The following is a 72089-nucleotide window of genomic DNA, read 5'->3' as shown; positions in this document are numbered from 1 at the left end:
CAGTGGCCACACCTGAACTGAGTCAATCTTGGCCTACCTCTGCGTAATTACTTCTTTGCTACCTACCTCATGTTTGTACCTTCTGTTACCACGTTATTCTTGTTTATCTTGCTATCTACTACGTTATCCACTATTTATTGCACCTATCATTATCCGAATGTATACTCCTGACCTGCTCCTTTGGTTACCACTCTCCAGGCTGTAGTTGTGCTGACCACTAGGTATCTATTACGGCTAATCCTTAGAACACTTTGTAACCTGGTCTGTCTAGCTCATCTCTTGCCTTGTTGATTGTTGCCATTACCATTCTGACCACTCTGTAACCTGATCCTAATTAATGTTCAATCCTCTGCATCTGTAACTGTAACAATTTTGTCTACGCTTAAGCGCCCAGATACCCAAGGGTTAGGCGCGCTATACAAATGATAAACTAAACTAAACTAAGCCCATAATTGAAGAACACTGTCTATTCATTATTAACGAACACAGATAGGACACCTGCCTCCCTCCTCACGCATATTCCCAGACAAGTGGTGCTAAACAAGGTCAAATAGAAAAACGTTACCTTGGCACATGGCCTAGGAATAAGGGATGGTATTTTCTTTAATGGGAAAGCAGTCCATGGACCTCTCTCCCCCTATTCCTGTCTGGCTCATATCTTGACGACCTGTTAGGCGCCCAAGTTTAGTCAGCAGAAAGCCAACCAATCAAAACCCTCAATGTTAGGCCGGTCAGTATGTATTATGCCAACCAATAATCCATTGTATAGATGATGCCAATTTAGAGGTGGTCCCAGGAGGAGCCATCAGATTGTTATCCAATCAGAAGCCTAACGCTTATAGAATGTATATTTAGTTAATCCCCTTAACCAATTCCTGTAACCTGTTGGTTTTGTAAACTGATATTATGTTATGACGCTTTTGATGACACATTAGTAAAAACTGCTGTTTTTGATAAGCATGCTGAGAGCGATGACATTGTATGTTGTCCCTGCTTTATTTACATGTTAATAAAGGCAGGTTTTGCCTTGAATTTTGTCTATTTCCGTTATTGAGTTCAGTTTGATCTGGCTCCAGAATCTCTGTGCAGTTTTGGTACCTTCCAGGCCATTTTAACATGATTGCGGTACATTTTTCAACTGCTGTGTGGTTAGAGAGGAGCGCTCCTGATTGGCTACACGTTGAACACTATAACATCTCCAGCGGCAGGTAATGGGGTGAGATTTCCCAATGTGGAGTGTAAGGATCTCATAGTGGAAACAATAAAGACAGACACAGGTGATCACAGTTCAAGGGTGTTTATTCAACTGTATAAATGGTTTGGAAAAACACCTAATCTAAACCTAAATCTAAGATCGGAGCAAGCTACGACCATCAAACAATAATAAGGCAGTCCAAGTGGCATCTTATCAAATAAAAGGGCCTGTACTAAAACAACTATTGCCAATCCCTACAGCTAAGTTCAAAAAGAGTAGGTTGGGATAGTGTTACCAAGAAATGATAAGTCAGGATGTTATAGCCGGGGGTCTCCCTGCCGCACGTTTTTAGTACAGGACAAGGCAGGACCTTTGAGCACAGCACACTCCTGAACCTCACCAGCATGAGGTTACAGTTGTTTTGAATGATGCCAGGACCTTCTGGGGCCAAGTCTCTTTCCTGCAAAGTCTATTGCCTTAGAGGGCCTGCTGGATCATAAACAAAACAAAAGTTGGTAATCTTTCACCTTGGCCGATTGCTCTTTACCCCTTTGGATCCCCCTCAACCGGGCTCCGATCCTTCTTACAACGTTAGCCTCCCTCAGTCAGGTTCACTACGGCCTTTCACTCAAAACGTGTCATTCAAAAGTCTCAATGTCCTTTTCAACATCTATTCATTGTGGACATCCCTCAGCCGGGTTCACACTTGCCACAATGTTCACGGGTATATCACTCTTTACCCCCAATGTGCAGGCATCCCTCCTTCGGGTTCACATTTGCCAATTTTCACAGTTCACTCTGTTTTATCCAATGTGTCAAAGACTTTTGAGTGTACGAGAGTTTCTGGCTCTACCCTCGAAGGGCCACTTTGACGTTCCAGCCTCTCCTAAGGCCTTTTGGTTCTCGTAGTTTAAAGAAAAACACCACAAAACCAAAAAGGGCTCCAGTCAGAGTCCTTCGAATGAGCGTCCCTCAGGTATCGGACCACTCTGCTACTGGACCTTTTGATTAACAATGTTGCCGCCTGCAACCTTGGTCCCAGCACTGCTCGGTTTACTATCAGTCTCCTTCGACTCACCGACTGTGCGGAACTGTTGGAGTTTTCTTGTCTCAGCAGTCAAAGACGGCACCACGGCGGCAAGCGATTCTCCCCGGCTATCAGCGCGGGAGGGCCTGTGTGCCATTGACACTTCTCGCACCACATGCCAGCTGGACTTCCCAGTTTTCTGATTTCTTTTCCGAAGGCTTCGCTGATCTGAGATGAAAAGGGCAAAGAGAAGGCCCTCCTCGTCGTCCCTCCATGCCTCACCGCCTTTCTCTTCCGCTTGAACTGCCAGTCCGGAATGGCTGCTTCCTCATGCATTTCGGCCTTGCTCTTTTGCAGCAGAGTCAGGTTTCTCAAGGGTCTCCCTCGGCCGGGCTGGGACCCCTTTTTTAAAGTTCAACAAGAAAGCTTCCCTCAGCTGGGCTCGAGCCTCCTTCCAAAGTTCACAATTTCAACAAAAAGGTTTTGGGACCTCTAGTCCCAGAATGCACAGGGCTAATTTTGCTGCCACTTCATTGCTCCCCAAAATGGCATGTTCTGTTATTGGGAGCTGCAGGAGCCAAAAGCGGATTTTACTAGGGGGTCAGGGTCTCTCCCTCTGCCCCTCAGAGACCTGGGTTTGCCTGTCTGGCCCAGGGGAGGAGTTTAACTGTTGGTTCCACCGGGCAACACCAGATGCCCCTGGTCTTGCCTTCTGGAAGTACAGTTTCCTCCTCCACACTGCAATCGCCTCTCTGGTAGCAGGGCTAGTGTTTGGGCGTCTTTCTTCTCTCCTCCTCCAGGTCTCCCAGCATCTCTGCAGCTCACTAGGGCTTTCTCCTTCTCTATGGCACCTTCCAGCATCCCCGACTCGCTCAAAGTGTGCTCTCCTGCTCTGCCTTTTATACTTCCTGGGAGTGGTAATCATGTTCAGGTGTGCATTGTTGGAAAGGGAAGCCTTACTTTGCCTGTCCTCGTTAGTGGGATAGTCTATTGTAGAAAGAGGAGAGTCTGTTTTCCGTGTCTGTGGTTCTAAGATGGTAATCCTCATCCTCCCAGTCTCTTTCCTCCTGGTCTCAGTGTTTGATGGAAGAAGGGGGAGGGTGGGTTGAGAAGTCAGTAACTCCTGTATAATAGGATGCAGAAGAGGTATAAAAGGGATGGGGTACCGTATTTCTTCACTAGATGCCCCTACCCTGCTCCCCAGGGTTCTGTATAGTGAATATCCCTTAAGTTTTTTCACAGGAGCCACAGACCACAGTGCCTAAACTCCGATCTATCGTCTTGGATTTCTTCCTTGTCATCAACTATACATTGACGAAAGCCCATGCATGCTCCCATACTGCCACTTCCGCATTCCTCTGAACAATGGATATCTGGGAGTTACACTAGCGGGCAATGAACTGCTCGACTTGCAATCAAGATCCCAACATTAGTGAAGCTCAAGTGCAACTGTTTCTGAATTAATTACTGGTGTGGGGGGTTTCCCTTATGCGGGCGTCCGGTTGCACAGAAAGTGAAATTTGCGCCTGGCAACACCAATCCCTTCCCTTAAAGGGACAGTAGTGCATTGTGGCATCATGGAGCGATCCCTTAACCACTGCACTAACGTGGTTGTAGTAGCCATGGGAGTCTCCCCGTACCACCCTCAAGCACAGCATCACTCATCAGGTGGCAGCACCTGGCTTCCCCACCACCCACCTTAAGGGTCAGGCTGGGGAGTTTGGCACAGGATACAGCATGATGGTTTTAGCTTGTTCACTGAAAATGGAATTGAGTTCATACTTGTACTGTTTTAGCTTGTCTAGTACATTTCTGTCACAGCATAAACACTGCAGAGGGCTTTGATATTGTGCTCACTGTACTCCACATGTATCCGAGCATGCTTGCATTATTGGGAAGTATGCAAAGGGCAGCCTTATACACACACCCGTGAGACTTCCGTGGACATAGCACATGGTTTATTCATGGCATTAAATTCATTGAAATGGCCTATGATTGGGGAAGGGTGTTTGACACGTTGTCCAGCGTCATCAGATATTGATATGTCCTAAACTAGCCCTTTTGCATATGGGGGAAGGGAGCAATGAGATCATGACTTCGGAAAGAAAGTTGATCTCTAACACGCTCATGGGGGCAGAGAAGGGTTTGGCCTACCAAGTGGGGGACAGATGAGGCCCCTCGATCTTCAATATGGAAGGAAGGTTTGGACTGATGTTGCTCTTTGGAATGTACAGATAAAGAGGCTGTCCAGTTAAAAATACCAAAATATCTGGGGGAAGTGGACAGCAAGCAAGAAAGAATGGGTGCACACTATTGTGATTTGAGGGATAGAAAAGGCCACTGGCTCTTGGGCACACCGGTTGCATTGCTACTGCCTGCAATTTATATTTCGAGAAGGAATTCAAGATTTTCCATGAATTAGGTGGGGAGATGGTGGACTGCTACCTGTGTTTATGTTGTATTTGTTTTAAAGCAATCTTAAATTGTATTTGGTATCGTTTGGTTGTTCAAAGATGTAAAATCAATAAGATTCAGTTAGTAAAAATAAGTGTCCTATGATCATTTCACAACATGATTGGTCACAGAGCAGGTAGGCATCAAAGCGCAGTCCGGTTGGTGTGTGACTTGTAGAAATCCTGCTCAAAGATTGTCCTCACAGGGGCCTGATCCAAGCGCGCCACAGTGCCTTTGTCAGCTCTAATAAGGATGTGAGGAGATTGTTGGCGAGGATGTCATCGACCACATAGTGTGAACCGTGCAGGAGATCATCGTGGATTTGGGGTGGGGGTTTGTGCCACATGTCTGATATCGATCCACAGATTCTAGCTTGACTAAAGAAGCCCTGTTTGTACCCTATGTGGGCAACTGTACCATAGAATTCCTGCTTAGTAGGATATTTGAGGGATAGGTGTAAAGCCCCGCCCATTTCATTTTCACATTCATGTTTGCATGCTGCAGGAGAACCTCAGTGAGAACTTTCCAAATGAGAAATCGGCTTTGTAAGGCCATAAACATTTATCATGGTTAGCCCCTTAGCGTCTTGACAAAACTTTTCTAGGAACCATAGTCCATTTGAGTCATGTGTCTAATGTTTAATAATTAAATTGTATTTATTATTCATTAGGATCATGACCATGTTACTCCTATCCTGCACCAAAACCATATTGCTGAGGCGACCCGACTGACGTCCCTGTGCACTTTCAAGGTGAGTTTGATGAGTTTCATTACACAGACCACTCACACAACCACATGAAATTATAAAGCCTTCACAATGTGTAAAACGCATCATGTTTGATCTCCAATACATTGGCCTGTTGGGGAACAGAAGGGGGGAATGGGGAATAAAACAGGGGGGGGGGTGAGGCATCAGGAGCTAAAGAGCTCATGATTTCTCAATATGAAGAGTGTGAGAGTGCCTGGACACTGGCATAAAGCAGCACTGGCAATGTGGCCTGTTGATGGAGCCCCTTCAAGAAGGCAAATTGCAGATGGGCAATGTTATTAGATGCGTAGACATCTAATACAGATAAATAAATATGTAAAAGCAACTTGTGGTACTAGCACTGAATGCGCCAAAACCCCCAGTTCACATCCCTGCCTCCAGGGAACAGATACCCCAGCCTTGTTCCAGTGTTAGTGGAATGGACGTGGGCATTGGTCTGGATGACCCTCAGCAGAGGTGAATTCACTGGGCTTTCAGGCTGCAGGATCTGAGTTTGGGAGGTGGGTTGGTGAGAGAGTATCCCTGCCAGCAGTCTGCCGACTCATTGCCACTGTTTCTGACAGGGATAGGTGGCTAAAGGGTGAAGGGCAAAGATTGAAGAGATTGGATTGCCGGGCTGACAGCCGCTGGTGTCACCCAAAAGATACAATCTTTCAGGAGAGGGGAGGAGAGTGCCAATTCCTATATTTGTGTGAAGGGAATGAGAACGGGGAAAGACATCCTGAGAACATCTTCCCATGAAAGATGTGCAGTGCAACAAAAACCTTGAGGGTCAAATAAATTGTTGCTGGTTCCTGATCGCAGATGGAGTGAGTCTTTATGCCATGCCCACCTCAGGTGTGAAAAACGTAGCATAAACCACAGAATGGAGTCCAACAAACAATACATGGCATGAGAGGAAAAGACACTGATACAGCGTTTGTGCTCTGTGTGCAGACGCTGGGGACCAACATCCTCACTTGCAGCATTGCCAGCAGGACAGCTACCAGCAAGATTGCTTTACCGTCGTGACAGCAGTACCTAAGCAGTACCTAATGCCAACATGGCAGACAGGGTACTTGAATCATAGAGACCCGGGCAAAAGGGCCATAAACAATCATCAGAACAAGCAAAACACTTGGTCCTGAGTTAAAGTAAGTGGCAGACACCTGGAGAGAAGGTGGAACCATTAGACACACACCAATCAGTTGCACCGAACTTAATGAGGAAACTGACGCCAACTGAAACGCTAATTGAAGCAAACACTCTCTGAGCCTTACTTTAAAAAGAGGTAGAAGCCTCCTTATTTTGCACTTGATAGGAAGGCATCTAGAGTATCAGTGGTGTAGCAGGGAGAGGTGGTGGAGGAGAGACGGTGTATAAGAACCAGAGGTGGTACTCCCAAATATTTCACAGAGTGAGAGAGATGCAGGACAGGAGGCAGCGAAGAAACGTGAACCATGCTATAGAGCAGGCGAGTGCCAGGACTTGAGAGCGAGAAGCCTGAGAGCATTCTGCTTGGTGCTCTAGACCAGATACGGGTGATGGTTACAAATCCAACAGCACCAACTAAAGAAACCTAAAGAGGTTTGAATGCTTTGATAAGAGGTGCAAATATCCTAACCAGACAAACCCTTAACGCAAGAGGAAAAGTCACACACCTTGCATCAGTGAAAGCATCAAGAGACCCCTACAGTAAGAGGGGTAATCATACATGTCTTGCCCAGGTAGGAGATCATCAAGGTTATGTAGTCCTGAAGACTGCTCAATGTTGGGATGGTCTGCCAAGCCCAACTCATAGAAGGGTACTGGATCACTTAAATCATCCCTGAAACTGCGTGTGATTTGATTGTGAAGGATGCTCTCCTGGATGCGGAAGCCCCACTCGTTTGTGAAGTAGATTATCGAGCAGATATGACACTGAGGACGCTTGGTCCTCTTAGGAAGGCACTTCACTCTATTTAAGTGAACCTTCCATCCAGAGACATTTTCCTTTAATAAACCTTCCTATTTTAGTTACTTAGTTCTACCCTAGGTACTCAAAGAGTTTGCCTCATCCAACCTTAGAACTCTTAGCAAAAACATTAGGTCTGAGACAAATGAGAAGGGGACAGACCTGAGAATGCACAGGTAAAGAGGGTACATTAACTCGTAAAATTAGCCTATGTGTTTGTATTCTTAGAAGTGCGTTTTGACCACTAAATGTATGCGTGATGGCAACCTGTGTCCCCCGTTCCGCAAGGTCCACCCATAAAGACAATGAAAAAATGAAACACAAATTGAATTGGATTTAGATGATTTGTGCTCTGCCTTCTTAAAATTGGATGAACAGTTTTTCAGTATGAAATCAATTCAATGTCTTCAAAATGGGTCATCCAATAAATGATTTATTCTCATAGGGTCAGCCAGCACGTGTTTCGACCTGAGTCATCCTCAAGGCTGACAAAGAAATCATGGTACCATGCATAAATTAATATCAGGAAGTTGTGCAAACCAGTGTTGTGTCCCATTAAGGTTACAAATATATAAAACAGTTGCATAGAACATATGTGCACATATTTGTTGCATGGCATATATATGTGTGAAAAGTTATTTAAACAAATAGCGAATACATTAAGCCAAATGGTTACATACCCATGATCATTTCACCGATGGAGGGTGATGCAGAAACAAGAAAACAAAACAAAGACACATTTTCACATGCATGATTGAATAGATTGTCTTTTTAACATAGATTGCTACATCCATAGATGATTAATGCACCTCACTTACACCCAGCCACTGTATTACTTGACACCGTGTGAAAGTGCTACGGATTATGTGCCCACTACCTTGGCCATGATACCCACCATTGGGTGAAATAGTGATACATTCTATTAGTTGCCTGGTACCATATGGAGTGTGGCAGGACTTGACCCCATAGGTTAGTTGTATTGTGTATGTTTAATTAGACATAAATCACCCGCTGTGATCGCTCGTCCGGCATTAATCTAGATGGGATTATAATGGTAACTCACCCTTATTGTTCAGAACTCCATAGGTAACCCTAATGGAATGAGATAAATAGATCATTGTCTTGTGTTCACATTTCACCTGACCAAAATAAGAAAAAGAAAAAGATAGAAAAATGGCCTACCGTGATTTGCACGTAAGCGCGGTACCAAGTCTTTTATCTTGTCTACAGTTCTGGTGGTAATTGGGTTGATTCTTAATGCTAGCCTATCTGTAGGAAGTGATGAAAAGACTTAAATGAGCCAAACACTCTCCACAATATGACCATTGTATATTATAAATTCACTTGCGTGTCCCTTACCTTTGGCAGATGCGTTATGTTGCGAATATTGTTGGTGGTAGTACGATACCTTTGGGTGAGTTCCTGAAACAAATAAGCATTCCATAGTCTTAGCCTGTGTGCGATAAAGCAATGAGCACGTTTCCAAAAAGAGGTTCTGATGTTGCTTACCATCTCGAAGTCTTTATTAATCATCGGGTTATATCCCTGTGGCGCCGCGCAACATCGCTTGGTACAGGGGCGTTGCTAGGGGGGGCTAAGGGGGCTATAGCCCCTGATCATTTGGTTGTAGCCCCGGATAGAATCTCAGGAGCTACAGCCAAAAGACTAGCTAGCCCCCAGTCCCAACAGTACCAACATCAGCTTAGCCCCGGGTCTTTTCCAGACCTAGCAACTCTCCTGGCTTGGTATAACACCATATTTATTGTTATGCTGGTGCAGACCGGCGTGGGAGGTCACGCGCACAGCGATGCTAGTGCACGCGACGTCACACACCAGACGCGCATGGCGTCACTTGACAACAAGGCATTAGGTGCAAGATCCCGTTAGTCTGGCTAAAGATACTCAATTTACAATGAACTGTTAAGTGTATGTTGGCTCATGCAGATCTGTTACTTAATGGATAGATTATCTGTTACATTAGTGAATGAGCCATTGTCCACTTAAAGTTAATGATTCATCTGTATTACTGCAATGGGTGAAATCTATGATATATTGCATCATAGCGACTGTTGGGGGTCGCCTGCCACGCCTGCCTTTGCTTATGAATGTGCTGGAACACTCAGCTTTGTTGACACTTGCCTGCTTCAGGTGTAAACAAGTCCTTTCCTATCCACTTGTCTGACATGGAGCACACATGTCAGTTTCACTGCCAGTAGGGCTCAAGGTCTGACATCCTTGGTCAGATAGTACAAGTACCTTCTTAGCCTTACCCCTTGACCCTGCATTTTATTTGGTTTCCATTGCCCTCACTTGGGGCACTCTGCCACACACCGCCGGCTGAGGATTTGTAGAGGGCCCTGCACACCGTCATTGATACTCTGACGTGGAGAAAAATGTCACTGCACCGCCATTTGGCCCCGGATCTTCGCTGGGCCTTTCACTTTCCACTTAGCTTCAGGGTGGAGCACTTCCGTTGCACCACCAGGTGGCCCGGTCGTCAGTGGGGTGCCCAGGCATATCTGCTGCCATTGCGCCAATGCACACCTCTTCATTGCTCCCTGAAACTCTGAACACAGAGCATGTCCATTCACCGCCACATTGGCCCGGGAACATGGGGCTCGGCGGCTTGGGAGGTGCATGAGGGAGGGCTCTACTTTCATAGCCTGGCTCAGGGAGCTGCTTGCCTCCTGACCGCTTCTTGTGTGCAGCAGGGCTTCCCACTTCCCAGCTCCAAGCTGGAGCGACGCTACACTTCCAGTCCTCTCCCCTCAGCGGGAAACTTGTTTTCCTCAAATCAGGTGGCGCTGACTCATTGGGGTCGGGTCGCCCTTGACTGGAACGGCAGCTGGAATTTGCCTAGTCACAGAATGCCAGGACAGGCACTCTATCTCTCCTCTTTCCAGTAGGCTTCTGCTTTCCCACTTGTCACACACCTCCTCTCCCCGACAGCAGCTGTTACAGTACTCTCCACCATATTTCTTGCAGCGCACCGCTGCCTCCAGTGGGGTGGTGGGGCAGCGCTCCACTTCCTCATCTTCTTCCCGGAGCGGGGGGGAAGCATACCTCTCCCTCCACAGGTGGGAGATGTTTCATTCCCCGCGGCATCAGCCGCACCATTTCTTTTCTTCTGTAGCGACTATGCTGCGGAGAACCAGCAAACAGCAGCACTACTTGCATGCACTGCTGCGGGCTGCCCCTCTCCCCAGCCGCATGAGCACCCTCTCCGCAGAAGGCCGTGATGGGGAAGGGTCAGCCGGCTGGCCCCTCCTTCTCTACTCTGGGCAACAGGCACTCCCCCTGCAACCTCTTTGACTAGGCGGATGCCAGACACCAGAGTGCGGGCACCACGGCACGGACACCCGCACACACACTGCTGCTCCTTGACAGGGGGCGCCTACTTACTCGTACGACGAATGCCGCAGGGGGTGGAAAACCTACGTGGAACTTCCACCTGGCCGCACGAGCACCCTAGTCAGAGGGCCGCGGCCGGGGAAAGGCGCCAGCAGGGCACCCCACCTTGTCCTTAATTGCTGCTACTCCTCCACGTTCGCAGCGATAGATGCCGCTTGCAGCTCACAAAAAAAGGACGACAAACTCCGGAACGGCGGTAACAAAACAACCCTGCAGGGTTCGTCCTCGTCGCCAATGTTGGGGGTAGCCTGCCATGGACATCCGGCAGGCACCCCTGGGTGCTGTTACCGTCAGCACACAACAGGCCCAGTGCCTGTGGGTTTGGGGCCTGTCCTGGAAATCCGGCAGGCCCCATGTGGGGGCACAGCCTGCCAGGCCCCTGACCATGCGGACCTCTGCCACCGTCTTGGCACGAGGGTCCCACGGCATTAGGGCCTGCAGGCCTGTGCCTCCACGGGTAGGCCTGCAGCCTACATAAATGAGACACGGACTCAGGAGTTGCTCTTATGGAGTCTGCAGCCGTTCTGCTGCACATGTCTGCAGAAGCTCCTTTTATTAGCCTGGGCCATGACACAGTCATGGCCCATGTTAAAAGGGCAATACACAGGGGAGGGACACATCCCCTTAAAGGGGAAACACACTTGGGAGGGTCCCACACGACAGTGACTAACTGTAAGCATGCCATGCCTGAGAGCGGATGGGTCGTTTGTTACATTAACGGATGTGCTAATGTCCATATAACGTTCCATAGGATGTCAAAGTGAGTGCGTGATATGAGTCCATTCAGAGACTCCATCTGTATACCTAGGATGGGTAACATCTGCGGTATATTTTGTCACCGTTTTTAGCTATTAGCATGGATGACATCTAAGGTGTATTTTATCAGAGTGATTAGCTGTAAGCATACCATGATTGGTTAGTTACATATTTATTATGTGTGGTTTCATATGCTGGTTAGGAAAATAATATTGGCAGTTGCTTGCACTGAAATGCCCAATCCAGTTCTTAAGTGCGCATTGCCATCGTCAAAACAGATATAATGAGATAAATAAATATATATATATATATATATATATATATATATATATATATATATATATATATATATATATATATATATATATATATATCCCAAATATGAGTCAGTGGCCTAACAATGTCAAGTAAGGTGCATGCCTCGTACAGTTAGCGTGCATACCTGTGGTTTTATCGTCTGTTGATCATACAAATAATGTGAACATCATTGACATAATGATTGAGCAGCCCAACATGCCACTCTACACGTTGTTATCCTCATGATTCAAGAGTTACAATCACAGAAAAACGTTCATCTCGTAGTCTGTGGTATATGTTATGTTACAGAAACTTGTACAGCGCACGATCACCCGAGGGTACCTTGACGCTAGAGGGCGGGAACAAACCATAGTTGAGACAGCTAAAACAGGTAGGTCTTAACGGCCTTCCTAAAGGCCAGATGATTAGACAATTCTTTTATCTCAGGCGGAAGCTCATTCCAAAGCAGAGCTGCAGCTATTGAAAAGGCACGGCCACCAATCCGCGCACCCTGGAAGGAAGGTATGCAAAGCTGACCAGCCGAGGCAGAGCGCAGACAACAGCCGTGGCAATAGCGAGTAAAGTTTACTTTGAGGAATTCCGCGCCCTGGTTATGCAGAGCCCGATGTACGATACACAGCGCTTTAAACCAGACACGCTGGACAACCGGGAGCCAATGAAGAGAACGGAGAACCAGAGAGATATGAGCCCCATCGGGTGTGCTAGTTGCAACGCAAGCTGCTAAATCTTATTGACGCTGCAACCAGTGAATCAGCCCCTTAGTCTGTGCGAAATAAAGAGAGTTACAATAATCCAGCCAGGATAGCACCATAGCAGCTACCACCGGCGGACGAAAGGGGGAAAGAATCATAGGGAGCACTTTCTTTAAAACTTTCAAATGAAAGTGGCCCGCCTGACAAACAGCTGCAACTTGATTGGCCATGGACAGGGATGTCTTTCAAGCTCTTCCCATGCGGATTCCCGAAGGGGACCTTATCGAAATGGAGAAGGTATTAAGATGCTTTGTTTGGAAAGGGGGAAAGCCGGGAATACCTCTTAAGCTCCTTACCAGGGGGAAACCATCAGGAGGCTTGGGAATGCCCTCGATTCAGAGATACTAGCATGTCGCTGCTATGCTGTCCTGGGCAAACGCTTTGGAGGCCCCCAATTGGCAGGATATTGACCAGGCGATGTCCCCATTCCCGTTGGCACATCTTCCGTTCCTTCCCAGGGAGGCCCGGACTCATAGGAGGGCTCTTCTGAACACTACGACCTCCATGTTACAGAGCTGGGATAAGGCATATGCTCAAAGCAGGATCAAATCAGGCCTGGGTCCTCTCTCCCCTATCTCCCAAAATCCGGCCTTTACTCCGGGTCTAGTGAACGGTGCATTTCAGAACTGGGAACCCGTTGAACCAATACGTCTGAGGGACCTTTATAAGGATCGGGAATGTAGAGAGAAATTCAATTTGTTAGAGACTGAATGTTTTCGGTACATTCAGCTGAGTCATTGGATAACTAATAGGGCCACTCGTAATGCTGTGGCCAGGGATCCGATTGGGTTGGAATTAAAAATGCTAGAAGGCCAACAGGGTTATAGAGTTTCGGCTTGCTATAAACATCTAGAGAATGTCCCTCCTGGAGAGAAACTCCCTTATATGAGTGCATGGGAGGGGGAGTTGGGAATGGAGATCCCAGAAGAATCCTGGAAGAGAATATGGCTTAGACCTCAAACGAGCTCTCGATGTACGATTGTGAAAGAGAATGCAATTAAATTGTGTTACCGATGGTATGTGCCCCCAAGCAGACTGCATGCACTGAATCCCGACTATCCGGACACATGTTGGCATGGTTGTGGCGAGAAAGGTGACCTGGCGCATATGTGGTGGCACTGTTCTGTTATACAGTCCTTTGGGCTAGAGGTACGCTCTAAAATTAAAGAGATTACTGGAGTTTTGTTGCCTATGAACCCGTTGGTGTTGGTGCTAGGGGATACCCCAGAGGACGGCTCCTTTCCGATGTCCGGTAATAGAGCAGCCTTGCTTTCTACCCTCCTTATAGCGGCTTGGATCACAAGAGCTTGTTTTTGGAAATATATAGAAGGGCCCCATATTGCCTACTGGTGGGTGAAAGTGTGGGAATTATTAGTGCTGGAAAAGCTCTCAGCTATGTTGGAAGGGAGAATGCTACGATTCACGCGCATTCCTGGTCTTTGTTCGGGACAAAGAAAAAATGTTTTTTTCAACTATGTTATTGAAACATTTTCTGAAACCCTCAGATATGTACTGAGCCCTCACCTGTCTCCAGTAACTGACATTGTGCAATACATATATAAAAAAAAAAATCTTTTCTTCTCTTTTCTTTTCTCTCTCTTTCTCCTTGATGCTGTCTCTTCACCTCCTCCCAATGTATGTACTGGTCCATGTTAATAAATTCCTCAATTTGATTGTTACATATTTGGGGAAGGCAATGAATTATGACCATTTATTATGAGGAAACCTATACAAAAATTAATTGTTTTTACCGGCAGTGTATATTTAGATTTTGCTTATATGATGGCTGCATGTTCTCAAGCTGGACAATGAACTGAGAGGATCAAATGACTTGGAGGGGGCAGGATGATGGTTGCTTAATGAATTTACAAAGTGCCTATTGGATTGTTCTGTTATTGTCTGTTTTTATACACTGAAAATTCAATAAAATATTTTTTTTAAAAACAAAAACTGCTGTCACTTGAGTGCTCTATCAGAGTCATTATGGTTCATATTGCCCACAGCCAATTAACAATTCTCCCTTAACTCCACCCCAGAAGCCAGCTTCAGATGTTCGCAAGCACACGTGAACGTGGCAATATCAGCCAAGAAGAGCTGTAAGAGGGGTAAGCGGGAAGGTCTCATGTGAATAAGTAAAATATACCAATACCGGAGTTACAGATAAGTAATGTATTTGTTCTTCAGCATTGGATTTTCATAGACTCACATGCTATTTGAATACATTACAAAACAGTAAACACACAATACCCACAGTGGGAAGTGGTAAAGCACACCAAAGGAAACATTCACCTCACCCAAACAGGTTGCTTATCAGTGCCTGGTGTGAGGGGTCAGTAATGCGAGGTGGACAACTGCTTGTGTGTTTCTCAGAATTGAACATTTCATTAAAAGAAAACATGCAAATTAATCCTTGCTAAACCTGCTCTATCAGGGAGTTCCATAGCTAGTCTGAGGTGTAAGGGGATCCCTCCTAGGATAAACAAAACTGGCCCTCACACTAAACAACAGAACACTTAAAGTAAATCATAAACAACATACAGAAGTGAATAACAAACAACCAGTAATATAGATGACCATCACCTATTTGGGGTAAATCCCTTTCCCAGGATTGTTCTAAGTCAACTTCCCCAAATGCTCAAAAGGGAAGTCTTGAATCAGTTCTTGTAAGTTCCAAATGAAACAAAAGTTCACCAAACAAAAACTCCACTTGTAACAGTTCTTCAGCTTTCAGTTGAAAAGAGCCCTTTCCAATTATCGCCAAGAAAATAGCACCAATGGTAATCCCAGATGTTCTCCTTCCCAGATTGCTTTTCCAGAGTTCATAGAATAGATTAGCAAAGTCTTCTACATTTCTACAAGTGTTCATAACTTCTGCAGTTCCTTTGGTATAATTGTCAGGATGCTTCTTCTTGGCTTGTCCCTTTCCTCTAGACAACTCCCCCTTATACTATTGTTACCATGGAAACAGACTTGCTGGTTCCACAGTATGCCACTACTTCAAACAACTTCAATGTGACATCCACTGACAGTATTATACACATCCACAATTTTGGTATTTCTGCTTCAACTTCATATATTAGAAATGTTAGGCATTTTAAAGACAAGACACTTTGACCTCTACAGGTAGGTAAGGCACTTTTCTTTCCTCTGCTCAGAGAAAAGGGAAGCCTTTCTGCCTGTTTTGTCTGCCTTATTGTCACAAGGATAACCTGCCTCTGCTTCCAGACTGACTTTTTCTCAACTTCAACCTTCTCAGCATTGCAGGTTTTTTGCTTAATCTTCTTACAAGCACCCAGCTACTTTCCCCCAGCTTTGTTCGCACCTTCTTGGGTCCAGTAGTTACCTTGAAGCTGTATTGCAACACTTCCAACATAAGATAACAATGTCACATGTGTATCAGAGGACAGTGGACCTTTAGCAACTTTGCCCATTAGCTGATTGATTTAAAAAAGGGTTTCTTCACTCTAGAAAGTGTTTGCCTCTTGCCTTGGTAATTCTTGTTCTTCTTATTAATTCATTCTTAGTGTTGCCAGGTTCAGTCTTCAAACGAAAACACTTTTAGGGATACACGACCACTCTTTAGGGTGGATTTTCAACTTTAAGTATTTGTAAGGTTTGTATCCCCATGTATTTAAACTGAGGCACGCTCTACTCCGGTCTGGAAACAGACTTGGTCACATGCAACCTTCCTTTAATGTCAAAAGATCTTGTAACAAGTGTGAAAGTCAGCATCAGGGTTTTTCGCAGTACTTCCGAAAGCGTTCACTTTTTTATTGGAGGCACGCAACCACTCCAGCAACATTTAAAAGTTCTACAATGAGAAATGAACTGCTTTTCTTCACACGTAAGCACCATTCCTTGTACTAGAAGTGCGTGTGATATAGTTCCATTGTAAAGAATAGCTTTCACAATGACAAACAATGCATACTCGCTTCTACTTTAACGTAAGCCACTTTAGATCTGGTAACAGTTACCGGCAAGGGTTTATGAGTGAACCTGAGTGCCAGTCTTCACTCACCGGCTCCCGGAACATTGGGGTTGCAGGCTGCTTACACTTCCCGACAAGTTCTTCTTCTACTACGGTTTTAGGCACACTTTGGACCCACGCCCCTCTGCAGCACGGATGTCTTCGGTCCGGCCACACCCATTGGGAGTCTCCTGCACTCCTTTGTCCCTCGGATTGCTTCTTGCTATGGGCCTCGGGCTGCAGCAGTCACGGCTCTGCAATTACTGCCACGAGGCGCACCTGGGAAGACCTTCATTTTTAGCACATCTCCCTCAGTGCAGCCACAGCAAGGCATGGTATGTGAACACAGGACCCTCTCAGAACTTGCAGGTGAAATCTGCTTTCTCCACATCCTGCCGTACCTTAAGTGATCACTCTTTCGCATCAACTGCCAGCCTCATGCTTTTACTGACAACCTTCCAGCTCCTGCTCAGCCCTTTCCCAGCTCCTTCTCTCTTCCCAATCCTGCTGCAGCTTTTTATGCCTCTTAGGTGGGGCAATTGATTTCAGGTACAGGCCATTACTGTTAATTGCCAGACCCTGTCAGGTCACTTTAGCACAGCTAGGTTTTCACATTTCTTTAATTTAGTAAAAAGCCATCAAAACAGAGGGATAATGGGGACAGTTAAAAAGGGGTTCCTCCCAGTCTTCTTGGTCTGACCCCCCCCCCCCTGTGATCCTCCCACAGTACACCACCCTCTGGGTCTGGATCAGAAAGCGCCTGCCTTTCTCTGGCCACATGAGGAGGGTCCCAGACCAGGTTTTTGGGGCGAATCCCTTCCAATTCTTCACACTGGCTGAACGTGGACTCCTCCATGGAATCTCTAGCAACACAGTTTTACCCTGTGAAGGTATGTACAAATCTCCATGTGGCACCCCTGCAAATATCAAGCAGGGGAACAATGGAAAAGAAAGTGGTCATAGCCACCACAGCCCTGGTGGAACCGGCTCTGGGTCTGCCTGGAAGAGGCCTGTTAGCTAGTTGATGACAGACAGAAATGCAGGAGGACAGCCAACGAGCAATGGAGGCTTTGGGCAGCGCATTGCCCATGCCCGCCAGACCAAAAGCCACAAAAAGGTGTGAAGACTTGCAAAGACTTTTCATGCGGGCAACGTAGGACTTAAGGGCAACAAGCGTTCTGCAGGAGAGTACAGAGAGCCGAAGAAGATGGGTAGCACCAAAGGCTTGTTTAGGTGGAATGCAGCTGCAGCCGTGGGCATAAGGTTCAAATTAGTTTGAAGGACCGCTTTGGATTTGTAGAAAGTCAAAAAAGGTGACATGAACAAGAGAGCCTGGATTTCTTCCACACCTCTTGCGGAGGTGATGGCAACCAACAGAGCAGTCTTCCAGGATAAACACTTCAGAGAGGCCCTGTGTAAAGGCCCAAAAGGAGGTCCCATGAGCTTGGAGAGGGTCATGTTTAACTCCCACCCTGGAGCAGGTGCTCTGACAGGAGGGAATGAGCAGACCAAACACAGCAGGAAATCTTTGATGAGCCTCTGAGGCCACAGGGAAGGCATCCTGGGGAACATGTGAACCTGGAAATGGCAACCAAGTAAACCTTGATGGAAGAGTGAGCCAGACCGGCTTGCTCCAAGGACAACAGGTAAGGCAGAACATCTGGAGCCTGCTGTTAGGAAGGCAGGGTATCAAAGAAAGACAGACACAAGTGATCACAGCTTGAGGGTGTTTATAAAACTGTAAAAATGGGTGAGATAAATACTTAATCGAACCTAAATCTAAGATGGGGGCAGGCTACGACTATCAAATAATAATAATAAAGTCCTAGTGAAGCCTAGTCAAATGAAAAGGGTCTATATTAAAAAAATATATATTGCCAGTTCTTACCTCTAAAAACAAAATAGTGTAGGATAATGTTCACAAAGAAAGAAGTGTTCTAAAAAGGATAAGTCAGGATGTTCTAGTTGGGGTCTCTCTTCCCACGTTTGAAGCACGGGAGAAGGCGGGACTCTTGAGCACAGCACACTTCTGGGATTCTCCGGCCCGAGTTTACAGTTCCTTTTCCAATATAAGGGACTTCTGTGCCCAAGTCTGTTTGTGCAGTCTCTTGCTTCAGCGGGCCTGATATATCACAAACCACAATCAAAAGTTCCTTCTATTTATTATCATGTCAGGTGATTACTCTTCACCCGAGGATCCCCCTGAGCGGGCTCCAATCCCTTTCACAATGTCAACCTCCCTCAATCTGGCTCAGACCAACAATTCACTGTGGACATCCCTCAGTCGGGTTCACATTTGTCACCACAATGCAGTTCACTTTGTTTTTCAATTCATCATCATCTTGCAATATTCAGGAATCTCAATGTCTTTTTAAACAATTCACTGGGTTACTGGTGTCCCCTTTACTTAGGACCCCCTCTTCTGGGCTCGGATCTCCTTTATCTGTTTCCAAAGCACTTGTCACTTTACACAGAGACTTCCGAAGGGCGAGCACGTCTCGCTGAGTGTGATGCTGGAAATGCATCGGATGGACAGGGCCTCCGTATCCTTGTCCTTTACTGCTTTTTATTGTGTGTTCTGTCGTGTTTTCCGCACAGGAGTTAATGTGGGACTCCTGGCGGTGCAGCTCTCTCCTTTGGTTGTGGTGAACAGACCCATGGGATACCCTTATGGCACCCATGGGTAGGGGGTACAACCCTGCGCCCCTAGTGTATGTTTTTGGGCACCTGAATGGGACCCACAGAGCAGGGTACGGGCTGGTGGCAGCTCCGTGCTGAATTGACTTGTGCTCTGAGCATCCTCCATTTTGGGATGCCCAGGCCCTGTCATTGGAATCGGTAGATTCCTGATGGAGATAAAATGGCCCCCATGGCCTCTTGCCTTCCATCGCCTGTTACCTTGATCTTCCCGAAGTACCGGGAAGCCCTGACTCTGTCCCTTCCCCCTCACTGTAAGTTCCATATATGGTAGTGTGGGGAAGTGCTGACCAGACTGGCTGGAGCCTTCCCAACGACCGTATGTTGTGGGTACGCCTGTGGGTGGGACCTGGGTGAATGGAGTGTGTGACGAATACGCATTCTGTGTTGTGGGTGTCTAGTATCTAGTGGTTGACACAATGACTGAGACAGCTCTGCCCGAAACCGGTATGAATGCAATGTGGAGTGTTGAATGGCTCGGTACTTGTCCCAATACACATAACTTGTTGTGAGTGTCTGGAGAGAAGTGAATGGCCTGAATGCACTGTGTGCCTGATTGGCTGCCTGCCTGCCTGAATGCCCTTAGTCGTGATTGGATGCTGGTGTATGACCCAACGGAATGAATGGGAGATCAACAATATATCTGGGGACCTCTCACTGCTAGGAATCATGTTCAGAAGCTGAAGTCCACTACGACGAGTAACTGGAGTGAAGCTTGACCTTGAAGCCCTGCTGGCCGAGAAGAATTGCTGTTGCTCTCCTTCACAATCTGAAAGCTGCTGTGTCTACAAGGACTGACCCAGAGAGGACCTGTTAAGGTGCCCTCTTCCCAAGCTACGAGGGACCATCGTGCACCAGCAGACCTCTGCCAAAGCTCCCTGGTAGATAGACCTTCGACAGGCTGCCGACCCGATACGGAGATTGCTGCGGAACTCCAAGGAGAAGCGCCCAGACTGTTGTCCGCCACTGTCGACGACCGCCGTCGCCGACTGGAGCCGCCGTGCTCCCGTTTGCCTAAGAACTTCATTGATCCAAGGATGCTCTCCTCTGCATCGTCACCGATGTATCCTGCTGGAGAAGGCCTGACCGTCAATGCGCTGAGGAGCATCCGCCGGTGGGTTTCCCGCCACCCAGGAACCGCAGAGACGCCGACGACTCAACGCTCTTGCTGGGCCACAGTTCTTCAAACTCTTTGCGGTCCAGAACTATCGACACTGAGGTGCCCCGCACGCCTCTTCCTTGCAGGACGTTTACACTTCCCTGTCAACGAGCACCGATAGGAACGGCGCGGCCACTTCAACGTTGTAGCTCGACCTGTACTCTGTCGGACGTTCGACGATCCATGACTCCTGCCTTAAAGGGAGGGCACTCAAGAAGGGCCGTCGATTCCCCGACGAGGAGCGCTACAACGCCAAGGTACTTTGGGGTTGCAGAACTATTGGAAAGTCTAGTGTGAACAATATATGGACTGGGCTTGTGATACATCTTTGCTTTACAGGTTGCCCAGGTGGGGGGATCTCCACATAGAACTGTGTCTAGTGGTACGGGGCCAGCATTCTGCCAACTGTTCAACCATCTTGCTTTCCTTCCTCTCTCTACTGCTGGTTTCCTCTTTATTTTGATCTGTGTGTCATTCTGACCGTATGCACTTTAATGAGATCTGATAACGTTAGTGGTACCACTTTAGAACTGTATATATTTACCATTGTTGATTTTCGGAGTACAAAGTGAGTTATTGTGATAGTGTATGTGACCGTGAATATTAATTATATAAAGACTGTGTTTTAACAAATACAGTGTGCAGACATTACTTTGTGGGTGCTTGGGGACTACACTGTACTTAAGAACCAGCCCGCATCACCTCCTGAGAAGCTAGGCCTTGATTGCTCGACCACGCCCCAATAATAGAGAATCTTGGCTGGGGTCCTCTGTGCCTCTCCTCTACCATATAGAGAGCGGAAGTACAGAGACCCCCCACCGGCGTCTTTACAGTGAGTCACTCTGTATTTCTATGGCAAGTGTAGGTTTCACTTCATTATAATCTATGCAGTGTTCCCACCAGTAATACAGTTCACTCCGCAACGTTTCAAAGATTTTTGACTGCATCCCGTAGGGCCTCTTGGTTCTTATAGTTCTCTCAGTTCACCATATTCTCCTTGTTCAGGAGTGGGGCCTTTGTCAGAGTCTTTTGAATGAGCACCCACGTGATGCCAGACCACTCTAACGTTGATACCTCGTTAGTTCACAAAATACCTTTTGTCTATTATCTTCTTTTCTTTATGCAAAATGTTGGCACTGCAACCTTGAGTTCCAACACAGTCCGGCCCCCTATCAGCTTCTTCCGACTCACTGGATGTGTTGAACTCATTGGCTTTGCTTCCACTGGAGTCAAGGAAAGTACTGTGGCGACAAGCTTGGTTCTCCGCCCTGGCTATCAGTGCGGGAGAGCCCCGTGTACCGTTGACATCTGTCACACTAATCGCCAGCTGAGTTTCCCGGTCTTATGCTTCTTTCATCGAAAATTTGCAGGTCTGGGCAGAAAAGGGCAAGGGCAATTCCCTCCTTGTTGTCCTTTCCGTTTCCATCGCCTTTCTCCTCCGTTTGAACTGCCGTCCCGGAATCGCAGCTTGCTCGTGCGTTCAGCCTTGCTCAAAGTGTGTGCTCATGCTCTGCCTTTTATCCGAGTGGGGAAGGTAAATGACCATCAGGTGTGCGTAGTTATGAGCATTTGCCTGACTCTGCCTGACCATTGCGTTGGGAGATGTCAGGTAAACGACTCTGGTGTTAGTCCATTGTCTTTCTCAATGTGAGAAAGTGTTCTTGTAGGAAAAGGGGCTAGAGCTTTTAAATATCCTAGGGGGTAGGATAGGGAAAAGGAGTTGTAAGGAAAGGGGTACCGCATCGCACACATCGGTTTCCCACTTCCACTCCCCGAAGATCCCCCATCCAGGTGATCCTCCCACACTGGTACACAACCAGGAATTATATCCAATAGCGATGGCTGTGTCCTGGCCACCTGGATGACAGATCCCCAGGGACAAGTAAGTGAGACACCTTCAGGTTTCTCACACTGCACACAGAAGGGTTGAGGCCCCACCCAGTGCACCAAGTGGTGAAATGCTTCCGCTTACTTTTATAGCAGGAAACTTTGGAGGAAGTCTTGGCTTTCTCCAGGCTTGAGGCAATGGTAAATTCCTTAACTCTAAGAAAACAGAAACCAGGCCATCAGATTGAGGGAAGCAGGGTCATAATGCAGCACTGCTCCTTGGTCTCTGGACAGAAGTTTGACAAGGGTAGGAAGTGGGATGGGAGGTGCCGCTTACAGGGTGTGAAGCTCTGAGAACCAGAATTCCTTTGGCCCAGCTGGAGCCACCAATATCAGTTTACACTGATGATGTCTGAACACGTTGATTATTCTGAGAACAAGAGAGATCGGAGGGAATGAGTACCGGAACATACCTTCCCACGGGAACGTGAGGGCATCCCTAGGCTCGCTGCATGATGGAATCTGCTGGTGAAGGCCACACATTACTTGTTCACATTGGTCGCAAAGAGATCGACCTCTGGTGTCTCCCACCTGCTGAAGAGGAGATTCTATGTCTTACTTGCACATTTTAAAAACCAAACACAAAAAAGACTGATTTGTTTTGGCCATTTTTGGGTCAGCTTTAAAATGCAGAAATATCACTATCTGCGCCCCCGCCCCTCGCAAGGTGAGCCCCACCCTCTCCCGCAGGTCGTATTCTTAATTGGGGGTTTAAACCCCTCGAACATCCTTTTTTACCCACCCACCACCCTCTTCCCAGCACAGCAAACACTCACTACACACACGCACGCACACACACACACCGACATACACTTGCCATACACTCCTGCGACAACTCTTCCGGGTCTCACTGTGCCTGTCAGCCCTGTGCGCATCCGTGTGCGTCGAAGGGGTACTCAGTCTGATTTAGAAAGACTACTCTGTGACCACTTTCTAAATCGATCTTTTTTTTCCCCCAAGTATAGTGAAAATTATATTTTCACTTAATACCGAAGATGCGGCAGACCTTAACATCCAGAAGCTACCTTTCGTGGCAGAATTTCAATTCCCTGCTGAAGGAATCCTCACCGTGTTGTGGATCCCTGGCAGAAGGAAAGTGATGATGAAGAGGCTGTGGGTCAAAGCCCATGTCCATAGGGTCTGAGCCTCTTCAGACAACACTGACGGTCAGGTGCTGCCTTGTCAGTGAAAACACAGACCAGACACTTTGTGAATACTCTTGGAGCTGAGCGTAGGCAGAACGGAAAGGCCTTGAATTGAAAACATTGGCCTGTGACTGTGAAACAAAGGTACTTCTGGTGCTGGATGTGGATTGGGATGTGAAAGTACGCGTCTTCTAGTTCTAAGGATCATAGGAAATCCCCTTCCTGCAGCTAAGTGAGAATATGTTGGAGGTAGACCATCTTGAAGGTCTGAGGCCAGGTCTAGAATGGGCCGCCAACCCCCTGATTTCTTCCATACAAGAAAATATCTCAAGTACACTCCTAGACCTTATTGCTGGAGGGGGACATGCTTGCCCGCCGCTTTGGAGAGAAGAGATTGGACTTATTGCAGGAGTAAAAGCAAGTGCTTCCCGAGCTTAGCCACGGATGAAACGTAGGGCAGGAGTATGATGAATGCCCGTGTGTTGCCCTGCTGGATTAGTGACACCACCCATTCGTCCATAGTGCTGGAGCTCCACTGAGCGACAAAATTGGCGAGATGTGCCCTCCGACTTAGGTGTGGACTTTGGGGGGTGGTAGTGGAGCCTGATGAAGCCTAGTTTGAGGATTGGGCCCTGGTATGCGAGCAACCACGACAGCGTGGATTCCCTCTGTAGCCTTGTAAATTTCCCCTTGTTGCTTTCCGATGCAGACCAGGTCCAAGACAGGTAGGGCTGGGACCAGTAAAATGAACTGTAATCCCAAGACGTTGGTGAGAAGCATATCTTTCAGGAATGAAAGGACTGGCATGTTGTTGCAACGTGCCCAGGGAATGGGCAGGGTCTGTGTCGCCTTGATGGCTTGAAGGAGCGTGTCATCCACCTTCTTACTGAAAAGATCTTCCCCGTCAAAGGGCTTTTGACTACACCTCAGAAAGGAGGTTTTGGGGGATGAATATAAGCCAGTGGCACATTGGTTGTGTTATATAAATTCTGGTCACATTGAGGTAATTTAAAACAACCATTTCTGCCTGCAAAGCATTTGTCTGAATGTTATTGGTGAAATGTAGCTACTAGGCGTGTTCTTATCAAAAGCTTTATCACATTATGGTGATTTTGATGAACTTTTTCTGCTTAGACAAGCACCTGGTATCATAACAACCTCTTAATCAAGGGTGCCTTAAGCAACTCTTTTTCTGACCAATACAGCATCTCAACACATAGTCCTGAATTGAAGTGAAATACTTAACTTGTCTCATTTCTGTTTCTTTCAGAGATGTCAAATATTAGTTAAAAACTAAAATAAAAGTTGTATTTATGCTAGTATCAACATGTTGTATATTTTGTTGAGATGATTTGTAAAAAACTTATAATACATAGAAGTTGTAATGTTAAAACTATGATTAGACGAAATACACTGGCGCCAAATGCAAATTCAATACTGTTGACTTTCTATTTCCATTGGATTTCTTAACACACTGAAACCTAAACACTTGTACATATTTATAAAACAATGTTAAGGTGCTATGTTGGTTAAAATGTCTATTTTCATACTAGGATCAAAGATAAGGGGCTTAGCAACCTGAGACCATCATAGTCCAGCTCCCTGTGTATTGAGAAGAACATGACAGGCACAATACTTTTGATGGTCTTGTCAATTGCAGTGCTACAACCTAGCACATATTGACAAGTCCACCACCCAGAGGAGCACTTAACACTATATGGATGAGTTAGCTAGGTAAGAATAATATATTATTGAGGAAAATGTTCTAATGATGAGATGCTGAAGTTCTGGCAAGATTGTAAGGAATGTCACTTGCTTTATTTCCATTTGACAGGCACTTGGAGATTATTCTGGGGATGGATTTTATTTCATGTCACTCAATTGAATTCCTGCATTACATGTTATGTATACCCAAGCACTATTTCCTCATGTCGACACAACTTCATATAAGGTGTTAACCTATTTACGGTGAAAGATGGTGTCAGTTAAATTCAACCCTCTAATTACCATGACAAAGTCCCCTGCAAAGCTCTGAGGAATCAAAGGTGGTTGGACAAGGGGGCTTCGTGCTTCCCCAAGTTTGCAGATTAGGGGCCAGGTAGCACTATGGGTAGGAACCCCTGACCACTCTCCATTTGTCCCCATTACATGATATGGGAAAGTCACAGGAGAAATCCACATGGACCCCCTTCCCCAGCTGAGTGTGCCAAAATCTCCCACTAGCCAGATCCAAAACCCCAATAAGAAGACATATAAATGCACTGATTCATTGAAACACCACATTGTAAGTGAGATACAATGCCACCAAGTTATGGTTTTCCAGATGCTTGGAAAATTCCCACTGTTAATCTTAACAAATATAATATAACCACCAACAATAAATGAATTTCAATGGTCACTATGTACTTGGAACACAAGAGGGAATAGCCATCTATTTAATCAGCCGGCCGTGGACCTAGAAACAAAAAATATAGTCTGCCTACAAGAAACATGGCTGATGAAACCACCAAGTTGGGATGGCTTTATTGCTTTTTTAAACCCTGCAAAAAAAAAGGAACTCACGGCAGACCGGCAGAAGGCCTCCTGACACTAATCAAAATATTACCGCAGTGGACAACCGTAAGCAGTAAAAACCTTAACCCATGGACACAAAACACATAGTCCAAATTAAATCCACTTATATCCATTATGAATGTATATTGGAATCCTGCAAGTCTGAATGATAATATATTTCTAGATGGAGTCTTTTTAACTATAGATGAAACAATCACAGAACACAAGTATGCCAAATTCATTATATGTGGTGATTTAAACATACACTTCTACAACAAGCTTGGTCAACGAATGGAGCACGCCGAGCTGTCAACGCGCGCAAAAAAGTGGCAGAAAGAAATCTTCATCCAGAATTTCAAACAAGTAGAACAACCTAAAGATCATATGAACAGAACCTTACCCGCATGGGCGAGTGGTAAAGCAACAGCTATGCTAGACTATGTATACTTGTCAGCAGAACTAATGAAATCCATTATAGAAATTTGAAGCAAGCCCACGACAAGAAGTGACCATCATCAACTAACAGTCAAAGGCTCCGGTCTAGCCCAATCCAGGAAGATAGATCCGTCCACACAGACAGAAGTCATTGGCAAAATCGTAGATTGCGCCTGACCTACGAACAGATAAGAGAACTTACAAATCGCATCCAATTACCATCAATGCCAGATACAAACAAACTCAATTATGAAACCTTTCTGATACCTTTTCTAAAACCAAAGAAGAATGAAATGAAGCTACATAACCATCACTACAATCTTGTACTTGCACAGGAACGACAAAGAGATGCGCAAGGCCATACGCACCTTAAAACCAACAAATGGAATTTCAACCAATTTACAGAAGAAACAACTAAAACAAGCGTATGTAAACTGGAGAAAATCCTACCGGGCAACATTGCTACAAAACGATGCAGAAGCCATCATGAAGGCATACAAGAACCACAATTCAAGACTGTTGTGGAATCTCTTAAACAATAATGACAGTAAACAACAATTTATGATAGCAAATGTAACCAAAATAAACTGGACAGACCATTTTACAAACATATATAATGATTCTTCCATTGCCACGCCTGCTGCCACACAGACTCTGAGTAAAACGTGGAAAATTTGTTATGACAAAGAAGAACTAACTCAGATTTTCTACAAACTGAACACCTCATGAGCTCCGGGACCTGATGGTCTTTCAAACGCAACTCTAAAACAAAATGCTGAGTTACGGATTATCTTTATGACACAAATTTTAGAAACCATAAATAAATTGAACAAAATTCCTCCAACGTGGCGAACAGCGACTATCATCCCCATATACAAACAAGATGCATGAGACAATCATCACTTTAGACCAATCGCATTACTGGACCCACTAAGTAAAATTTTTGCCGCATTACTCCTCAAAAAACTCAAGGAATGGGCCACGAAAAAAAGCAATTTGCAGCGAGGCAAACTGGTTTTACGCCTAATGTTGGTAGAAACGTAAACCTCCTCATAATGAACCTGATTAAGAACGAAGCCATAGAAAAGAAAACACTGATATACGCGACTTTTAAAGATCTACAGATGGAACTTGATTCCATATCGAGAACAAAGCTATGGGAAAAATTATCGACATGGAACTGCCCAACGGAGATCATAGAACCAATAAAGTTACTATACTCTAACACCACAATTGCAGTGGGACGTTCAAAGAAAGGCACAACTACCCCCTAGATATATACAACAAAAGGTCTAAAACAGGGTTGCCCTTTGGCAGCTACTTTATACAACCTATACACAGCGGACTGCGAAGAACATCTAAACAACTTGGCTCTAAAACCTCCTAAACTGAACTCCATCTCAGTCCCAGCATTGTTCTACGCCGATGATATTATTCTATTGGACAAAACTATCTCAGGTTTACAACAGAGTTTACATCTTATGGGGGAATACATGAAGGCCAACGAACTGCGTATCAACACTACAAAGACCAAAGTCATGGCTCTAGTTAAACTTCCCTTTTACGAAGCAAATACCATTGAAATTGAGCATTGATTATATCTGTCTGGAAGAAGAATCAACCTTCAAATACCTTGGCATTATGTTAAACCAGTCGAAAATAGTAAAACAATGGTTTAACACTTTGGAAAGAAAAACTCAATCGCTAGCCAGACAAGGATGTGTCCTACATCGGAAATATGGCACATTTTCATTCAAGCCTATCATATCCTTCTATAGACAGAAAGTAATTACGGTAATCACATATGGTAGTGACGCAATGATCCATTCATAACCAAAAATCTGGACGAAACTCTAGGCAATGTTTTGGAGGAAGATCCTAAGACTGCCTGACTGATATCCAATGGCCAGAATTTGCAACAAAGTCGCGACTCCATCGATATCTTCATTAGTGATATGTAAGCAATTAGACCTTCTGAGAAAACTTTTGATAAAAGATGAAATACTAGCCATAGAAATTTTGAAATTGAACCCAAACGCCATGAACAACACAGTTCTGCGGACATGGAGAGACCAACTACTTCGACAACTAAAGGATGAGGAAATATCAGTCAAAACACTCATGAACAGACCCCAGCATGCAAAAATCAAATTGGCAAACACCGACTGGATTAGAACCTGCTATGCCAAAACCCTATATTCCAGAAATCTCCAATGTCAATCGGACATACGAGCACTAAATGAAATTCCAAAATACATGGAATTATTTCCTGACTACAAGGTTTGCACAGTCTACATGGAGATTCGACTAAACAATTTACCTACAAGAGAAAAACTGGCGACGACACTGCAAATTCCAAAAACAGAGAGATACTGCCATTTTTGTAAAAACAACGAAGCCCCAGAAACAATTCACCATTTACTAATGATATGCCCAGAACTAATGGATAAAAGGCTGATTTTCGGCAAGTACTTTAATATATCGGCCCAACAGATGGACAAAGACATGCGATGATCATTAATATTGAATGGTCGAGAAAACAAATTAATCTTCACGATTGTGCAATTCTTACAAAATGTTTTAGGATTAGACAGCAGACCTTCAAAGGAGCAGAAGGGAAGCTCCTGATGACTAGCCACCTTGGGTGCCTTCAGATTTACACTTGCTTGTTTAATTTAAGAAATTCTAATTGTAAATATCAATAAATGAAAAGTTTGTAATAAAGTAAATCATTAAAAAAAAATATAATATGCAGCAGCATGGAATTACCCACAGCCAGTGGCTCCTCATAGACCTAATTTGGCAAAAAGCTCTAATGTAGCCCACTGAACAGATTCTAGAATGTCAGAATTACCAAAAGTGGATATTTATTTTTCATTGTGATATCATTTAGCCCACAGTAGTTGGTCCAGGCATGGCTGTAATTTAGTAGTGTCCTTCTTGGGGCTCAAAAGCAAGGATGCACCCCAGCTGATTTGGATTCAGCAATAAGGCCATTCCATAAATTGGCCTGGAGATATTCTTTAAGAGCAGCTTTTTATGGTAAGTAGACCACATACATTAGCCTCAAAGATATATACATGTTTGGTAGGAAATCAATCGTTCAATCATCAAGGTTATGGAGGAGTACTTCCTTCTCCTGTTGTTCTGAAAACATCCAGAAACGTATATTTGGAGGCAGATGTTGAAAGAACACTGTTTTTTATGGGTGGTAGAAGACACCATACATCAGGTAGCACCAGGACTTCTAAACTCAGACTGCAGAGACAATATTACACTCAATGTGATGAACTTAGGAATAGGGTATAGGCTGCCAAGTTCAAAAGAGATGAGTTTGGAATGTTTATATATTATCCTACCCAAGGTGGAAGATTGCTCAGTTACAGGCACAGACACCAACGGTTATCCATCCACTCCTTTTATTGGTTGGCAAAACCTCTCTTGGTTTCTCTGGGTTGTGAGATTCACAAGCCTAAGAATCATCCATAAATAGGTTGACCGCACCTGAATCTGCTAAAGCATGGGCTACCAGGGTTTTGTCTGATCCGAATGTGAAGGAGACTTGTTTACCAAACAAGGATAATCAGGTACTTCAGTGATATACGGCACAGGAGCAAGTGACCTTTTGCGTTTTCCTGTTCCACAGTCCCTTCCACGAATGGGGGTTGTCGTTTCCTAAACAACGGGTTGGAAATGACAGGACCCCTTTCACTAGAGGGCCCTTGGTTCCACAATGCATTTATTTATTTATTTTGCATTTATACAAGCGCACAAAGCCGATGGCATCTATATGCTTGTTACAGAGGATGGAAGACAGAAATATGCATTAACCTGTGCCCTAAATCATCATCTTTCCTTATCTGAAACAGAACCGGTAGTTGCTCCAATTTGGAAAGGTCAGATTTGTCAAGCGTTTGAAGTACTGGTAGGGGAAGGTGCAAAGTACTTCTGGACTGTTAAGACCAGCTTCTTTTTTCTTGTTGGTTTTCTTTTAGCCAGTAAACCATCTTACCATGTCACCAGATCAGCAAAGGACATAGGTCAGGCAACTGGACCAGCTGATCCCTTTGACCACTGATAAGCATGTGTCAGGATAGTGTAATTAAGCAGCCTCCATCCAGCCTCTCAAGATTTGCTCACATCCTCAATTTACTTACAGTGAGTGGCATAAATTAAGATATCCATGAAACCTTGAGTCAAATCCAACAAGGGTTGCATATACCAGCTCAGAACAGTCAAATGTACTCTTCAGGGTGATCTGAAATTAGATAGTTATCCATAAGGTGACTGCTGGCAGTAATAAGCCATTGCCATAGATTTCACCAGATACAATGTCACCCAAGGAGAAGTGACAGAATTTATTTGACCGAAAATGGTAGGTATTATGGTATATGTATAGTGAATAATAGGTGGGGTGTGGGGTAAGGGAGGGGTTCCGGAGGTCTCCACTCACACTATTTAAAGTAAAAAGTAGAATAAGTAATAAGTGAATTTCGTTTTTAGGTTAAATAAATTCGGACACTTCTCCATTAGGTAAAATATTTTCGAAATAATCATATATATCCTGTAATAAGTAGCATTGACCCAGCAGGCACATTACAAAAGAGATTAGAGATCAGGTAACCAACATTGGCTTGGTCAGCAGCCAACAGGAATACCTTAAACATAAGCTTGCCATGCAGTTGTCGAGGAATTCACAGTTTGTTTGAGAGCTATCAAACGTTCCTGTGCTCAGTTTTCCTAAAAGTGGATACAAGGTTAATGCTTCTCAGTTATCAATAGCTTGTCGAAGCACAGTGTTCTTATTGCTTAAGGGATGAGCCCCTCAGCTCAAAGCTTGTACAGCGTTTATAAGTACCTGAACCGGCTACATCCTTTCTTGTAATAGGTGGCTTCTCAATCTGTCAACGACGAGTCTCACCGGGAGTTTCCTTTGTAGACGAGGTGTTTAGAAACATAAGAGTGATCCCTTTTAGAAGCCACCTTGCCTCCAGATTAAAGATAGCTGAGGGGACAGGTGATCTCTAAAAAGATAGCCAAGTAGCCAGAGGAGAAAAGACCCAAAGGGGAGAAAAACCTCAAAAAATCCGGAAATGGCTACCCACAGCAGGAAGGATTGAGAAGTCAGCTGGAGCAATATCTGGACGGCTGGTTCTGGAGCTTGAAACAATGCGATGCAGGGGCTGGAGCACGAACCGTAGACTTTAGAAGTAATTCAGGAAGAGCCAGAAAGGAGTCAGGGAATGGGAAGAACAAGGAAGGGACATGGGAACAGAGAAGAGCAGAAGCAAAAGAAACAAGTAGATCCAGTCAATGCAAAAGGGGAACAAGTACACTTAGCATTACAACACAGAGCTCAGAGAATTCACCATTCTGATACATGTGCCAGGTATCAATGAGCCAACATTCCCCGGAAGCTGAAGTTGGCCATGTCATTAGAGGCATTGAGGTTTTGGCTGCAGCCATCTTGGAAAGGTGTCTATAGCAAGGTAAGATAAACAATGCAGAGCAATCATGATGATATGATATGGCATTTAAAACGCGCCTATACACAAGTGTTTCAAGGCGCGACGAGGCAAGGGAGGGGAACAGAGGGAAGATAGAGACAACGATCCTACTAGGCCAGGTGACATTGAGCTTGCGCAAGTGCAGGGGGGGAAGGGGAAAAGTGCGAGGGGGAGGGGAAGTGCAGTACATAGGATAGAAGTAAATAAATAAAACAATAAGAACAGTAAATAAGAAGTGCGGCCAGCTGGTGGCAGGTGCAAAGGTAAGTGCAGACATCAGGTGTCTATTGCTTGTAGGGGGCTGTAGGGATACAGAAACAGCCCCAGAGTGCAGGGATTGCCATGGAGGCAGTGCAGGTGTGCAACTGGCAGGGAGGGGACCTAGGCCTGTAAAACAGAGGGTAGCCGGGTAGCCAGTTGACCAGTGCAGTTTAAGTTTCAGCCAGGAGTTCAGCAGGGGAGAGGAGGAGATAAAGCAGAAGCAAAGAGGAAGGTCTTGAGGTGGTTCCGGAACCAGAGATGGTTCTGCTCAATTTTCAGAGAGGCAGAGAGGCTGTTCCAGATGGAAGCCCCAGCAGAAGAAAGAGATCTACCAACAGCGTGTTGCTTGGAGAAGCGGCTGACCCTGAGGGAGTTGGAGGCGGATGAGCGAAGAGCTTGAGAAGGGAGATATTTAGGAAGAGAAAGTTGAAGGTATTGAGGCCTTAGGCCCCATAAAGCCTTGTGGATAATGCAGAGGGTTTTGAACTTAATCCTCGCCGCCACTGGGAGCCAGTGCAGAGATTTCAGTCCTGGAGAGATACAATCCCTGGGCTTGAGGCTAAGGACAAATCTCACAGTCCTGTTTTGGATGAGTTGCAGAGGGCAGAGAGTAGAGACAGGCAGATTTAGAAAAAGGCTGTTGCAGTAGTCCAGCCTAGAGAGAACCAGAGCTCTGGAGACAGTGAGCTTCTGGGGGAAGGAGAGGATGGGAAGAATACCTCTGCGGAGGTGCAGCAGGTAGTGTGATTTCTTAGAGACGCCAGAGATGTGAGGAGAGTAGGAGAGTGTGGAGTCGAAGATGACGCCAGGGTTTTTAGCCTCACAGGTGGGAGCAGGAAGAGGGCCAAGAGAGGCCGGCCAGAGAGTGACAGGAAAGGAGGGAGAGTGTGTGCCGATGAAGAGAATCTCAGTCTTACTTGCATTAAGGCAGAGATCATTAGTGGCACACCACTCCTGGATAGCAGACAGACAGTCAGAGATGAGAGAAGGAGAAGAGGTGGCTGAAGGGAGCCTGAAAATGAGCTCAGGGTCATCCGCATAGCACTGAAAGTTGGGGCAAAGAGCGTCAATGCAGTGGGCAAGAAGTGCAAGATGGGTTCAGTTGTTTCTCATGGCTTGGTTGTTTCTCACGGACCAACGATCAGTGATTCAAGGAATCCTGATGTGAGGTGGTAGGAACCTCAGACAGTGGTTTGAGAGAAAGTAAGGAGGAGGTGAGAACATCAGGAGGAGGCTGGGAGGAAAATAAATAGAAGGTTATTAAATTAACAGGTAGTTAGGGAAACAGCAAGGAGAAGGTTGGAGAACTGAAGACACAAAAAAATGGCGGGCCTAAAGACCTGATAGTTAGAACAGGAAGGCATGAGGAATAACATTTGACCCAAGGCAGGCTACAAAGGCAGGAGGATGATCATGCGTTAGGCAGGAATGCCAGCTAAGGTATAGACAACTCAGAAAAAGGGGGCATTGAGATCCCAGCAGAGGAAAGTGATGAGACTCCAGCCAGAGACCTTCTGGAGGAAAAGTAGAGGAAGGGTCATGGCTCCAGCTACCTCCTGAACCAATGGCTAATTGGGGAGAACAGGAGTACTATCCAGAAGATTCAGCACAAAGAACTGTCAGAATGGCTTCCAGAGCCCAAGTAAACATGCAACAAATCAAGGAGGCGATACTTATCGCAACCTAGCATTTTGATGATGTTTTCTGTTCATTCCCTCAAATTGTTTTGTTTATGTGTAGTATAAATAAAAGCCTTATGTAGCAAAGCAACTGCGTCCAGCCTGTTTGCACCTCCCACTCGGCTATATGACAAATAGTGTCAGAAGTGGGATATACAAAGGCTATGATGGATTCCTACCCTGTTACCAAGAAAGGGTACTATGCATGCCAACATTCCTCAAATTCCCATGAGGGCCACCCCACAGTCAGCTGGGTTGCACTTGTATGGTATAACTACATTGAACATTTCCCTAGAGAACGGGGTCCTACTATCCACAGAATTGCAGATAGTACTACTGGACTGAACATGTAGACAGATCATCCCAAAACCTGTCCTGGCTATCAGAGAGGATATAGATGGAACGTGGCAGCCTTGACAGAGATTATATGGTCCTTTTTAAAGTCCTGCCCTATAACCATGGTTTTGGGGGCTTTTCAGTTAAGGAAGGGGATCGCAATACCCAGATGATTTGTGAACTACATGTTCCCTTGGAATTAGCAGAAAACCCTGAACTGGAAAACCCAGTCAGAGCAGAAGCTGGGTTTGGGTCTCTCTAACTCCCTGACAGGGATCATGGGATCCCAGTAACAGAATGTGGATCATTGATGTGAGGAATCAGAGGAAGCCTCCAAGCTTGAAGACCCAGTCAGAGCAGAAGCTCGGTATAGGTCTTTATAACTCCCTGAACAGAACACCGATCAGTGATGTGAGGAATCCTGGAAACCTGACGGGAGGAGGTGTGACCTCCGATAGTGGTTGAAGGGAAAGTAAAGAGGAGGTGGTAACATCAAGAAGCTGTTGGAATAATAGCAAGGAGGAAGTTGGGAAACATCAGGAGGAGAAATGGAGACACAAAAAGGAGGCAGAGTCTGGAAACCTGGTGGTTAGACAGAACACAAAGGCGTGAGGAGGACAGGTTGAATCCATCAGGTTGCAGAGGCAGGAGGAGGAACAAACTTGGTGCAAGATGGCCAGTGAGGGTAAAGACTGCTCTGAGAAAGAGGGGCATCAGGATCCCAAAAGGGTAAGGTGATGAGGTCCCGGGTTGGAGACCATTATGAGCAAGGAGCAAGGGAAGGAGTGTTGTTCCAGCTATTTCACATATAAATACCACTGTTATACCAACATCTGATTAAGGAGATCAGGAAGCATACCCAGGAGAATCCGTGGAGAGAAGAATTGGCCGAAAGGGTCTGTCACCCCTGGGTTAGGGAACCCTTGTAAACCCTCAATGAAGCAAAGAAGTTAGACTGTATCACAACTGACGCTTTTAATTGTGTTTTCCATTGATTTTCTTAAGGTGGTTTTTTTATGTGATGTGCGAATGAAAGCCTTTTGTGACGGAGCATTTGCATGTGTGTGCCTCCTACTCAGCTAAATGACACCACCCTCCGCACGCAGAACAAAGGAGTGAAGAAAAAGGAGTAAAGCGTCAAGAACAGGGGCGTTGCTAGGGGGGGGTTAAAGGGGCTATAGCCCCTGATCTTTTGGTTGTAGCCCCGGATAGAATCTCAGAAGCTACAGCCAAAAGACTAGCTAGCCCCCAGTCCCAACTGTTCCGACATCAGCTTAGCCCCGGGTCTTTTCCAGACCTAGCAACTCCCCTGGTCAAGAAAGCAAGTGGATGAACTAGCAATATGCAAGAGGCTCAATGACTCATATATGGGAGAAATATGAGCTATATTTATGGCATCCGTTGTGATTTAGGGTCTGCATCAGGGAAAAGAAGCCGCAGACGTGTATGACCTCAGAACTCTCTGCACTAATTCCAGAAGAAAATATTATAGAATATCAAATACTGACTCTAAGAGCCTGGGAAAATGATGCAAAATCTATTCTAAGTTGCAAGGTCAAGAATCATTGGTAACAAGGAAGCTTACAATTATATCCCCTACCAGGAAACACATCCTCGTTTGATACAAACAGCTGTTGGCAGGACCGCAACCACATGTGAGAAGGACTTGTGCGTGCATGGATCCCAACCCGTTCCCTTCACGTCCATTTCCCGGTAGCAATACACAAACAAAATTGCAGAGTTCATTACATTCCCCTGCCATCAAACCCCCCTTTACTATCCCAATCACCTGTAGTTACCCCCTGACTGTAAAGTGCTCTGCTGCTTCTTTTTTGTTTTTGCTAAATCAATTCACTTAAAACTTACCAAGGGTATTGCGCAGTTACAAAGTGAGGGCGGCGCCACAGTGCTGATCAGTGGCTTAACCTACACTTATTGTTTTAAAATCAAAAGTCACAAACACATCAAGGGCCTCATTTTACAACAGGTATGTGAGGCATAAAAACAATCATAAATTGTATTCACGCCTCAGATAGTGATGCAGGGCATGGCCCTTGTTTCTTTGTTCTGCCCCATTTCTTCCTTTCCCCAACATTCTGCCTCCAAAAACCGAATGCATTTACAACAGCATGTTAGTTTCATGCTGCTGCAAATTCATCGCATTCCTATGGAATGTGCCTGTGTCTTCTAAAAACACATACGTAGGAATCCATTGCAAAAGCTGTAAGCCATGCATAATTGGCAATCACTGTTTATTCCTTACTTTTTGCATTACAAAGTGTAAAGGAAAGGTGCAAAGGTGATTTCACCTATATTAACATTTTTATTTTTCACAATTGGCAATACAAATGATACAAAATGCATGGAGGGAACTTGAGTGGTATCCTCCGTGCAATTTACCTTTTTTAAATATATGATCCCCGGATATTACTGATCCTTCCATGACAAAAGGAACCGATGATGATGTTTTTGTTGCACTTTGTCCTTGTGTAGGTCGATTTGCTTGATAAAGCCACTCCTCTAATTACACACATCAGAGTCCCAAACAAGCCATTTCAGTAATACAGGACTATATAACAGAATGTCTAAACAAAGATCTATTTTCTTGAGTAGGGAATATACGTTTGCATATCCTGAAGGTAAAATGCAATTATGAATCTGATATCACATACTTTCACACATGCATTGGAAAATTACAGCAAAATATTACAATCTGACATAACCAAATTTGCACCATGCTGGTTCCTAAGCCGCAGATCTCTGTGATGGTTGCCTTCATCTTCACAGCAGGCACGCGGGTGTGCAGTGCCACTTGCGCATTAGAGCCAGGCTGCACTAGTTTTAACAAATGTTACTAAGTAAATGTTTTCAAATGCAATATTTGCAAGATATTCTACCAAAAACAGCCTATTGGCCGGTACTCAGTCTGTTCTGTATGGCAATGAATTGTAATATGAGATTGTGGGCCACTTTTTCATTGGGGCCTGGACCGATTGTATGCCCTAGTCCGACCCTCGTTAGAGTAGTTATGGTTAAGTTGCTGTTTCCATAGGAAGAGCACTTTTTGGGTGGCCTATAACTCTGCCCTAGTCCGACCCTCGTTAGAGTAGTTATGGTTAAGTTGCTGTTTCCATAGGAAGAGCACTTTTTGGGTGGCCTATAACTCTGCTTCCCCTGGACGAATCGTCACCAAACTTTACAAAAAAAAGTATACGGGCCACCCTGAATTTTTTTGCAAAGTTTGATGATGTTTGGTCCAGGGGGGCAAAAGTTATAGGGGGGGGTCCCAAAACGTATTTTTTTCCCAAAGACTGAATGGGGGAAAAACTTTGCGCACGCCTACAGGTCAAACTGCTGGACGGATTTTCGCCAAAATTGCGGCAGGGGCGTGGTCCCGAAAGCGTGCTTTTGTAAATTTGGTGATAAAACATCCAGTAGTTTCCTTTAAAACGACCAAAAAATATGTCCAAAAAAAGAGTGATATCTATATCCGCTTGCAGTCACACTTCCCTGTTCGTACCGCGGGCAAGATACTGATTGGCTAGGGGGTGGCGTCATGACCGCGGACACGCGACGTCTTCGCCGATTGGCTGCAGCAAGCTGTGATGTGCGTCAGAATGTGTGGATGCGCCCGACATCTTGGATCCGACGACAGCACGGTCGCAACGAGAGGCAAAATGCTGTTTCGGAAACTGTTTTGGTCTGCTACAGTGTTTGAGGAGGTCCAGAAAGTAAGAGATGGGTGAAATACTGTACTTGTTTAGGCGGCAGGTGTTAATGATGTATTCGTCATTCCCGCCTTGTCCGGGATGTTTTTAAGTACTGAAAATGAGTGGTCTCATACGGATAGTACTTCAGTCCGTGCTGTGCGCAGGCAACTTCAAACTGTTCTAAGGACACGCATGGTATTACCGAACACTACAATTGAGTACATGGTGTAGATCCTATTTTTGTTTGTATGGGTGTGCTACTAATTTATACGCCACCATGGGTGTGATATGCTGCAGTGGTTGTGGCCAGGGCCTAGAGTCTTGAGTGCATGGCCGTAGGCCGTAGGCCAGACTCCCAAGACGCTAGGCCCTGGCCACAACCACCGCAGCATTTCGCAGCTATACCTACACCTGTAGTCTCGCTTCTTGATCAGGTGTTTCTGGGGAGGGACTAGAGTCTTTGATGCATGGCCAAGGCCATGTACACAAGATCAAATTTGTACGTAGAGAATTTATAAGGTACTATGGGTGCGATATGCTGTGGTAGTTGAGGACAGTACGTAGAGTCTTGGCTGCATGGCTGAAGGCCATGCACCCGAAAACACAGTTATAAGCACTGCAGTTATAAGCCACTATGGGTTTCATATACTGGACACCCATGCATTCACATATATATGGCCTTACACCCAAGCCTCTAGCCTCCGGCCACAACCACTGCACCATATCACAGCTATAGAAACACCCATAGCATCAAACATCAATTTATACGTAGTGGATTTATAAGCCACAATGGGTGCAATATGCTGTGGTGGTTATGGCCAGGATCTAGAGTTTTGGGGTGCATGGCCTTTTTATAAGCAGTGAAGTTATAAGGCACTATGGTTTTCATATAGTACATTGATTGTGGGCAGGATGTACAGTTTTGGCTGCATGGCTGCATGCCGTAGGCCGTGCGCCATACTTCCAAAACTCTAGGCCCTGTCCACAACCACCACATCATAGCACAGCAATGCATACACCCGTACTATCGCTTATCGCTCCAATGGTTCTGGGGAGGGTGTACAGTCTTGGGTGCATGGCCAAAGGCCATGCACCCAAGAACGACCTTATAAGCAGTGGAGTTATAAGCCACTGTACACCCATACATTCGAATATCTCTGGACATACATCCAAACCTCTAGACCCTGCCCACAACCACTGCAGCATATTAGACAGCCACGTTAGTGGCTATGTAGTTATGGTGAAGTTGCTGTTTCCATAGGGAGAGCACTTTTTGGGTGCCTTATAACTCTGCTCCCCCTGGACGAATCCTCACCAAACTTTGCAAAAAAAAAGTATATCGGCCACTCTGAATTTCTTTGGAAAGTTTGATGATGTTTGGTCCGGGGGGGGGGGGAAATTATAAGGGGAAGGCTCCCAAAACGTCTCTTTTCCCCTTGGTTGAATGGGGGAAAAAGTTTGTGTCCGCAGACATGTGGCGCTTTTCCTGATTGGTTGTGGAACAGCGTGAAGTACGTCAGCTTTCTTCGGTGCCCCCGGCATCTTTTATTCATGTTTTAGTGTAGGCGGAGATCGCCAGTAACACATACAAAACAAGACAGCATTGCACTTGTCACAGTTATGAAATACGATTTCAGAAGGTGACCTTTAAGGAGGCTGAGATGGGATGTGACAGCACAAACTGAAAAAGTGGTGTTTTCTTGTCAGCAAAGCCATACGGTTAAATACCAATTAGTGTGTCTGGGTTACAATGTTTTTGGAATAATATTGCCGTCATACTGGCATGCTAAGTTTTGAAAAGCAAGCCTGCCATCTGCACTGTTTGCTGGAAACAGCGATTCTGGAGGTTTATGGGAGTAGCGGTCCTCATAATTGAATTTCAATATGTTGTTGCAAAGTAAGAATTTATTTGCCTTTTGAGTGAAGGTCACATGAGTTGCTTTTTTGGTTGCACGCTCAATAGGCCCACGCATCCGAGTGAATGTATAAGGGGCAATTGTTTTTTGACCTTGAGCGAAAGGGAAACTTTAGAAGCAATTCAAGGAATGAAAGGTTTGAAAAAAATAGAAATTGATAAGGTTATGTTTTAAAAACGTTTGTAAGGCACATGGAATATCAGTCCACAAAGATTCTTCTGTGCGAATACGTTGGTGTCTGACTTGGCGAAAAAGAATGGAGGCAGTACATATTTTGTAAGTTTACTTTTCACCACTCTACACCGACCCGCGTTTTAATTTTAAATGACTGAAACTCTACTTGTGCCAATATAACTGAAGTATTATCTTTCTGCGCTGTTATATTTTTCCTCCAATAATGGAGAGTGCAGAGTTTCCGCGTTTGCAGGGTATGACTACCCTCACCCTTTTTCAGCATTAATATTTCTTGTTTGAAACGTTATGTTTGCCACATAGCTTTGTGTATCACTTGGTCTTGTTTGAAATCACGAGATGTAATTTTTTTTAACTGTCCATTCATTTTGCCTTCATAACTCATTTATCGTCTTCCTGTGTAGTTGCCATTTTTTTGTTTACCTTACGGCGCATGCAGAATCTCGGCGTTTGTAGCCTGTTACTATATTTACACATGGTCAGTAGTAACATTTCATTAAAATGTCATGTTTGACCACTTACATTTGTGTACTACTTTGCACATTCTTTGTGTATTTTTTGCACTTTTTTGCTAAAGGTTGGTTATTGACACGTATTTTCTGTTACGTTTTCCACCCAGGTACATCTTGCCGTACTGTCCGTGCCATGGTTTCCAGATGCCGAGTGACAGCTTTTTTGGACAGCAAATACAACTGCTCGTGAGCGGTTGCCTGTCCATCACAATTATGTGGGATGATAACCCAGGCCCGCTTTGCCCGTACGCAAACCTCGCTATTAAGAGCAACATCACATCATTGATGGTGCTGTAGGCCGAAGGTGATGGTGCCTTCTTGGAAATCACTGTGGAAAGAAAGCGGCTGCTTTAACCAAGAACGCATAATTTTTGTATGGGAAAAGACCAACGTGTGCCTCATCTTTAACATTTGCAATGACGCCTTTAGAACCATTGTTATCATTCCATTGAAAATGGGATGACTCTGATGGTCTCTGACAGTTTCTTGTTAAATAAACCTACTTTACGAACTCTAAAATGTTAACGTTTTCTTTTACAATCCAGTCTATTATTTCAAAATGTAAGTTACTACGTTGTACGTCGCTGTATGTTTATTTACAGGTTCTGTGTCACATCACATACTTGTGCTTTTTTCAGGCTAACATGGAAAGGGAAGAGGGGCTATGTGTGAAACAACCGCCTTCCCTTTCTATGGTGGCCATCTTGAAAAAGGATTTTGTTTTGTAATCCGACCCGCCAAAACCGTGCCGGATTATAACCAGTAATCCCATTTTTTAGTAGCACACGTTACTGCTTTGCAAATCTAGACTATTAATGGCAAAGATTAATGCGTCTATGTACTTTACTGAGAAATTGAAGTACATGGAGTGTATGCAATTTTTTTGTTTACATTTATTTACACTGTGAAAGGTCGCTCTTAACGGAATATTTACTTTGTTTACGGGTGGCTTTGTTTTTTGGTACGACAGCTAATAAGGCAATTTGCGAACGGCAATGAGCAAAGAGGCAACACACGGTAATATGGCCCGGTAGATGGACGGCGAAAAATTTTGTGCGTTTGTTATTTGTAAGGTAGCGCCACTGTTTCTCATGCTTTTTCATTACAGCAATGCTGCTGTTTCTTGGGGAGGAGGGATGGCTTTAGCTGATGTAATTTTCAGATAAGTAGAACTTTTGCTAAAAATATATAATGTGTAGTGCATTGCTAATCGCTGCCTACCAATACCTGTTGCCGCTGTGTAAGGGAAATGTTGAAGGTGGACGTTCCTACATCAATATAAAATCTATTTCCACACTGTCCATGAGGCATGCATCTTACTGTTAAGTGTTTACTGATTCTGGGACATGTCACTGTGATGTACGCCAGCATATTGTCATGTGGCATTCTTCGCAAGGTGTATACTGTTTAGCAAAATAACCTTGTTAAAGGGACATTATGGTTACGTTGCCCTACTGAAAATCTGTGACATTCAGTAAAAAATGTTTTTATTAAAATGACGTTATAGTTAAATTGACCTACTAAAAACCCATAAAATTCACTAAAAAAAACTTTGTTAAGGGGACGTTATGGTTAAGTTGCACTACTAAAAACATGTGAAATTCACTACAAAAAACGTTATAACCGTGACATTATGGTTCGAGGTAAAACCGAAAAACCCCTGAAATTCGCCAGTTATGGTAGGCTAAGCAACCATACCTGCCCGCCCCACTGTGCACTGCTAACACTAATACCCAGGACATGAAAGATGGCAACACAAATGATGATATCACATGTGTAGCCCCTTTGTTTTTGTTCACTGACATATATATATATATGTATATGTATATACATATATATTCAGCAAAAAAACTTTTTTAAAGGGATGTTATGGTTCAAAGTAAAACCGAAAATCCCTTGACATTAGCTAGTTATGGTAAACTAAGTAACCATAACTCGCGCCACCTACGTGCATTGCTAAGACTAACACCCAGGACATCAAAGATGACATCACAAATGTCATTGATGACATCACATGTCTGGTTCCCTCTTTTTTCCTTTAGTGATATATCTTAGCCAGTAATACTTAGAAACAAAAAAATCTAAAAGTACTATATTTGGAGACTTACACTTCAAATATGTTCTTACAGTAATTCATTTGGGGTTCACTCTTAGCATATGAACATATACATAGGGAGAATACGCACTTGAAAGATACCAATGCTTTTTGTGTGTGAAGACAATCAGTAAGGTTATCAACATTTTCTTATTGGTCTGCTGTTTTTTTTATTACCATACTTTCTGTGGATATGCTCATATTCGCATTACTCTCTTTAAGGTGCAGTCACATCATGTGATAGTTATTCATAGGGAAGTAGTAGGTTTGAAGCAGAACAATCATTTCTGTCCATAAAAATAATCAGGTAGGTTATGAACAATTTCTGGGTCTACTGCTGCTTTTTTGCGTACTTCACTTTCACTGTATATACTCATTTTTGTATTTGTTCTTATGTCTTTGTGTTTCGTGTGTAATAAGAAATTATATAGGAAGTGGTTTTCATTACCTATTTATAACATATTGCACAGCACACAAAACTCTAATAAGAAAGCATTTACCATTTCACTATTTAACATGGGAAGATTATGAATATTGCACCTTCATCATGTATGCTGCATACAATGCTTATGTCTATACATGAGTACATTACTACACTGTAAAGAACTTCAAAATAGAATGCTATTTATGTCAATGCATTGCTTAATGCACCACATAGCTAATGTCATCTATTCCAATGATCCTTGACAGTTCTTTTATCAACATTATAATAAGACTCCCTTGTGCAGACTTTTCATGAAAAGTACATGCACATGTGATGTCATCATTGATGTCATCAATGACATTTGTGATGTCATCTTTGATGTCCTGGGTGTTAGTTTTAGCAATGTACTTAGGTGGTGTGAGTTATGGTTGCTTAGCTTACCATAACTAGCTAATGTCAAGGGATTTTCGGTTTTACTTTGAACCATAAGATCCCTTTAAAAACTTTTTTTGCTGAATATATATATATATATATATATATTTCTGAGGCTTGTGGAATCTGCTTAGATCACATGCTGTGCATAGGCCGACATCTAGTGGAAGCTGCGGAGTATTACAGTTTGTTTTTCGAAAGTCGAAAATGGGCGTCGACACAGGCGTGCCAGTAATACTATCCCTAGTGTGACGTCCACTGTACCCAAGATCCCTCACGCGTGTAGGATCCTCAGATTGTTTTTTTCCGCCATACTGGTCGGAAGCATCTTGCGGAGTTCCCTGGCCTTAGCCATACTTTTGCTGTTATTATAATTTTAATTCTTATTCATTCCCTTCCCCACCCCAACGTCGACCCTCAACCTCGACGACGGCTGGAGAAGTCATCGACCGTCGACTGCTGCACGACGGATCTGGGCCTCGGTAGGCCGCTGGCCTCGGCCCGGGCCTAGTAGGCCGCTGGCCTCGGCCCTTACAAGTAGGGAGAGTGGGGGGTGGTACATACTCTTCACTCTTGATATATAGTTACATTTATATATATTCCTACACTTAGCAGCCCGCTGCCTTAAGGTGCGTATGGAGGGTACCCCTTTTCAATTCTGCCCCAAGTGCAATCGCAAATACCCTTGGGTCGACAGGCACGCCACGTGCAATCTCTGCTTGCCGAGGGATCACCCCGAAGCGAACTGCAGAGCGTGTAGTAGGTTTAAACCTAAGACACTTAAGGACCGTTCGACAAAGCGTTGGGCCCACCACGCCAGGCAGGAGGCCATGGCAGCGGAGGGCGCCTTCAGCGATGGCAGCGACGCCGTACTTTCGGACGGCGAGGGCATTACGGCGTCGAAAGACAGCCGACGAGCGCAGGTCCCCGACCTCGGAAGGTCGTCCGGCAAGGCGGCTATGGGGAAGACCCCCGGCGACGCAAGCGCTACACACCTAACACACACTAAACACACTAAGACCAACCGGACCTCGACGACGTCGACTTCCCGGAAAGAGGCACAAAAAGAACGGTCCGACTCGGTGTCCTCTGGGCGCTCTCGATCGAGATCGCCTCACGACGCAAGGCAATCATCCACTCTTGCCAAGAGTGCCTCGCTACACACACTAACGGAAGTTCGATCGTCGGGAGACGAAGACGACTTCCACCCCCAGGCCGCGCTCCAAGATACCGAGACCGCGGTTAACATCAGTGAGGCCCCACGCCCGAAGCACACAGATACCTCTCCAGACCCTCGACGCCAGGCGTCGAAAGTCTCTGGGGCCCCCAAGGGACAGGGAAAACATTTTTCCACGCACGGAGAAGGGGGGAAACAGCGGAAAGCACAGCCTTCCACCCCTGTAAAGCCTAAGCAGACAAGCAAACACAAGTCTACCCTTGAAAATAAATCACCTGCTAAAGTAATACCCTGTTCCAGGGAATGGTCCAGTGAAGACATAGACAGGGTTATGTCTAGGATGTCTTCCTTGGCTGATTTTTATGATAAGAACCCAGAACACTTTCTTTCATATAACCCTCAAGGGGCCACACCCTCAGGCTCCTCCGATCCTATCCCGCTAAGTAAAGAGCCCCGGGTCGAAAGACCTGAACCCTTCAAGGTTCAGCCTTACTCCACTCCATATTCTACTCCACTCCCCAGTTATCAGGGACAAGTTTTCCCTGAAGAGGACCAGGAGTTTGCATTTATGGAAGAACAAACCGGGACAGATTACTATGCAGAGGATGAGGACCTGGAGGAGGGAGAAGATGAGCAGGAAATTTACAGAGTAGATTCCCCAGTACAAAGCGAAGCCCCAGTTACTGACTCTCCAGTTGATAACCAGCCCCTCCTTAACGAGGTTCTCGCTCGAGCAGCGGAACACTTCCACATCGACACCCACGGTGTACAGGAGGAAAGGGACTTCGCGGAGGAGTTTGTAGGAGAGAGAAGACCGGTCGCTCAGACCATCCCTATCCTCAAATCCATCCAACGAAGAATAGATCCTTCCCTGGTGAATCCTAACCTCACCAGAGCTGTCAACCCCAGAATTGAAAAGATTTTCCGGGCAGCCCAGTCTGACCCTCTGTATATAAAGGGACATCTTAAACCAGATTCCCTAGTGGTGACCAACACTAGAAAGAGGGCTGGCACGCCCTTATCTTCATCAGAAGCTCCTCCCGACAAGGAGAGCAAAAAACTTTACGGGTTTGGCAGAAAGGTAGCCTCAACGTCCGCCTACCAAGCAAGGATTGCGAATTCCACCACCCTGTTGGCTAGTTACAATTGCCATCAATGGGAAGAAGTCGCGGCGCTCATTGCCTCTGCTCCAGAACCGTTAAAGGGCCAGCTGGCTCGGATCTCGGCAGAGGGGAGAGCCGTGTCTGGTTGCATTTTAAAAGCAACTTTCGACGCCGCTGACAACGCAGGGAGATTGATAGCAGAAGGTACTGTTATCAAGAGACATGCGTGGTTACGGCAGTCGGGATTCAAGACAGAAACACAGGCTTCTTTAATAGACAAGCCAGTGGAACCCGACCTATTGTTTGGGAAAGCGGTCGAAGACGCACTTAAAAATGCCAAAGATGAATATGAGACTCTCAAATCCCTTGGCCAGCTTACCAACAAACCCCCTAACCAGAGGGGGAACAATAATTTTCGTCGCCCACGCGGCCAAAATTCACAAAGAGGCAACTATGCCCAGGGACAAGGTACACAATGGAATAACAACCAGCAGTCTACCCAGAGTTACGGCAGGGGTAACAAGAGAGGTCGTGGAAGAGGCAGAGGCAGCCCCAACAAGGGCGGGGGCACGCCTCCACCAAAACAGTGACGCTCAGTTCAGGGTCCCTTGCCACGCAACCCCAGTAGGGGGACGCATTTCCACCTTCACCCAGGCTTGGGAAGGGATCACCTCAGACAGATGGGTGCTGTCAACAGTATCCGCAGGATATTGTATAGAACTACTGCAGCGTCCCCGGAATCATCCTCCACGACAAAGAGTGCACTCCCTAGAGCATCAAAGGATCCTTCTCGAGGAGATCGCCATTCTGCTAGAAAAGGACGCGATAGAACTCGTCCCAGGACACCAGGTAAACAAGGGTATCTATTCAACTTACTTCCTTGTGCCAAAGAAAGATTTGACAATGCGCCCAGTATTGGACTTACGGCCTGCCAACAAATATGTCAAGCCCCAAAAATTCCGTATGACCACGCTACAAGAGGTAATCCCCCTCCTAAAAAAGGGGGATTACATGGCAACCTTGGATATGAAAGATGCTTATTTTCATATTTCCATGCTCCCAGCGCACAAAAAGTACTTGCGCTTCAAGGTGGACAGTCGCCACTACCAATTCAAGGTACTGCCCTTCGGGATAGCTTCAGCACCAAGGGTATTCACCAAGGTACTGGCGGTGGCGGCTGCACACCTACGCAGGGAAGCAATCCCGGTGTACCCTTATCTGGACGACTGGCTCATAACGGGGGAAACCCCAGGAATTTGCAGGTCAAACATTCAGAGGACTATCGACCTCCTCCACGAATTAGGCTTCTCCATCAACGAGAAAAAGTCAAGTCTGGTGCCAAGCACCTCAAAACAGTTTCTAGGAGCTATCCTAGATACTCAGAAAGGATTGACCTTCCCTTCGGAAGAGAGAATTCGGAATATACTTCTGCAAATTCCGCATTATCAGTCAGGTCAACAGATAACAGTACGCAAAGCTATGCGGTTACTGGGCATGATGGCGTCATGCATTTACCTGGTCCCCCACGCGCGTCTGCGCATGCGTCCCATGCAGGAATGGTTGGCGAAACAGTGGTATCAGGCAAGTGGTCATTGGGACGATCTAGTGGTCGTTTCGCCAACACTCGTACAGAGCCTACACTGGTGGACAAGAGAGAATCTCGCAAAGGGGAAACCCTTTTACGATCCCGAAGTACAAGCCGTGGTGACTACAGATGCATGCCTGACTGGGTGGGGAGCTCACCATCTCCACCACACAGCTCAGGGTCTCTGGTCTCACTCAGTAGCCAAGAACCACATCAATCTGCTAGAGCTTCTGGCAGTATTCCGAGCGCTAAGGGCGTTCGAGCCCCATCTACTGAACTTGTCGGTGCAGATCAGGACGGACAGCACGACAGCCATGTTCTATCTGAACAAGCAAGGGGGGACTCGTTCGCCAAATCTGTCCAAGCTTGCCCAGAAAATATGGATATGGGCACTCAGACGGAACATCTTCCTGTCATCGCAACATGTTCCAGGGGAGCTCAATTCCCTAGCGGATGCTCTAAGCAGAAACTCCCTCCCAGAAGAACACGAATGGGTCCTTCACAGAGACGTAGTAGAAGATCTCTTCTCTCAGTGGGGTTTCCCCACTATAGACCTATTCGCCACAAGCGAAAACAAACAATGCCCAGGATTTGCATCCAGGTTCCCCCAGCCGGACTCCCAAGGGAATGCCCTGTGGATGAACTGGTCAGGGATGTTTGCGTACGCTTTTCCACCAACTCCTCTCATCAGGAAGGTGGTGTACAAGATGAACAAGGAATCTATGACGCTCATCCTAGTTGCTCCCATGTGGGCGAGACAACCATGGTTTCCACACCTACGCAGGATGGCGGTGTGCGAACCCATCAGACTCCCAGCCTGGTACAACCTACTGTCCCAGCAACAGGGTCAAACAGTGCATCAGGAACCCAACTCTATGAACCTAGCAGCATGGCTCCTGAAGTCATAGAGTTTGGACATCTCAAATTACCACAGAGGTGTATGGACATTCTAAAGGAGTCCAGGAAACCAAATACAAGGCACTGTTACTTTGATAAGTGGAAAAGATTCGTTATCTGGTGCCAGAATAAACAAATCAACCCGGTTGATTGCACTCCTTCCAACGTGGTGACATACATGCTCCACCTGCTGGATGCAGGGTTGGTTTTTAACTCGCTGAAAGTACACCTGGCAGCCCTCTCGGCTTACACCACATCCCATAACAAGGTCTCGTGGTGGAAAGTACCAGTGGTTAAAGCCTTCATGGAAGGAGTAAAGAGACTTCACCCTCCTATTTCGAACCCACCGCCAGGATGGGACCTCAACGTGGTGCTAGCTAAGCTCATGGGACCCCCATTCGAACCCATGCATAAAAGTAGTCTCAAACACCTGACTTATAAAACGGCCTTCTTAGTAGCCATTACCTCCATAAGAAGGGTCAGTGAAATTCAGGCTCTGTCAGTGCAGGATCCTTTCTTTACTATCCACAAGGACAAACTGGTTTTACGCACACACCCTAGGTTCTCACCTAAATTCATATCCAAGTTCCATGTAAACCAGTCCATCGAGCTTCCGGCTTTCTTCCAGAACCCGCAAAGCTCGGCTGAGGTGAAACTACACACCCTAGATGTGCGTAGGGCGGTCCTATACTATGTAAATAAAACCAGACCGCTAAGGAAAACAGATCAACTGTTTGTCTCCGTAGCTACAGGCAGAGAGGGGGATCGCGTCTCTAAGGGCGCTATCTCGAAGTGGATTATCAACTGTATACAGCTGTGTTACTCTCTTTCTGACAAGACTCTGCCTTTTACGCCAAGGGCCCACTCTACTAGAGGCATTGGTGCCACTCTGGCTTTCATTGCAAATGTTCCCCTCGACACCATTTGCAAAGCGGCTACTTGGAGCTCTATTCACACTTTTACTCAGCATTACTGCATTGACACTCATTCCAAGACAGATACACAAGTGGGACAAGCGGTTCTAAGACACCTGTTTGCTCATGACCCTTCTCACATCCCACCTCCTTCTTCTGGTACTGCTCGCTAATCTATGCACAGCATGTGATCTAAGCAGATTCCACAAGCCTCAGAAGGGATACATTACTCACCGTAATCGTATTTCTGATGCTTGTATCTGCTTAGATTCACATGCGACCCACCCTTCCTCCCCTCCGAGAGAAGGCGCATGATTGCTTGTAGTCTTACCTTTTCTGTCTATCTGCTTGGATTATCTGTACTCACGCTACTCCTCATGCTTCCTCATGTCAGAAAAAATACAATCTGAGGATCCTACACGCGTGAGGGATCTTGGGTACAGTGGACGTCACACTAGGGATAGTATTACTGGCACGCCTGTGTCGACGCCCATTTTCGACTTTCGAAAAACAAACTGTAATACTCCGCAGCTTCCACTAGATGTCGGCCTATGCACAGCATGTGAATCTAAGCAGATACAAGCATCAGAAATACGATTACGGTGAGTAATGTATCCCATATATATATATATGTGTATATATATATATATATATATGTCAGTGAACAAAAACAAAGGGGCTACACATGTGATATCATCAGTGATGTCATCACTGACATTTGTGATGCCATCTTTCATGTCCTGGGTGTTAGAGTTAGCAGTGCACAGTGGGGCGGGCAGGTATGGTTGCTTAGCCTACCATAACTGGCGAATTTCAGGGGGTTTCCGGTTTTACCTCGAACCATAATGTCACGGTTATAAAGTTTTTTGTAGTGAATATAGATATAGATCTGTGGATGTTCCCACAATCTATGCTTATGTGTGAAAGGATCCCACCTGTTTTCACAGAAGGGTTCACTTCTTAATCTTCTGCGTTGCTTAATAGTACAGCATTGTGCTCAGATGTAAGGGCCAGAGTCACAAAGATTGTCCCATATGCAAAAACGGGTGTTCTATGGAACCTACCACATTGCACCTTGGTGTAGGTGTGGATGTGACAAAGCAGGGAACTTGCTTGTCCCAGCTTCCTGAAGGTTGACGAAATGCCAGCTAACTTTCAGATCTCCACTCTTAATCCTGTGCTCGGGTATGAAAAGGTAGAAGAATCGAGCTTTTGAGCTGCAATTTTTGCAGATACCATATGGTCGCTGCTGAATTGTGCAGGTAATGGGAGTTTGAGATTGCCCGATTATTCGCGGATTCAAAATGGAGACTGCCCGTCTCACAGTCAAGAAGGTTTCTCACAAGTCATTTCAAAAAGATTCAACAAAATATTTTACACAGCACCAACATCATGCTACTAAACACAGACTAAAAAGAACATCCCTGAGTATGTGCCTGACATTCATAAGTGAGGGCGCCTCTTCCTTCCATCTGGTTTGGTTGTGTCCAAGGGTTGCTGCTTTTTCAATGAGATGTCGATGTCACTACAGAGGGTCACTGGAAATAATGCCTTTTATGGCACGTTCCCCAAAGAAAGAAAGACAAGCCCTGGCAGAGCCAGCAGTTTTGGCTTTTATGTAGGTAGCCATGGGATAGGCATTTACTAGGCACTGCCATAATAGTACTTCCTAGTCATAAGATTGAAAAAGATGGAAAATAATGTGAGTACCAAACACATGTTAGTAGTGCCTGATAAATACCTATTAACAAGGAAAAACTGTTGGCTTTTCCAATGTTTGTTGTTACCAGGACATTAGATGCTTGTTTTCAATCGGACTTCAGATGCAAGGTAACACTTACTTCTTATAAATTATGCGGCCCAAGGCCCATTTGGGCAAGACATTTGTATTACACTATTTTTATTAAAATTAGCAGCACATATAGAGATGCAATTAAACCATTAACTACCAGAAGATTGCTTTGAAAAAACACACAGGATCAATATTATGGAGGGTTTGAAAAACGCAAGAAGAAAAACCTTATACTTGCAGTGTGATTTGCTGGGGTGGTCAGGAAAGGTGCCCATGATCACGAGGGTTTCATGTTAATGTTAATGTTAAAGGACACTTGTACCGTGCACTATCACCAACGGAGTGGTCCCATGGCGCTTTGGCAGATCTGAAAAGGAAAAAGGGTGGGGTGAGTTAGTGGGACCGAGCGGCACAAGTGCAAGAGAGCAGTGATGTGCTGTTGGCAGCTTCAGTTCAGTTAGCACCGTTCGCTGAGCTTAGGTGTGCTTTTCGGTTGATAGCCGTTGTGTTCTGTTGTGCGAATCTATGTGTGATTTGTTTTGTTGTTGCGTTGTAGTGAAGTTTATGCGGTTTGCTGTGCTTTAGGGGTGTGGTTGTGTTTGGTTTGAGTTTGAGAGGTGTATGCAGAAGGGTGGGATTGTTGGGTTGGTTAGTGGTCTCGGTATCTAAATGTGATACAGGCTAATTTCCAAATTCTTTCTGGATGTGGCGAGTGAATATCTCATTTCTATCTAGATGCTGCACTGGCTAATATTCACAACCCTGTCTAGATGCGACGCAAGCCAATATTCACAACTATATCTAAATGTTGCGCTGGCTAACATTCACAATCCTGTCTAGAAGCAACGCAAGCCAACATTTAGAATCCTGTGTAGATGCAACACAAGCTAATATTAACAATGCTATCTAAATGTGGCACTAGCAATAGTCACAATCCTGTCTAGATGTGATGCAAGCTAATATTCACAATTATATCTAAGTGTGGCACTGGCAATATTCACAATCCTGTCTGGATGTGACGCAAGTTAATATTCGCAATTCGATCTAAATGTGGCACTGGCAATAATCACCCCTCTGTTGCTTCTAGGTTTTGTCTGTACCGTCAAGGGTTCTGTCAGCCTGTTCTTTTGCATTTCCTGTTTTATTGTTTCAGTTGCTTCCGTCTGGTTCCGAGGTGTTAAAGAGCCAGGTTTTTAGTTTTCTGAATTTTGAAACGGTGGTATTTGGTGTTTCTTATTCCTTTCAGAGGTTGTTCCAGGTTTTTGCCACCAGGTGGGAGAAAGACGAGCCTCATAGGTTTATTTTGGCACATGGCTTTGGTTCTAGGCGGATTTCATTGCTTGATCTGAGGAGTCTCGTTGGCTTGTAGATGGTTATTTTCTTCTGTAGGAATTCTTCTCCCTGTCCGCTGATTGCCCTGTGTTTTATGCACATTGTTTTGAACATGTTACATTGTTTGCTCAGAAGCCAATGTAGCATTGTTAGCGCTGGTGTGATGTGATCTCTTCTAGATAGTTTGAGGAGGAGTCTAGCCGCTGCGTTTTGGATGCGTTGGAATTTCTTCTGGATGTGTACCGGCATCCTGAGGTAGAGGCTGTTGGCGTAGTCGATTCTTGACATGATGAAGGTGACGATTGTCAGTGTTTTGTGGGTGAAGAACAGGAATGGTTGAATTCTTTTTGTCGAGTGAAGGAGGAAGAAGCATTTCTTAATTATCGTGTTTCCTTGTGGTTCTAAGGTTAGTGCATAGTCCATTAGGACTCCCAGGTTTTTTTACTACCTTTGATGGTGTGGGTGCGGTTCATAGTTCTATCGGCCACGATATGTAGGTATTGTTCTCTTGGTTTTTGGATACAATGATGATTTCTGTCTTTCCTGGGTTGATTTTTAGGTTATTGCCGTTCATCCAGATATAGATTTCTTTTAGACATTCTCCTAGAGTTGAGTGTTCTGTTTGTTTGTCTTCAGTTTTGTAGCTGATTTGAGTGTCGTCTGCGTAGTTGTAGTATGTAAGATTGTATTTTTTGAAGATCTTGATTAGTGGAGTCTGGTAGATGTTGAAGTACAGTAGTGATAGTGAGGATCATTGTGGTACTCCACAGTCGTTAACTCGTGGAGTGGATTTGAAGGGCTTTATCCATACAGTTTCTGTTCTGTTTGCTAGGAATGATTTAATCCAAAGTAGTGCTAAATCTGTTATACCTATATCTTCGTATGAGGGTGTCATGGCTTACTGTGTCGAATGCTGCTGAGAGGTTAACCAGAATCAGAGCTGAGGATGTGTTGGAGTCGGCTTTTGTTTTTAGGTCATCGCAGATGGATAGAAGTGCTGATTCTGTACCTCTTACAGGTCTGAAGCCAACTTGTGCTTGGTCAACAACTGGTGTTTTTCTACGTGTTCTTGGGTTAGTTTGTATACATAGGTTTCTAGGAGTTTTGCTGGGTAGGGGATGTTTGAAATTGGCCTGTAGTTGGAGAGGTCTTCCACAACGCCACTTGTGTTCTTAAGAAGTGGTTTGATATATGCTGATTTGAAGGATCGTGGTACGGTCCCGGTCGTGAACGACAGATTCAAGATATTTCTGTAATATTCAGATGGTGTTACTTGTTTGACGATTGATTTGTAGATGTTTGGGGGGTAGGGATCCATGGGCGAGCCTGCTTTCACCAGCTTGATGAATGTCTCCACTGATATTTGCGGGACGTTTTGGAGTTTGTGCTCTGGCTCTTCGTTGGATCTGGTTGGTTGTGTGTTAGGATTGGTCAGTCTGTTTTGTATGATTTGTCAGATGTTGTTAATCTTATTTTTGAAATGGTCTGCTAGGTTGTTGCATAGTTTCTGTGAAGGTATTGCAATGTTGTCGCAACCTGGTGAGTTTCTCATTTCGTGTATGATGTTGTACATTTCTTTTTGTGTGTTGGTGGCTTTGGTGATTCTGTCATCATAATGCCTTTTCTTTGCCTTTTGAACTTCCTTCTTGTATGATCGGATTTGTCTCTGGAACTGAATTTTTCTTATCTTGGTCATATTCTTTCCTCCATTCTAGTTCCAGCTTCTTGTTGTTCTTTATCATGGTGCTTAGCAGTGGGGTGAACCATTTTGCCATTGCTCTTTTTCTTGAGGGGGTAACATTTTTTTCCAGGGAGATGTTTTCGATTGTATCTGCAATCAATTTATTTACTAGTTCTGTTTTTTCATCTAGGGCTGCCTTCTCCAGTTCAGTTGTGGATGGTTTCTTCAGCTCCAGTTGTTCTATTAGGTTGCTTGCTTTGACGGTTTTCCAGTTTCTTTTTGTAGAGGTTGCGAGTTTGAGGGGCTGGTTGGTAGCTTTAGTTGGTAGCGTGATCACAAATGGAATGATGAGATGGTCGCTCCAACGTATCTGTATCGGCAGTGCAGTGGTGATAAGATTTTTCTTGACAAAGATTGCATCAAATGTGTGCCCTGCCGAGTGTGTTGCTCCTTTGACAAGTTGTTATAGTTTCATGATTGTTAGTTGCCCGATTGGTGAGATTTATGAGTTGCTGTGTTTTTCTTCGAACCATATGTTGGAGTCCCCCAGGATAATCAGATGCTCATGTTGGATGGCTATGTTGGTGATGGCTTCAATGAAGTTGTCGACGAAGGTTGCATCGTATGTCAGTGGTCTGGTAACCAGTATGAATTTGATGTTTGTTTTTTGGATTTGCTGTTAGTTGTATGACAATAGATTCACAGTTCATGATGTTTAGAGGTTTGTTTGTTTTTATTTGCAGGTGTTCGTTGAATGCTATTGCGAGGCCTCCTCCTTCTTTTCTTTGCTGTTTAACTGTAGGCATTTGAAGTTGGTGGGGAGGCAGGTTTGGAGTGTGGTTTTGTAGTTGTCGTCCGGCCATGTTTCTGTGATGAATATGCATGCACGGTGTGACTAACTGGGGGTGGCGGCAAGCTGGGTCCCATGTTGCAATTTCATAGGTAGTTAATTATGAATGGGATATGTTACTTTAGTCTTCCGGTTGGTCTAGAAATTGATACATATTAGCTTGCATGCACACAGAAAGATATCATGTCAGTGTCACCAAATGTAAAAATATGCATATACAATGATATAAATACATGGGAATTCATGCAGAAACACTGTAGTTGGGACCCCTTTTGAAAAATGTACTTTGATTTTTAAACTAAGCATGCCAGGTTTTCAAAGGCCAGGTGAATGAGTAATTTTAACCTTTGCGGTCAATACAGCTGTAGAAAATAGCCCTGAGTATTTATGGTCTGATAAGTCTTATAGACAGTAAATGTAATCTCCTGCTGCCTGAGAGTGTGACAGAAGGAGTTTCGTTATTTATTTTGGTCAATAGTAAAAAACGGGGAAAGCCAGTGCCTAAAGATTCAGGTGGTTCAATTGTGCGATGGAGTGGGATTTTTTGTAGAGTGGAAAGTTTCAATGGAACGGTGACCTGGGGAATGAGATAGCATCACTAGCAAAGACAAATCATTCACCCAGCCTTCCTCATGTTACGGTGAATATTCATGCGAGCCATGAACAAATCAAGAGTTAGGGTTGAAACGGCTTAGGCCAGTTACTGCTAGTAATTAATTATGTTTCAATACCAATTTTTAACCATGTGTCGACATCATGACCTACTACTGACGAATCATAAGAAGAGGTGTGTTATGAATATGATCGGACGATAATTATAGAGATAAGACTGGCCAATGAAAACAAAGGAATTGCTGAAAAGATGAGATTTCTTTGAAGAAGGATTTGTCCAATGAAGTTTGGAGGGTGGTTTGCAATAAAGTATTTGGGAGTGTTTTAACTGTTGTAAAACCATATAAAAGATATGAACTGATGTAGTTTGTTGCGACTTGGGTTAGCTTTGGTCCTGCAACACCATCTTACTGCTCCCCAGAAAGATATACAATAAACTTGCTTTATGTACATCTGTGTACTCACTTCTTAAGTGGTGGGCCTGTTTGGGTTAAGGCGATTAAGGCCCATCTGCATATTTGGTGAGCCAAGCTAGGAGCCCAGGCATTTTGAGATGTTGAGGGTCTTCTGTCCACACCTCTCAGCTGTGGCACCTCACAACGTCGACCAGTCTTCAGTGCAGAGTGAAAAAGAGGTCAGCGAACGCCATATTGGTTAAAGGTCCCTCTGCTCCCCAGGGACGTGGTACTGTTGTCTAGCTGTGCTGGACGACTTGACGAAGTACCACATCAGAACACTTCGGGTTCACATGAGTGCATGTTTGGGGTATAAAGCAAGGGGGAAATAGGGTTTAAAAAGGCGTTGTTTCTTTGATTTAAGGTTGGTAGACTTGCAATGTGGGTGTGAAATTAAATGAGGTTGCAGGAATTTGAAAAGTGGATGTTTTTGATACAGTGGTTGAACTGCTCTGTGTTGTAAGTCTCCTGTATATATTGTTTACCTAGTTTATTGTTTTAGAGGTTTGAGGGGTACCATACCCTGCACACTCAGTATGAGGCTTGTCCTGATACCCTTTAGAGTGCTTGTCTGGTTGTATGGAGTCCTCACCTGAAGGTGTGGTTGCATGTTACAGTAAGTCCAACCGTAGATACCCTTCTAATGTAGGCCTTGACATTTTTTTGTATTTGCCGTGCAGGCGGAGCTCCTCGCATCGATTTTCTTGGATAGTCTAAGTAAGGAAGGGGAAAACTCCTGTAGTCAGGAAAAGATGATCTTGTAGTAGAGAAGGTTGTACTAGTAAAAGAGAGAGAAGTGAGAGCAGCAGTGCTCTAGTGGAAAGCATTGCGCCCCTCCTATGCTCGAGTGGTTGGGACATCTCAGAAATATTGTCCGGCAAGTGTTTTTGATAAGATGCTGTCTTTTGTGTAAACGTGAGAAGTCGGGCGGGCGTGGCTTGGAGCTCCAATGATATGGCAGCTCCACTGAGAGCCTCCGTGCAGAGCTGGGGCCTAAGGCTACATATTGCCGGCAAAGAGTCAACCTAAGGCTAACAGCAGGGGAGTCCCTGGGGGACATATCAGCTTGATTGGGGCTAGCGAGGAGCCACCAAACCTGGCTTTTGAGGTCCAGAAGCTCCGGCGGGAGCATTCAGCATGCAGGCTACCATCCTGTGCCGGTGATAATCCACTGCAACAGGAGCGTGCTGGCCTAACAGCGGAGTAGGGAAACAAGTGGGGCGCAGGGGCTATCCCCCACCAAGGGCAGCATCTGGACACCACAGTGGGCAGCCTCCGGGGGATGTAAGCAGGGGGCCAGAGTGGTGAGCCCCTGGGAGCACCCGACCAGATGTGGGCAGAGCTCGACCACCATGGGGCCAACCGTGTGCTACAGCAGTGAGTGCCGGTGAGGAAGCAGCACCGGGTTATCCTTTTACTGGCTCCCCGGGAAGCAGTGGTGTGGGAGCGCCAGTCTGTAGCTAGACAGGCTTTCGAAATGAAGCAGTGTACAGAGCAAACATTTGTGCTCCCCATGCCCTGCTAACAACGCTTTTGTTTAGGAGTGGAATTTTACAAGGAATAACAGAAAGCTCTTAATCAGGCCTTTAACACACATCAAAGAAGCTTGGTCAATTTTGTCTTCACCTGCAAGGGGCCCCTTGCAATGCAGACATGCATTCACAGGGAGAGGCTGCAGATCCATTCCTCTCCCCAGTCTCTGAGAAAGCTGGCAGCCTACCTGCAGAGGGTGCAGGCATGCTGCATAGCACCAGTCTGGACTCCCAGCGGCTCCTGGGCAGTGGTGGTGAGTGCGCAGGGGGGACTACTGGCTGGGACCTGGTGCCCTTCAGAGGGGAGAATCAATCCACTGGTCCAGCGCCCAGCAACCTTCGCATGAGGAGGCCCAGGTCGGGGAAGCAGAAGATAATGGCCCAAGAGAAGTGATCTTTGACCACCACGGAATCATATAGGGACAGGCGCTGCAGCATGCAGTGCTGGTGGTAGGTGCTATGCTCCAAGACCTCCAAGACCCTCATAATGTTGGTTTCTGGCAGTTAACCCCAATTTCTGCAGCAACCTGATAGCCCAGAGGTGCATGTGCTGACAGGCCATGCAAACCCTGGTGGCTCACACAGGATACAGGCTCTCCAACCCCAGCCTCTACCTCTAAACTGGCAAGTAAACTAAAGTGCCCCCCCTTTCATGTGCCAGACCCAGAGGGGTACTGACCACTTAAGACTTGGTGACTAAACTGGTGGGACAACTTCAGACCAGAAATACCCTATGCAGTGCAGCACCAGGTTTCTCAGAGGGGTGGCAACCTGCGACACTACACAGAGTACTTGAGTGGAAAAAGCCCTCTCCTCTTTTTTTAAAAAAATTTTTTTATTGTGTCACAACCCTCTGGTTTTTATATATACAAATCAATTTCTACAAAAAAAGGAAGATACACAATTACCTACTTAAAATATCAATAAAAGGATTACAACATAAGCAAAATGAAGTAAAAACAACAATTATAAAGGACAGACCATTTCCATTGTTTGATACAACTATTGTTGAATGTCGCAATCTCAAAATTAGTTATTTACCATACAAACACTATAGGAGTTACCCAGACGCGCCTCACAATTTTCAATACTTGTCGATTAGGTTACAGATTTGTAGAACCTGTACCACCTTTTATCTCATGACCAGCGATCACTCTATCCCAAAACATTTCGGCCAGAAGGCCTTCTTCTCTGTCCATAAACCTTTGCAGCAGGTTCACTCTTATTCCCTGGTTCCCTCACAGTTCATTAATAGATGTCTAATTGTCTGTCTCCCAGAATCCTTGCATACACCACAGAGTTTCTGCGCTTCATCCACCATCCCCCATTTAGTGAGCACCTCTCCTATGTGGACTATATTTAAGCGAAGTCTGAGGAAACTCTTTCTCACCCTCCAATCTGGGAATTGTCTAAGACATTTCAGCAAAAGCTGAGTTTTTTATCAAAAATTGAGAGCGAACCTGTCAAAGAAGCTTTATACATTGCATCTATGGTTGCGATCCAATCCGCTCTTTCTATTGCTTTTTTAACTTCCAGGGGATGTGGAATCAGTGTTTCGAAGTCAGTATCTGCTCCTTTCAATATCCCATGTACCAGGTAGTTCCGGTTTACCAGCATGGCCGATTTGGACTGTTTGAGATGATCTTTTATGTCCCCATACTGAGTATCCGCCTGAGATGAAATGATCAGGCGATAAAAAGAGAGACCAACTTCCAATCCGTGTAGCATCTCAATGATTTTAAGCAAAGTTCGTACCTCAAACAGCAGGTTGAGAGACTCTGGGGAAAATCAAGAACACTCTTCCAGATTATGCCTTCCCATTTTTGCCAATTGGTGTTCCATGCTAGCGGTTTTGCCTCTAACTCATAAAGGATCACTGGTACCACTTTGGCTGCATAAAATGTAATGAGTGGAATTAGTGAGAATTTACAATATTTGATCAGTAGTTTTTTCATCTGTGATGATAGGTGCAGGATTTTTGCTCTTAAGTCTGTGTCAGTATGGGCGATCATTGGCGATGCGTAGACACGAAAACCCAAATAGGTTACTTCCTCCACTCTCGGGATTATTTGACCCTCCAGTGACCATTGAACATTTTGGATCTTTCTGCCTGCTGTTTTGAAGATCATATTTTCAATTCCCCTGGGTTCATCAAAAGATCGTTGTCTTTTACATATGTGTCCACTGCATTTAACAGACATTGTAGCCCTACTGCTGTTTTATCTACTAGAACATTATCATCCGTATAGGCCAGCCAACTGATTTTGCAATCATTGATTTTAGGGATAGTCAATGCCACTTCATCCAGTGATTTCCCCATGTCTGCCAGATATAAATTGAATAAAAGGGGAGCAGCCATGCAGCCTTGTCTTAATCCCCTATCCACCTTTATGTATTCTGACAGATGGCTGTTCATCCAACCTAACTCTTAAATTGGTGTCTTTATGTAGGACTACTAACATGGCCAAAATGGTATTTTCCCACAAACGGTCTTTGTTTACTTGATGGAAAGCCTTGGAGAGGTCTATCCAGGCTCCATATAATGGAGTCTCCCTCTTTCCCCCTTGATTTTTCACTGAGAATTCCTAAAGCCAGCCCATTCACTGCTGTTGAGAGCCCTGTGCGGAAGCCTGTTTGGAACTTTGGGAGGATATTCTCTCTCTTGACCCACTTTTCCAATTCCCTCAACAATAATTTCATGAATAGCTTACTTTCAATGTTAAGGAGAGCGATTGGCCGGTAGTTTGCTGGTTCCAACTGATCGCCCCCCCCCTTAAAGATAGGTATGTCTATTGCATTCTTCCATGAGGGAGGAAAAACCTTCCTTTTCAATATCTCATTGAAGAGTAAGCTTAGCAGCCTGGTCCAAAGTCCCACATTGTTTTTTAGTACCTTTTAAGTGAGCCTATTCAGGCCTGCCGCTCTGGTTGAGGGCGTTTTGCTCTGATATATCTGTCTCCTCGTACTTCAACTTCCACAGCACTCCCGTGCTGTTAAATGGCGGATTTGATGTGGGCTTCTTATATTGGTGTGAGAAATATTTTACCCACTCTACCTCCAGAACCAGGTTGTATTGCACGCTAATTTTATGAGTTTCCAGTCAATTAACAACTGCCCAAAAGTTATGCGAGACGTTCTTTCACACTAGTCCCAGGATCAGCTCACCATCTCTTTGGAGGTGCAATATCTGTTGGCCCTGTGACAATTTTCTGTGCTCCCTTACTCATTTTTTGCATTCTCTCTTGAATACCTGGGGGTTCAGAATTGACTTCCCTAATTTTTGGAGCTTTTGTCTCAGAATAATTTTTCTAAACCAAGTTTCTTCATCAAACACATGATGGTAGGAGATCTGCTTCCCTGCACTTGGTAAGGGTCGCAGCCTTCCTTCAAAACTGTTTCTGGGATAGCTATTAATTTGGCATTTAGCCGTTTGCTGCCATTTTTGTATTTTACCAGCCTGAGTTTCCCTTTATTAACTGTGACTGGTTGGGACTGCCTGTCCATGGCTAAAACATATGACCCCAAGATAACCGCCTCCAAACGAGCGTGGTCACTTGTGCCTCGATTTTCGATCTTGAATGATTTGCACCTATAAAATCGATAAGGCAAAAGGAAGATATAATCAATCGTGGAGGTCGATTTGCCCCGGTGCCATTTCGCTACTAGGGGAACATTCCCCTATTTATCCATTTAGCATTTTTAGATTCCAGTTGGTTAGGAACTTCACCCATCTCCTTCCCCTGCTGGAGACCCTTATCTGCCTTCCTTGGTACTGGGGGTTTGTATAAATTGAGAATTTAGATCACCCGCTAGTATTACATGAGCGCCCGTGTTCTAAGTTAACCTTAGCTTATAGGGCAGTTAGATCCTCAAGAAAGGCTTCAAGACTGATACAGGCAGGGTTCCAATAAACATTGATCACAATGATTTTTATATAAGGTTCACTTGTTCTAAATTTTAGTTAGCACGCCTGGAGGCCCATGTTGTTGATAAAGATTGGTACGGATTCAATTACTGCAGTGTTACGGGTGGCTATCATTAGGCCGCCTTTTGTTTTTTGCAAATGCTGGTTGGTGAAAAATTGTGAAGCCTTCCACTTGAACGGGATTAACCAACCATGTTTCCTGGAATAATATTATATCACTGCAACCAAATGTTTTTTCCCTCATGGATTTTGTTTTGAAGGAACAGGAATCCTGCGTGTTCCAGCTCACAAGCCGACACTCATCCCGACTAAAGAGATTGTTTTCCTGTCGCCAGCTTCTGAAAGACTTGTGACAAAATCTCTGGGAGCATAGATAAAACACTCTTCTGCGGGTCCCCCTGGCACTCGGCCTTAGCCGATCGTTACTCACACACCTCGCTGTTCCCCGAACTGGTTGATTTAACAGAAGTCTCTCCACCGCCCTGTAACTTGCCCCCACATTTAGTGTCTTGCGGCAAGGGTGTACAGACCTCCAGTCCCTGTTTCTGGAGGTCTTTTGCTGTGGCAAGAATTGCTTTTGCTCCCATTTTTGATTTTAAGTCCACTTCTGCTATATGGACATTCTGCTCTACAAGAAAACGGACAAACTCCATAGCCTCCGAGGAAAAAAGGTATACATTCAGGATTCTTTTGAAGAAAGATAGAATGGCCCCTCTATTCAAGGATTTAAACTTTATGTACTTTTTCGAGATCTTAGACCACAGTCTTGGGATTGTAAATAGCATTTCCTCTTCATCTTCCCTCTTCGGAGACTGAGACTTAGGAGTTGTAACTGCATCCTGTTGTTCTGACAACCGAGTTCTTGTCGATTCCACAGTACCCTGTTCTTCTCCCCCACTGTTAATCTGGACCCTTGAGGGAGTCAAAGGCCGTTGTAACAGTGATACAGCATAATTACTGGGTGCCAAATTGTTCCTGTGTGTATCTGAGGTAGTATTTATTCATCTTTGTAGAAAAATGGGGGCTATTTTCACATTTGACCTTTGAGCAGGTGTCCCCGATGTAGTAGGATTCCTTCAAGGATTTTGATACTTTATCTTTCCCTTGTAGAAAGATTGGGGCCCTATGTTATTTGATTAACTGGAATGCTTTCCTGCGTAGATTTGGTAACTAATTGTCTCTGATCATTGACTGTCCTTTTGGGACCCACATTGCTCGACGGCCCTCTATTCTTTGATACTGGGTTGAGCCATTGTGTGACAACTCTGTTTGCAGCCTGATGCTTACTCGAACGGCCTCAACACAATGGGGATACTCACTCGAAGTGCCCAGTGGGGGCTTCCCCTCTGTACATGGGGGCAATTTTCCCCCTGTTACGAAGAGGGGAGCTTCCGTGTGAGAGGGGGGGCCTGCACCATATATCGCAAATCCTGACTTATAAAATACACGTCTTCCTGTGCTGGTAGTGATAGAGCCTTCAGGAATGTTGTAGCTCCTGTATTTCATATTTTTTTATGCTTTTGGTTTATACTTTTTTAAAGTTCTTTTTTACTCACTGGCGATGAGAATGTTAGCTTTTTTCCTGGTGTCTTTCATTTTCCTTCTTCTCCGGCATTTCTGATGAGCGCCATCTGTCCAAGATGTACCTTTTTCCTCTAAAGGTACATCCGTGTTTTGCACTTGGACTTGAGTGGGCTCAGATTCGTCACCTTCTCCCCCTTCCACTACTTGGGATAATCTTCTGAATTCTTCCAGAATCGATTCCGAGAGCAGGGTGTCATCGAAGAGGAGACTGGGCTCATCGTCCCTTAGGTCAACTTCCTCCGTTTCCAATAGAGCACTTGGATCCTTAGACTGAGACACAAGTCCCCTCGTCAGTGGCTGGGACTCAGGTCCTTCCTTCCTCAATGTGCGTGCGGTTTCTAAGATAGCACTTATATCCAGCCCCTGCTTCGTGACTTCGATTTTTCTGTCACTCAGAGCTGGTGCTGTTATTCCATTAATTGCATCCCTCATTCCCACCATGGATGCATCACAGTTTGCTGATTCTCTTGTTAGTTCCAATATCATTCAAGAATGAGACTGGACCTCCGTCTTCAACAAGTCCAAGACGGAGACCAGCAAGCTCAATACCAAATTCAGGGCCGCAAGTGTCGCCTCACTGGCAACCTGGCTGTTAGTAGTACTTATCTGAAATTCCTTAGCCTCTTTTAAAATGGGATGATTCCCTTGGACTTGGTCTCACTGGCCGCTGCTGGACGAAACCCGTCACTGCCAAAACTGGCTGTTCTCCACACTCCGCTGAACTTCTAGCTAGCGGGTCTTCATTTGTTATGACTCCCCGCAGAGTGTCCGCTTTCTCCAGCTGAGCCTGCAGCATCGTCTAGGCATTGTCAACATCGCTCTCTCCTCCCATTCCTTTGCTCCCAGACTTCTATGCCTTCTCTTTCCAAAATGATCCTCTATTATTTTGTGGATTTTAGAAGTAGTAGTTGTGCATTCTAGACCCCTTTTTAAAAGGAGGTTCGAATTAAGGCGGAGTTCTCCACCTTTTTCTGTGACACCCTGAGCCTGATTGAACTCATAGGAATGGATTTGCGCATTCAGCAGTATTTTTGCATTGGCAGGCTGATTCTCCAGATGTTGGTTTATCTCGAGGGAACCCGGTGTGTGAGCTGCTTCACTATAAGACCCATCTCATTCTGGTGCTCTAACATCATCTAACAGAGCCCCACTGAGCAAGGTGTACTTTGCCATGATGTTTCTGTCTCCACAAATGTCTTCATAGCAAGACAGCACCAATTTTAGTTGGTTAGAGTGAGCATACATCAATACATGGGTCTACTCCACTTGTTTGCGCACTCTGAGCTATTGTGCAGTTATTTCTTGCCTTGTGACCTCTTCTGCAGATGGCTGTCTGATAAGCGGCGAAGTGGGCACCCTTGATGAGGTTGGTGAGCTTGGTAAGGTTGCGCAGCTCTCTTCCCCTCTTCCCTTCTGAAAGAGAGGGCTTGCGCTCATAACTGCTCTTAAGGATTTTTTTGTTCTTACTCCCTGGGTTGCACCCCACTGCTTTTGTGAGAAACAGCATTGACAACCTTACAGGGAAGCAGAGCAGAACCTAGAAAAATATCCCAGTAAATGTCCCGGCTCACGTGCTTCAGGTGTAATTCACTTTCCAAGCCTGTATGGGCAGCTGGTCAAGTGAATCAAAAGAATGAAAACTGTCAACAACTCTGTCCACGTACCTTCTTATTCAGAGGAATAATCATCTTGCGCCATCCGTGATTGCTCTGGTACACCGCCGCTCTGCCCTGACGCCAAAGACCCAAACACTCAGCTCCCGACTCTGCTAACGCTCTGCGTTAGGTCAGGGTTTTAATCACATAGCTCTGCCTCTTCACCTCTCAGAAAGAAAGATCGGACTTTGATGGGAAATGCTCTGCTCTGCTCAAACACACAGAATGATGTGTAATGATATGAATAGAGTGTGTTGGGTCGTTACTAAAGGCTCAGCTCCCAACTCTGCTAACGCTCCACATTAGGTCAGGGTTTTTAATCACATATCTCTGCCTCTTCACCTCTCAGAAAGAAAGAGAGGACTTCGATGGTAAATGCTCTGCTCTGCTCTAACACACAGAATGATGTGTAATGATGTGAATAGAGTTTGTTGAGTTGTTACCAAAGACTCAGCTACCGACTCCGCTAATGCTGCACATTGTTAGGTCAGGGTTTTTAATCTCGTAGCTCCGCATCTTCACCTCTCAGAAAAAAAGAGAGGACTTTGATGGCAAATGCTCTAATCTGCTCCAACACACAGAATGATGTCTAATGATGTGTTAGAGTTTGTTGGGTCATTACCAAAGACTCAGCTCCTGACTCCGCTAACGCTCAGCATTAGGTCAGGGTTTTTAATCACATAACTCTGCCTCTTCCCCTCTCAGAAAGAAAGAGTGGACTTTGATAGCAAGTGCTCTGCTCTGCGTGAAACACACAAAATGATGTGTACTGATGTGAATAGAGTTTGTTGGGTCGTTACAAAGACTCAGCTCCTGACTCCGCACCACCCCTCTCCTCTCTTGCACCACCACTCCCTATGGCAGCGGGGGACTGGCCCTCTCTAGGATTGGTCCACTACCAAGTGGCCAGGGAGCCCCAAGGCACGAGGTTCCCTCAGGGGCCCACCATGGCCAAACGGCAGAAAAGCAGAAAATTCACTGATATCGCTGACATGCTACAATCTCAAGAGAAGGGGCAGAAGGCGGAGATGGTGAGAGCCATGGTCCATTCCCCTGAGAGGCCACAAGACCCCCGGGGCAGCTAGCCACAAAGGGGGACCTCCAGGCCTTCATGATGGACATTAAGGCAGAATTCCAGAACTGCATGTCAGAGCTGGCAACGAAGCTGGAGCGCCTAAATGGCCGAGTAGTGGAGGCGGAACAGAGGCTGGAGGAGGTGGAGGCCCGAACATCGGAGAAAGCAGGGTTGCTTGCTGACTTGCAGCATAAGACGTAGGCCCTCGCGGGGGAGAGCGCGGCCATGGCTATGAAGCAGGAGCACATGGAGAATAGAGAGCAGAGAAATAACTTGCGCATCAAAGGGGTCCCATCCTTGACCCCAGACTAAGCCCTAGACGAATATGTCGGCAATGTCTTCCAGAAGCTACTTCCACATCATGAGAAACCCGTCCTGCAACTAGACCGTATGCATAGACTGTGGAGAAGGCAAAGCTGGGTATCGTCGGACCCTCCAGCAGATGTCTCCATGAGAGTCAATTTTTACACTACCAAGCAAGATATTATGTCTGCGGCCCACTGTCACGATTTGCTCCCTTTGCTCCCGTTCCCACCACTTGGGGGCATGATTTGGGGTTTATTCCCTACTGGACTTTCCTTCCGAACCTCATGCTATAGTGCTGTGATGAATTGGGAGCGCTAAATCCTTATTTTCCAAGCTACTTCCCTTCCGGATCCATTCCAGGTTTTTGGCAGCCAGTATGCTGCTTTAATCAAATGACTATGCTTCCCAGAATGCCTGGCCCACAGCTTCATCTCCACCCTTGCAGGACAAGGCTGGGTGGAGGATAGGCAACACCTGTGGCTGCAGGTGCAGCAAGCAGCACACCTGCGGCGTGTGCTCGTTAAGCAGGTTTAAAAGCCTCAGTTTGCTTCAGTCCAGCGCTGCTCATTGATGCAGTCAGTGTTCCTGTTTGTGACTGGTCCCTTGTTCCTGATGCTTAGCCTTGTGCCTAGTTCCAAGTTTCTATTCCTTGTTCCTTAGCCCTAGATTTCGAATGTATGTGCTTAATTGATTTCTGCTTCCCAGATTCCCTTTCTGTCTTCCTCTGTTTGCAGGCAGCATTTCTCAGTGCTTTCCCTTTTGGTGCAGCCCAGTTTTCCTGTGTTCTATATTTCTTTGACTTTGTCCTTTGCTGCTGTAAACCTTGATGCTTTAGTCTTTCCTCTTTATAGATTAGCTTCCTGCCTTTTTCCTTGGATGGGTGGGGGAAGTTGCCTTTGTAATTTTTTTTTTCCCTGCTCCTGTTCCTTACTTTCTCTTGGAATCCATTCCATTTTTTCCCTTGCAATTCTGCATTAACTTCCCATTGATTATTAGGTGTGGTGTGCTGTTGTAGCTAGCTCCTGTGTGAATGCCTATGTTTTCCTCACTATTCTGTAATCACTATTCCTTCTTGCCCCTTGTCTTGAGTCTTATGTATTTAGTTATCCTCCCATTGCTGTTATAGCCTTTCTGGGTCCCTGTTTGATCAACAGGGTTCGTGAGCTTGCTGACATTCAAGTGGTATTTCTCGTCCTTGTGAGTACTGTTTTTAAGTTTCCTTATTTAATCCCATCAAGAGTGTTAGATCACAGATCCTGCCGTTGCTTGCCCTCTATGTGGGTTTAGCGCTGTCAGTACCTGTAATAGCAATTGTGGGTAAGGAGCTTGCCGGCTTTCCTTGCAGTCATAAGGAGCTTCTAAGTGCTTACCCCACATCCCTTTTCATATATTTGTATTGTTGTCACTCTCTGTTTGCACTCCTGGGTTTTAGTATACATGAGTCTTGGTTCCTGTGCATGTTGTTTGAATCAAAGCTATTCATTGTGCGATTTTGTGCACATTTCCCTTGCCATATTCACTGCCTTTGTCCTTACCTGACACCCACTCGCAGGGGGTCATAGTGAACCAGGAGGCATCCCTAAAGATTTTCCAGGACTTGGCGATGGCGACCATGCAGAAAAGAAGGGCCCTGAGGCCGCTAACCACCATTCTCCAAGATAAAAAAAAATCTACAGGTGGATTTTCCCAGTCACCCTCCAGTTTTCCATTGCAGACACCAGGAAAACAATCAGCTCCCTCGAGGAGGCAGAAGACCTGGGGGGAAGCTTGCGACAGGTGGCTAGCGATGACTCCTCCCTGCAGCGGTCAATGCCCCTGAAGGGGGAAGACCCAAAGCCATTGCCCCTTCCCACGTTCAACACATGGGAAGTCCTGCAAACCTGGAACTTACTTGAATCGCCAATGAACCCGTACACAACGTCCATCCAACTATGCTACGCCTACAGAGCGATGCCCCAAGATTGGCTTAGTACCTTCTATAGAGTTGTTTCGGCCTGGGCTTCGTATAGACATGACGAGACCCCTGAGAAATGTCAGGTCAACTTAGTTAGGGCACTGTTGGCACCGGTTCACTTTCGGTTTGTTATTGTTAACAAATGTTGGTTGCATCAGATGTGCATAGGAGTTGCAGTCCCAGATGACGGGTGAACCCCACCTAGCTCCTCCCTCCGTAACGGAGGACACTCAGCAGACAACCCACACCCCACTGTAAACTGAAATTCACGACTCTCAATGTCAAAGGCCTGAGCTCTCCATCTAATCGGAGATCCATCCTGCGGTGACTAGTGGACCTGGACATCTCTATAGCATTTCTACAGGAGACCCACCTGGTCCTCCAGGCACCAAGAAAAGGGGCACAGCGATCCTTCTCACGAGAGAGGTCCCATTCGTGGATCTGAAAACACAACAGGGCCTAGAAAGAAGATATCTTGGCGGTCAAAGGTATGCTGTTTGGGCAATTGCACACCTTGATTGCCATCTATAGCCCAAACAAGAGACAGGAGATCTTTTTTCAGGAGCTGGAGGCAGAGTTAGCTCCCTTTGTAGAAGGCCAAGTAATAATAGAAGGGGACTTCAGTGGGGTGCAGCACCTTCTGGTAGACAGGATCCACCCACCAGTCCCGAGGGGCTACAAAATTGTGCTGGGGCTGATGCACCTTTTCAAGGCCCTGGGGGTGGTGGGCATTTAGAGGCTTTGGCACAGGGAGGCACAGGACTATTAATTCTTTTCTCATGTTCACTGCACCTCCTCCCGCCTAGACGTGCTCCTGGCTTTCTCCTGGCAAGCCCCCAAGTGATGCCATTCATGGAGGAATTTGAGATCGAGACAAGAACCCTATTGGACCATGCTCCAGTCCAGCTAACGATCCAGATCCACAACCCATTCCCCGCCCTTAAGCCCCCATGGAGATTATATGACCCAATCCTTAGCGACATGGCCCTCTGGGATGGGATAGCGCAAGCCATCAGGAACTACGTCCGGAGAATGTAGAGGGGCCCACCCGGATCGTGACATTGTGGGAAGCCATGAAGGTAGTCATAAAGGGAGAGCTCTTAGCCCATGAAGCGGCCTACCATAAGCATGACTCAGAAACGAAATCCCAACTAGAGAGGGCGGTCGCGGAAGCAGAAACTAGGCACAAAAAAGGATGGTCCCCAAGGGTGCACAGAGCACTACAGATGGCATGAAATAAGTTTGAGGCGCATCTCGCAGTGGATTTGGCCCAGGCCCTCATTAAAACGAAGCAGGGTTATTATGCAGATGGTAACAATTCAATACATTTCTGCTCAGGAAGCTGGCCAAAGTAAGGCAGCGGAATAGGATGGTGGGGCTGCGGAACCCTGAAGGCATAGTACAATATTCGGAGAAGGCTAAATTACAGCTAGCGCAGGAGCACCTGAAAGACACAATGTCGGACGCTCCCCGATCTCTGGCAGAACAGACGCAATACATAGCAGATGCAGCTCTCCTCCACCTTAGTGGGACAGATCAGGAGGACCTAGACTGGCCTATAAACGCGGTAGAGATAGACACATCGATTAAAACCCTATAGGCCAGAGCCCCGGGCCCAGATGGCTTCATGCCTCTATTTTATACACTTTTTCGGGTGCAACTACTAGCCCCCTTAGCACAACTCTTCAATTTCTTTTGGGCGACCACGGCATCCAAGCAGGAATCGTCCACCATCCTCTTGCTGAAGCCGGGGAAAGACCCCAGGGATTGCGCCTCATATAGGCCGACGTCGTTGTTAAATATTGACGCCAACATATACTCAAAGGTTTTGGCCAATCGGCTGACAGAAGTCCTGCCCAGGGTAAATGACGCAGACCAGACTGGGTTTATCCGGGCCAGAACAATGGGGGACAATATTCGTTGGGCCCTGAACTTGGTAGAGGTTTCAGCATCGAAGTGGAATAAAATGGCGCTCCTGGCTTTAGGTTGACTGGGCCTTCATGAGGCTGACTCTCAAGGCATTTGGGGCCCTGTTTCAGATTATTGTTTTGGTCAATTCCCACTCACCCCGAACATCCCTAAGGGTTAACTAGAGGCAGACTGGTCCCATCCCATTGACATGTGGCACCAGACAGGGGTGCCCCCTATCTCCACTCATCTTTGCCCTCATCATGGAGCCCTTCACCCAGCGAGATCGCAAAAACCCTGCTATTGAAGGAGTAATGGTGTGGGGAACAATACAAGGTGTCCCTCTATGCCGATGATGTGATGCTCACCGTCACGAACATCCAGTCCTCATTGAGACACTTCCTCAAAGAATTAGATTACTTCAAGCGTACAGCGGGGTTCACAGTCAACTTCTCGAATCTCGGGGCATTAAGGATGGGTTTGACACAAGGGGAAATCGTGGCCTTGCATCCCTGCTGCCCAATTAAATGTGAAAACAGGGCATTGGGCTATTTAGGGGTTCAAATTCCATCGAACCCAAAAGAGGTCTATGGCATTAATTTGCCACTGCTTTTCAAGGCCCTAGAGATGGACGTAGAGCATTGGAAGCATCACAGCCTGCAAGATGAACTTACTCCTGAGGTTCCTCTACCAATGCGCAGCGCTCCCGGGGGAGATCCCTAGTGTGCTCCTGCTCTGTTGCAACGGAAAGTCCTTCAATTTATCCCCAAGGCAATGGTGGGCAAATGATGGGCAGTGCACAATTGGGAGGGATGAGGGCATCCAACCTACAACATTACGATGCAGCAGCACAGTTGGCACACATCCCTGCTTGGTTCGCGACAGATGAGTCGCCTCGATGGGTAGACAAAGAACAGTCCAGGCATCCGCTGCCCCTCTCCTCCTTACTGTATATTACTCAGTTAGCGTGGAAACACTGGCCTGGGCTTCTCTCAGCCCCAAGAACTACGGCAAGGGCATGGGACTGGGTGATGAAACTGATGGGTATCCTGAGGGGGCCAGATCTGCATACCATGATCTTTCACAACCCGGATTTTACACAAGGCCTTTGGACCACTGAGTTCAGCAGATGAAGGTGAGGCGGCCTATGGTCCCTCTCCCAGCTCTTCGACAATGGGGTACCACTAACCTACACCGACTGTAAGGAAAGGTCCGCCTTAACGGAAGCTGACAAATATGGGTACGGCCAAATTAGGCATTGGACAGTTCACCCTCTGGTGCGGCATGGGGCAACCCGAGAGCTGAGGGCCATGGAGCTATCTCTGCTAGAGGTTGTACAGACAGGGACTGTACCAACTTATACAGAGATGCACGTGGTCCCTTCGGCCACGTTATATGGACCAATGGGAAGCGGATCTGGGTCACCCCATTGAAGGCCAGACATGGGTGGGCATCTGGTCCCAGAAGTATTCCTCCAAATGTGTGACCAACAAAGAATACGCCTTCAAGTTTATTTATTTATTTTATTTATGTATGCATTCATTTCAAAGCACCAAACTCTCAGGCATCAGGGTGCTAGTTACAGAAAGTGCATAGAGTAAATGAATACGCATGTGGATTAGAGCAGTAGTAGGTGGTACAAGCACACTGTGTTGAGACTCATCTCATGGTGCAGGGGGGCTCATAAAGGCATAATAGACAAAATAGGTGTGATTACACAATCTGGCAAAGCCTCACCTCATGTTGCAGGGGGCTACATCAGGCATGAAAACAAGCAAGATGGACAAAATAGTTGTGATTACACGAATTGGCAAAGCCTCACCTCATGTTGCGGGGGGCTACATCAGGCATGTAAACCAGCAAGAATGACAAAATAGGTGTGATTACACGATCTGGCAAAGCCTCACCTCATGCTGTGGAAGGCTACATCAGGCATGTAAACAAGCAAGATGGACAACATAGGTGTGATTAGAGAATCTGGCAAAGCCTCAACTCATGGTACGGGGGGCTTCTTCAAGTATGTCAGCAGTCGTGAGCGACAAAAGCAATAGGTAAGATAGCACAATATGAAGAAACCTCTCCTCATAGTAAAGCAGGTAAGTAAGGTGGGTTGCAGACAAGTAACAATAGTGATAGTGCGCTGGGTCCAACGAGTTACATATGCTGCAAAAGGCAGCTGTGTTAAATAAAGAGCAAGAGGCTGACGTGTCAAAGGAGGAAGGTTGCAGAC

The sequence above is a fragment of the Ambystoma mexicanum genome, chromosome 5q (genome assembly GCF_040938575.1).
Source record: "Ambystoma mexicanum isolate Mex_15411 chromosome 5q, UKY_AmexF1_1, whole genome shotgun sequence".
NCBI lineage: Eukaryota > Metazoa > Chordata > Amphibia > Caudata > Ambystomatidae > Ambystoma > Ambystoma mexicanum.
The sequence above is the reverse complement of the archived record's forward strand: the minus strand, read 5'-3'. Positions refer to the sequence as shown.